This window comes from Silene latifolia, chromosome 5, assembly GCF_048544455.1.
Source record: "Silene latifolia isolate original U9 population chromosome 5, ASM4854445v1, whole genome shotgun sequence".
In the NCBI taxonomy this organism is placed as follows: domain Eukaryota; kingdom Viridiplantae; phylum Streptophyta; class Magnoliopsida; order Caryophyllales; family Caryophyllaceae; genus Silene; species Silene latifolia.
The window spans coordinates 57,555,676-57,627,764 of NC_133530.1; the positions used below are offsets into that span (position 1 = coordinate 57,555,676).

General features: G+C 39.3%; 2 non-coding genes across 2 annotated transcripts; one reads left to right on the forward strand and one right to left on the reverse strand.

Moving 5' to 3' along the window:
* Positions 1–30,464: 30,464 nt before the first annotated feature.
* On the forward strand, positions 30,465–30,570 carry LOC141658219 (small nucleolar RNA R71). Its single transcript, XR_012549117.1, has one exon. It is a non-coding gene; the product is annotated as a small nucleolar RNA R71 (small nucleolar RNA).
* Positions 30,571–52,049: 21,479 nt separating this feature from the next.
* On the reverse strand, positions 52,050–52,156 carry LOC141657986 (small nucleolar RNA R71). Its single transcript, XR_012548899.1, has one exon. It is a non-coding gene; the product is annotated as a small nucleolar RNA R71 (small nucleolar RNA).
* Positions 52,157–72,089: the final 19,933 nt, after the last annotated feature.

Here is a 72,089-nt window from a genome sequence, read left to right on the forward strand (position 1 = left end):
GCCTATGAATCCTTGCATTTACATCCATCTCTTATCTATTCAACTTGACTTGTAAGATATAAACCAACTCGAGTCTTGTTAGACCATGCATAGAAGTGATTAGGAGGAAAGTAAGTCGACTTGTAGGTGTTGTACAATCTAATCGATTCGGCTCCGGGACCCAACTCTTCCTAAGAACCGTAAGACATAAACCAACTCCGTTCCCCCACAACATTAATTGCTTGCAACCTTGTAAACATGTTTGTATGATCAACTCCCATGAATCCCCTATGAACCCATGATATCCTAGTACTCTTTATTACTTGTTTACAACCTTATTTACTTTATTGCTTGAATTAGTCTAGACACAACTACAAACCCCATCAAATCGTGACACTAGCATAAATTGAGATAGATAGACTTAGAACCCAAAGCACATCGTCCCATGGATCAACCTCGACTTACCGCTAACTAGTTGTTTGTTGAGTATTATAAATGTATTTGATTGGATGTGTGACGACCAACTCTTATCCATCATTGGTTTTAGGTTTGATGAAGGTGGGGGAATTTTGAAAGGGACATAGGTTTTGTTGCATGGTGATTTGGAGGACCCGGTCCGAGTTGTGGACCGAGTTGAGGGTGAGTGGAAACGAGTTGAGGGAGGAGTCATGATGATGATTTGATTTTAGAGGTTGTGTGTAGAAAAGTCTAAAAAGAAAATCTTTGGGTGTTAGGTTTTGATTGTGATGGTGGGAGGTGGGTATTTATGGGGAGTGTTAATTGAATTATGGTAAAAGAGTTTAAGGGAAATAAGGAAAGTGGAGGTGGCGTGTGGAAGTAGGTAAAGAAATTTTCCCTTTTTTTTTATTTACTTACCAAAAGATAAAACAAGTGGTTAGGATAGATTGTTTATAAGATATGATAAGATATGGCAAGAGATATAATTTTGGTGGAGAATTTCGGTTAAGGCAAGACTTTGGAAACAATTTGTTACGACTTTTGGTTCGTAATAAAACTTAAGATATACATGACTAAAAAATGGAATATTCTCATAATATAATATAACATTTGACATAAATAAACTTGCAACGAAAAATAGGGACACAGTCATACAATCTCGTCAAATCTAGTCAGTCATATGGAGAATAAAATATTTGTGACAAGTTTAGTTGCCACTAATTAAACCAATTTCCAACAGTAAAATCTCAAAACGTTCTCTAGCCAATGCTTTAGTAAAAATGTCAGCTCATTGTTTTTATGTACTACAAAATTCCAGTCTTATGTTGCCCTTATCTACATGATCTCGTAGAAAATGGTGTCTAATGTGTATATGCTTAGTTCGTGAGTGCTGCACAGGGTTCTTAGATATAATTATAGCACTCGTGTTATCGCATAAAATAGGTATACACCCAACATTAACACCGTAATCACATAATTGTTGCTTAAGCCATAAAAATTGAGAACATACCAATCCAACAGCAATGTATTCGGCTTCAGCTGTAGATAATGCAACGGAATTTTGCTTCTTTGACCCCCACGTAATGATACACGGTCCAACAAACGTGGCTATGCCGGAAGTACTTTTTCTGTCAAGTGAACAACCTGCATAATCTGCATCTGAATACCCTATGAGATCAAAATTACACTCAAGAGGATACCACAGATATAACTTAGATGTACCAATTAAATACTTCAAGATTTTCTTAACTGCAGTCATATGCGATTCTTTAGGGCACGATTGGAATCGGGCACATACGCATACACTAAACATAATATCCGGACGACTTGCAGTTAAATAAAGAAGTGAGCCAATCATACTTCGATAAGTTGTCTCATCGACAGACTTACCGTTTTCATCCAAAGTCAACTTCTTCTTAGTACCCATAGGAGCTGGCTTAGAATTAGAATTTTCCATACCGAATTTCTTGATTAGCTCCTTGATGTATTTTTGTTGGTGTATCATAATTCCTTCAGAAGTTTGTTGAATCTGGAGTCTAAGGAAGAACTTGAGTTCTCCCATCATGCTCGTCTTGAATTATGAGGTCATTAAATCTGAAAAGTACTTACATAAACGATTATTAGTTGAACCAAAAAGAATATCGTCAACGTATATTTGTACAACTAATAAATCGGAATCCTCAGTTTTCAGAAATAGGGTTTTGTCGACATATCCTCTTTTAAAACCACTTTCAAGAAGATATTTTGACAATCTGTCGTACCATGACCTCGGAGCTAGTTTCAAACCATATAATGCTTTATCTAATTTAAAAACGTGGTTTTGAGACTTGCTATCAAGAAATCCTGGAGGTTGTTCGACGAAGACCTCCTCATTCAAATAACCGTTAAGAAATGTTGTCTTAACGTCCATTTTATAAAGTTTAATTCCTTTATGAGCAGCAAATGCTATTAATAATCGAATAGCCTCAAGTCTGTCTACAGGAGCGAAGGTTTCATCGTAGTCAATTCCTTCTTGTTGATTATACCCTTGTACGACCAATCTTGCTTTATTTCGTACAATAACTCCTGTATCGTCTAGCTTGTTTCTAAAAACCCATCTTGTACCAATAACTGTTCTGTCTTTAGGTCTTGTAACCAAATGCCAAACTTTGTTTCGTTCGAATTGTTGAAGCTCTTCTTGCATGGCAACGATCCAATCTGGTTCAGCAAGTGCTTCTTTGATATTTGTTGGCTCAATGGTTGAAAGAAAGGAGTAGGATGAGCAAAAGTTGTTTAGTCTTCTACGAGTTCGAACGCCTTCATTCAGACTTCCTAGGATGGTTTCCATTGGATGGGAATCCTTGTATCTCCATTTCTTTGAAACAGGAGGCACATCTTCATCTGAACTAGTTTCGTCATCTTCGAATGATTGGGGTTCAATCCTTGTTCCACCTGAATCCAAGCCTGGGGTTATAACAGAATCAGTTATAACATTGGACTTAGTTCGTTGATTTGGAGTTGAAGTTATAGCTTCATCAGTTATAACTTTATCCTCCAATTTCTTAGATTGAGAAGAGGTTTTAGTATCATCAACTAAACTCTCAGTTATCTTTCCTTTATTATTCGAAGGGCTTCTTTGTTCATCATTTGTGCCCTCAATTTCTTTATCTTCCTCATCCAATTCTGGAAGTTCATCCCTGGATAGTCGGAAATCAGGTTCGTTCAAATCTTCTTCCTCATCCTGTTCAGCTTTGTCAAACATATTATTCTCATCAAAAACAACATGAACACTTTCTTCGATGCATAAGGTTCTCTTATTAAAAACCTTATATGCTTTACTATGATTAGAATAACCGACAAACACCGCTTTGTCACTTCTGGGATCGAATTTGCTTAATCTATTTTTGCCATTATTATGGACAAAACATTTACCCCCGAAGCACCGTAGATGTGATATGTTAGGTTTACGTCCCCTAAGAAGCTCATAAGGAGTCTTCTTGAGAATGGGTCTAATCAAAGCTCGATTATGAACATAGCATGCAGTACTAATAGCTTCAGCCCAGAAATTTCGAGGTAAGTCGCTACATAACAACATTGTGCGTGCCATATCCTCCAATGTTCTATTCATACGCTCAACAGCACCGTTTTGTTGTGGGGTTCGTGGTGCTGAGAAGTTACGCCCCACCATTCTCCCTACAATATTCTATAAAGGCATGATTATCAAATTCGGTGCCATGATCCGTATGAATGGAAACTAATTTTGATTTATACTTATTTTGGGCAAGCTTCATTAGAACTACAAATTCTTCGAAAGTCTCATCTTTTGAATTGAGAAAGATTGGCCAAACATATCTGGAATAATCATCAACTAGAACGAAGACATACCTGGATCCACCTCTACTTCATACCTTCATTGGGCCACAAAGATCCATATGCACGAGTTCTAATGATTCCTTGGTACTTACCATTCTCTTGGGTTTGAATGATGATCTCACATGTTTGCATCGGGCACATGAATCACATAAAGTTTCTTGATCGAATTTGATTGAGGGAAGTCCTTCAACCAAATCCCACTTCTTTAGCTTATTCAATGTTGTTGAATTTATGTGAGAAAATCTTTTGTGCCAAAGGCACGGATCATCTGTCGTTACTTTCATGCACGTGAATGAATTAGTAGGAATATTATTTAGATCAATCATATAAACATTTCTTATACGGTGTCCTTCAAGCACAACACTACTTGTTCCTTCAATTATTATTCGACAAGAATCTGAATGAAAGACAGCTTTATTTCCTTTGTCGCATAATTGAGAGATATATACTCAGTAAATTGTGTTTGAGACCACTAACAAGATAAACATCACTGATAGCATGAGAAAGGATATTCCAACTTTACCAACACCGATGATCTTACCCTTCTTGTTATCGCCAAATGTGACCTTACCTCCATCGAAGGGCTCAAGTGAAAGAAATAAATTTACATCTCCTGTCATGTGCCTTGAGCATCCACTATCAAGGTACCATAAGTTATTTTCTTTCATCACAACCTGCAAAATTGATAAGTGCATATTTTATACATTTTAACCCCTTATATTAGTTTGATTTTACATATCATTTAGCACTTATCAAAGTGTTTTTAAACTAATATTGTGTTTCTAGTGTAATTGTGTGTTCAAGTGTGTTTTGTAAGAAAATGAGCTAAATGAGCTAAAGTACTACTATAAAATGTGCCAACACTAGAAGCAAGGCTAAGTATGAGAGCAAGATTGGACTAAGTGTTGTAAGTGCATGGACTTGCATGAGCAAATGTGGTGGATTAATTTGAGAAATGCACAACACATGTCAAGAAATGAGCCCAAGTATAAAATCAAGTGTTAAAGCCCAAGTAGAAAAAGATGGGAGAATGCCTTGGATTCTCATCTTAAGATGCTCTTTAGATGCTAATTGTGCAATTAAGAAGGTGTTGATGGGCCAACATGGGATTATCTAGGAAATTACTCAAGTAATTAAGAGAGAATATTTGGGGTTGACCCCTTGTATTTGCTCTACAAAGTTCACCCCTTGTTTCTATATAAAGGGTGTAGACTTCAACACTACACACCATTCACATACACAATTTCTCATAATTCTCTCTAAATTTAGTAGTTAGTTTAGGTTAGCTTTTAGTTTAGTTTAGTTTAGATTTATTTTATGTTATTTACATTTCTTATTTACATTACAAGTTATAAAACAATTTACATTTACAAGTTATTTATATTACAAGTATTGTTCTTCCATTTTCATTTCCATTTCCAATTTCAAAGTAATTTCTTATTCATGTTTTCATTTACCATTAGTTTAATTTATATTTTCACAATGTTAGAATAATTTACCTTTGTCTAGGGAATAAAGGAAGCCATGCATGATTAAGTAATTTGTAAATGTCAAAATAAGGATAAGTTAATATTGTATAATTGTTTCTATCACATGTTTGCACCTTAATGTTTAATCTTTGTTTAAAGGCCTTATTCATTGATTAAGTTTGTTCATTAGTTCTAAAGTCGAGAGGCACGGAATTGAATTAGACTAAGCATGTGTAGTAGGACGACCTAGTCATGGACGAGAGTTTCTCTAGGACCCGGTCTATGGTTGACACTAATGCCGTAAGGTGGGTGTCTCTAAGCCTAAACAATTAACATTTATCAACTCATATGTTTAATTTGATCATTTACATAATTTGCATGTGTGACCCGACCTCCCTAGATTATTTCTTTATCATTATTGTTTTCTTCCATAATCCAACCAACCAATCAACAAACGTTAATCTACCAAGATAAAATTCACTCCATAACAACTAATTAACAACTCCCGTGTCTTTGTGGTTCAACACCTACGTACTACATTAATTTGTGTCTAGGGTATAAATATTATCTTTGCATAGGTGTGCGATAGCCTATCAAATTTTGGCGTCGTTGCCGGGGAGACGGTTTTGTTTGGTAATTAGTTGTTGAATTTTATCTTATTTTATTTTGTCTCGAGGAACACTTGTTCCTTGGGATCTTTCTCACGGTTTTCTTGTAGTTTTAGTGCCTTTTTCAGGTGGTAAAACTATCTCAAGGGGATCCTCATATTCGTGCAATGGGTGTATTTCTTTTCTTGCAACAACAAAACCAACCTTTCCATGACTATTTGTCCCAATTTGACGAATACGTTAATCATATCGCTTCTCTTGGATTCATTTACAATGAATATGAATTGGGTCAGGTTGTACTTGAAGGAATGGATTCCGAGTCCCGTGATTTGGCTCTTTACATGAGTTGTGAGAGTCTTTACTACAAGAGTGCGGAGGAGCTTTGGGTATTCCTAAGGTTCATGGCCGAACAATGTCGGGAAGTAGCTCGCCAAGAAAATTTAAGGCGTGTCGTAAAAGAGTTCACAATGCTTACTCAAGTTTATTGGGAGCAACAAGCTTCTAAAGTCCGTTCCTTAAAAAGGCTCGGAGACATGCTCACTGAAATGCGAGAAGAAAATGAGCGATGTATCGAAACTTCTACTCTTCCACCTTCCCAATATGAGTCTTTTGCCCCTAATAACTTATATTTATTGGAAGACGATGATGATGGTCCGAATGTTTCTTTTGAAATTCCCCTTAACATCACTCCAATTGACCATTTAGAGACTCATTTTAATGACATGACCTTGTAGTAGATGACACCCATGACATGGATGTTGTTGGGCCCGATTTTAATGACACAGACGAGGTTATATCCGAACCTTTGGAAACCCTTGAGAATCCTTTCACGGAGGATATAGTTGACCTAATTGTGGTTCATGCGGGACTTCGTGATGAGCCTATCAAGAATAAGTGGGAAGAACCAATCATTTCCAAAGAGACTCACCCCCTTGGTTTTTCATACCACCCAATTGAGACCATTTATGGTGATAAGTTATGCTCTAACAATTTGTTTCATGGTCTTAAGCATGATGCTCCATCTCTTACTGACGAGTGGAGTGATACGGTGGTTCTCTTTGAAATCTCGGGTGCACATTTTGATAAGATTTATCCTACTTTATCTTTGATCTTTCAAGCTAATATCTTATCAATTGCATATATATGCTTTTGTATTGCCCATGCACAGGTATATGATTTACTTCTAAGGGCGTTGACGTGCTTTTTAGATGACGATGAAGGATCCATTAGAAAAAAAAACTAGTTTGTTTTTGGTTTTATTTCAATTTTTCCGCAATTTAATGTTTTCGTAGAATTAGGAATAAAATACTAGACTTGACGACGTTTGTTTTATGATTTATAGGTGAACAATGAAGAAGAGATGATTGCACGCTTCCCCATGCATGAGACCCCGATCGGGGTCGTAACTTTTAAGAACGGGGGAGCTAAAAGAAATGCGGAAAAAGTCAAATACGGCAAGATGTGGTCAACCCCGATAGTGGAGCAACTTTTTCAATTTTTTTTTTTTTTTTTATTATTATTTTAGAAAATTTCCTAATCACTTGCAAACATCATTTCTTCTTCAAATTTTCAAATTTTGGCCCTTTTTTGAATTTTTAATGAATGGAGGAGTCCTCCGAATACATGCTAGCTTGGGGGAGGCTTGTTAGTTTAGTAAGTTTTCTTTGTTTTGCATTTTAGTTTAATTTTTCGCAACCCATTAGACATGACCTCTAATCCTTCTTGTTTTGTGCTTTGAGCCATTTTTATGATTTCGTTGGGTAGTTTAATTGTGGCACATTAAGGACAATGTTATGTTTAGCTTGGGGGGAGATTGCATTTGCATATTAGTTAGTTTGCATTTAGTTAGTATAGATTTAGTGAGAATTTTTGAAAATTTGTGTTGCTTTTTGCTCTAATCTTTTGCTTGTTCTACTTGTGCTCCTTTGTTTATCCCATGTTTAGCTTGATAGCTTTTGATTCACTATGTTTGATGGGATTTAGCATGCATGGGGATGTCTTGACATAGTAGGTGGAAGATGGATTGGACCAAGTAAGCTTGATCTTGACTTTTGGCAAGCCACAAGATGGTAAGGTAGAGCTTCCTTAGGCCGATGCATCCATACTCGGTCTCACTTAGGTGAGTGGTAGGTCTCCTTATGGTGTGCGTTGCATCAAAACGCCCAAGTATGGTCTTTAATTCATCTCTTTAAGCATTACTTTCATTTTGCTATGCATTTTTGAAGCCAAATTCACATTGATAAATTTGCCCATTTTCTAGACCCCTTCACATGTTCTTATTCCCTAGCTACATATAAATAGCCTACCCTTGTGAAGCTAGTAGCTAAGTTATTTTGGTGACGGGATGCTCAATATTGGGATGATCTTTAAAATCTATATCATTGTGAAATTGATTTGCCGGATATGTCATTGTTTTCTGGAATTATGAAAGAAAGAATTGGAGCAAGAAAAGAAAAAAAAAGTCCGAAAAGAATGAAAAAAAAAAAGGAAAATGAAAAAAATGAAAAAGAATAAAGTATTGTAATTTGGAAGAAAGGAAGAAGAGGTTGTGTTTTTAAGAGTTCTCATGTGTTTATCAATATCTTATGGAGAATTTCTCATGATGAGTAATGTAAGAAATCATTTGTCAATTTGATTTCTATTTGGGTTATTTGGGTTGGATTGAGCATCTTTTTATGGTTGTTGCTAGCTTAACATTAGCTCCACATTCCATAATTCTTTTGTTCCCCCTTATTTTCCATGTCACAAAAAGCCTTATTCTTACCCTTTGGCTTCACATTTTGCTTGCATTTGATTGTTTCGGCTTATGATTTAATTGGTTGCCATATTATATTGCGGGCACACTCTCATGAGTCGAGGATAGTTGAGTGATTATTCACATAAATGTCCGTTACACAAAATTGAGTTATGAGTGGATTGTGAGAGTCCGAAAGTCAAAAGATCATGCAAGAGCCGAAAAGTTTACTTGAAGTATTCCACGCTACGCCGCCATGTAAATCTCATCCATGATTTTGCTTATCCTTAAGCCCATGTTGTTACGGGATTTGAATCAATTGCTTGTTAGCTACTTGGGATTTTCAATGTTGGGATGATCTTGTTTGAGTACAATCAAGAGTTTAGTTTGGGGGAGTTTGATAAGTGCATATTTTATACATTTTAACCCCTTATATTAGTTTGATTTTACATATCATTTAGCACTTATCAAAGTGTTTTTAAGCTAATATTGTGTTTCTAGTGCAATTGTGTGTTCAAGTGTGTTTTGTAGGAAAATGAGCTAAATGAGCTAAAGTACTATAAAATGTGCCAACACTAGAAGCAAGGCTAAGTATGAGAGCAAGATTGGACTAAGTGTTGGAAGTGCATGGACTTGCATGAGCAAATGTGGTGGATTAATTTGAGAAATGTACGACACATGTCAAGAAATGAGCCCAAGTATAAAATCAAGTGTTAAAGCCCAAGTAGAAGAAGATGGGAGAATGCCTTGGATGCTCATCTTAAGATGCTCTTTGGATGCTAATTGTGCAATTAAGAAGGTGTTGATGGCCAACATGGTATTCTCTAGGAAATTACTCAAGTAATTAAGAGAGAATATTTGGGGTTGACCCCTTGTATTTGCTCTACAAAGTTTATCCCTTATTTCCTATATAAAGGGTGTAGACTTCAACACTACACACTATTCACGTACACAATTTCTCATAATTCTCTATAAATTTAGTAGTTAGTTTAGGTTAGCTTTTAGTTTAGTTTAGTTTAGATTTATTTTATGTTATTTACATTTCCTATTTACATTACAAGTTATAAAACAATTTACATTTACAAGTTATTTATATTACAAGTATTGTTCTTCCATTTTCATTTCCATTTCCAATTTCAAGGTAATTTCTTATTCATGTTTTCATTTATCATTAGTTTAATTTACATTTCCACCATGTTAGAGTAGTATATTTTGTCTAGGGAATGAAGGGAGCCATGCATAAAGAGTATTTGTAAAATGTTAAATTAGGTTGATATAATATTGTCTAAATTGTTTCTATCACATGTTTGCACCTTAATGTTTAATCTTTGTTTAAAGGCCTTATTCATTGATTAAGTTTGTTCATTCATTCTAAAGTCGAGAGGCACGGAATTGAATTAGACTAAGCATGTGTACTAGGACGACCTAGTCATGGACGAGAGTTTCTCTAGGACCCGGTCTATGGTTGACACCAATGCCGTAAGGTGGGTGTCTCTAAGCCTAAACAATTAACATTTATCAACTCATATGTTTAATTTGATCATTTACATAATTTGCATGTGTGACCCGACCTCCCTAGATTATTTCTTTATCATTATTGTTTTCTTCCATAATCCAACCAATCAACAAACGTTAATCTACCAAGATAAAATTCACTCCGTAACAACTAATTAACAACTCCCGTCTCTTTGTGGTTCGACCCCTACATACTACATTAATTTGTGACTAGGGTATAAATATTATCTTTGCATAGGTGTGCGATAGCCTATCAAAAATAATTAGATACAGTTTTTAGGTACCCAAGCTAAGTTGGGTCCTTTGACGTTAGTCACTCTAAAGACCATATCCTTTCTAACCCAAACCCTTTTAGTAACTTTACGTTTTGGAGGAGAATAGGTTTGTCTAGGAACCGTCTTAGGTTGAGTTCTGGGTTCCTTATGTTGTGGTCTTTCAGGTTGTTTTGGGGGAGCCTTGGTTTTGAAGGGCTCTTTAGGTTTAGGTGTTTGTTTTGATTTGGTAGCCTTCTTAAAATCAAAGCTCATATCGTAGAACCATCGATGATCATTGTTGCGTTCTTCACTTGTACTTGGTTCTGATGTGGTACAATCATTATCCTCAAAAACAGTGTCAGATGCTTTAACAAAGTTGATTCCTTTTCTTAAATCCTGAGCATATTTTACACAATCTCGTTCGGAAGCGGTATATTCTGGTAAATTTGTATATTTTCTCTTTCTGAAATCAAATATTCTGGTAAATTTGTATATTTTCTCTTTCTGAAATCTTGTTCGGAAGGGGTTGATTTTCATTTAGAGTGATCTCTATAACCATAGCACTCGTGCCCTAATCCCATTTTCATGTTATTATCTGATTGCTCAGTTGGGAAATTTAGAACACGCGTGCTACCTTCCCATTTCTCGTGAACTTTTCTAGCATGCAAGAGTAATTCTTTTAAGGACTCTATTTCTTTGTTGCATTTGGAATGGTCTGACTCTACGACTTTGGGAGGATGAGTCTCTTCATAATTGTCACGAAAGTTCTGGAATCTATCATTAAGAACTCGTATCGTCACGGTATGCGTTCTTTTAGTATTTGAAAGAACGGTTTTAGATTCCTTTAACTGCTGAGTTAGAGATTCAATCTCCTTCTTTTGATCTGAGATCACGACTTCTCTAGCCATAGCCTTGGACTCAAGAAGCTCTTTGACTTTTCTCAATTCCAATGTTATAGCTTCACTAGCTATAACTTTGGCTTGAAGATGCTTAATGTTGAGTTTTAGGTCTGAGGTTATAGCTTCATTAGCTAAAACTTTAGACTCAAGAGCCTTCTTCTCAAAGATTTGTCGTATCTGAAGTTGTAGCCATATTAGCTGTAACTTTAGATTTGAGCTTTTTGGCCTTTGCTTTAAGGAGATTATTCTCTTCAGCAATATCGAGAATTTGTTCTTTCAAGTCTTTCAATTCCATCTCTTGTTCGTGACACTTATCAAGAGATTGCTCAAAATATTCAATTAAAGCATTCTTAGGCAATTTCTTAACACTTTTCTTAAGTTCAAGATAACTTACCTCTTCTACTTCTTCTGAATCGGAATCTCCTAAGAAACAGCAGTAGGAGTCCACGCTATCTTTATCATTATCTGAGAAGAGGTCAAGACTGACGTTGCTTAGACATAGGTTAGCAACTTCTTCTTCTTCTGATGCTTCGTCGTCCTCAGGGTCGAGATCTCCCCAGCATGATGCCATCATTACTTGCTTGAATTCCTTCTTGGTCTTCTCACGTTTTGCTTTGTCTTTAATTTTCTCCCATGTGGGACAATCCTTAATCATATGACTGGATTCTCCACAATTGAAGCATCCTCTATTAGCAAACGTATTCTTTGACTCAGAAGTTTTCTTATTAGAGAACTTGTTGTTATTGTTGTTGAACGATTTTGCTTGCTTATATCTGAAGATGCGTTTGTTGAATCGTTTAGCAAACAAGACCGTTTCGTCCTCTATTTTAACATCTTCTTCTTCCTTAGCAGAAGCTTGTAAAGCCATGCTCTTAGTGTTACTAGCCTCGGCCTCATCGTCTTCCAAGACGAGTTCATTAGCCATGAGAGCACCAATAAGTTCTGCATAAGAAAGAGAAGTGAGATCTCTTACTTCTTCCATGACCGTGACCTTGGGACGCCATTTCTTGGTTAGACTCCTAAGTACTCTTCTAGCAATATCCTCGGAGTTAAAAGTTTTACCAAGATTTTTGAGCTCATTGACTATAGTAGAAAATCGTGCTGCAAGCTATCAAGTGATTCATTCTTTTCCATTCTAAAAAGTTCATATTTTTGAATCAGCAAAACAATACGATATTTCCTTACAGCCGACGTTCCTTCATAGGCCAACTCAAGACCATCCCATATTTCCTTGGCCGAAGTGCAAGAAGAAAAATGATCGAATTCAGTCGATGTCATGCCGTTTTGTAATAGGCTTATCGCTTTTGAGTTTTTCTCAGCCTTCTTGTAATCAGCCTCAACATAGTCTTCTTCCTTTTTCTCATAGGTAGTGCCTTCCGAAGATGCAACCAAAATTTTGTTTGGTCTATTCCTGATGATCGTCCAGCACTCCCAATCATGTCCTTTTATATAGTGTGTCATCATGTTTTTCCAAAGTCCATAATTCTTTCCATCAAAGACGGGACACTTAAGATACTTGGAATCCATTTCACACGTGTAAGGCAGCGGAAATAAAATAAAATAAAAAGATAAAAAGATAGACGGATCTAGCCTCTTTGCGGTTAGGCAATCAAGAGCACGAGGCTCTGATACCAATTGAAGAGTCTATCACACCCGAAATATTCGAGAGGGGGGGGGGGGTGAATTGAGTATTTAAAAATTATGCCTACTTTTTATTTTATATCAAGGTAATTAATTACTTAAAGTTTATTGATTAAACTTTAACTAATTAACTAAATGATTATGAATGTAATGAAATGAATGAAATGAAAACTACAAGAACACACGATATTTGAAGTGGTTCAGCTTCACACGTCGAAGCCTACGTCCACTATTCTCGATTAATAATTTTAGTACCTTTCTCTGGATTACAAAATTATCAACCCAACTCGTATAGCTAACTCTAGCTATCATTCAATTTGAATATCACTAGATATTCGGTTTTGACTATCTTAAGTCACTAAGAAAGCCCTTGATTGTTCTTCTAAGTGTTCACACAATTGAACGAGTAAGAAACAATATAAAGTACTATTATCTTATGACGTAACCTTAAGAAAAAAATAAGCAAATAAAAGAGACTTTTCGCAAGATTTTCCAAATGCAAAACAATGAAAATAGTCAATTGAAAATTAAACTCTAATTTGTTCGCAAGGGATTTTTATATTTTGAAAAGCTTAACTTGAATAAAGAATGATCATGTGTATTTAAGATACCGTCATTAGATGAAGACCTATACTAGCTAATCTTCCTGGAGATCTTCAGTGATATGATCTTCTCTTTATCTTGACCAAAAGCTCTTCATCTTGAGCTTATTAAAGACTTGATCTAGCCTTTTGCTTGAATGATCATAATACTTGAAACTTGTTACAGTTACTATGATGCTTTAAGAATCTTCAATGTTATAGCTCAAGCTGCTATAACATTACTTGAACAATGCTTCACAAATCTTCAATGTTATAGCTAAGGATGCTATAACATTACTTGCTAAACTTGTAACCTAAGTTATTCTAATCAAAGACTAAATAAACGATTACGAGCAAGAGTATATATAAAACGAAGCACACACTTGTCATTATCAAAACTTAATCATATATCTATATGGTCCAACATCATTACAAGTTAGTTATTCGTGGGCCTATCTTTGGTGCGCCTCTTCTCTAACACCCTATATCGTATATTTGGTCCGTTTGATACTTATTCTTCGTCCGGACCCGTATTTTCGAGCAGACTATGAATTGTCGCAGTACTTTATCAAGATTTCTCTTGCAACAACAAGCAAGTTTTCTCTGACGGTGTTTCGACACACCTCAACTATTTCCCAGCGAGAGTTCATGACAGCCAATTATACCTCTCGAGATATGGAGTTCGCTTGAGGCCGACGCGAGCAGATTTCCCCAGCAGTTTCTAGCGACGTCCTGCTGCCTTCAATATTATGTTACGTTTTGTTCCTTCCAGATGTTCTTATACCAACTATCTTTTAGGTTCCCAAACTACCCATGTTCCCACACCTAGCCTTCACCGATAGGATCGAACTCCTTCGGAGTCACTTTCTTCCGGGTTTATACGCCCAAAACCATGGTTACCCTTAGGCTGCCTTCTCGCCGATGTTTTCCTTTAGGGTCCCACGCCCCTAGCACAACGTTTACATGTCCTTTAGGTCCTAGCCTTAGCTCTTACGCTTACCGTTAGCTCCTACGCACCTCCGGAAGCATCTCGAGAAAGAAGTCTCAGGTATGGTCTCTTCTTATGGCTGGCGAGCTTCCTTACGTAGTCTAATGGAATTTAAACGACCCTCCCCGATAGTCGACAGACTCTAAAATGTTCCAGACGACAGGTCCTTGGCTCAGAACCCTTGAGCCGCCTCGCGTCGTTAAAGTCGTCAGGTTGTAATCTTCGATTGACCCGATGGCTATACTTTGACATTCGCCTTGTCCAAGCCTCAGTCAAAGTGGGGGCTCTGTAGATACCTCATTTCTGCACCTCCCGCAAGCCACCCGGTGATGATTGGGCCGCATGTTTGGTACACGGAACGATTTATGACAATTCGTAAGTTTATTATCAAGTGATAGCTCAAATACTTGTGTCTACCCCTTGATTGTCATCTACGCGCCATTACGGTCGTTTTGACAGTAATTAGAGTTCATTTGGAGTCCGGGTCTAAAACCGTCTTCATTTTCTAATAAACCGTTTAAAATGCCGAGCCGAAATGTTCTGGAATATTCCGGATATTTCTATTCCATATTTTAGTCTTTTAATCTTTTGACAAAATATATCCCAAAATAATATTTTTAACAATAAGGAAGTTGAGATCTACTGCAATTCCATAACAGAAACGCGGAAAATCTTTCTTCCGCAGGAGGAAACTCCTGGGAAAGGACGCAGCACCTGCTGCGCCTCTTCCAAGAGCCGCAGTGGCTGCTGCGCCTCTTCCCTAGCTCTTTTCTGCGTATTTTCAGATCTTTTCGAGATTTGTTTCCAAAGTTTCAGTCATACCATAATTCCTCCGTGTGATTAGTATAAATAGGAACCTTCGTTTCTCATATTTCTCACGCGAGTGTCCGCCCTTCTCTTCTCCCTTTGCATTCTAAGACCGTGCTCTAAGCTTATTGATGTCTACGTGCTTAATCAATCGACCACGTAAGCTCGGATCCTTCTGAGTAGTAGTCTAGTTTTGCATGACCGACCAGTTTGACTAACTCCACTCAATCAATCTAATCAATTTAATTTAATTCCTTTTACGATGGCACTTTCATCATACATTCGAGTCGAGTAATCACTAATCGTTAACTTAGTTAATCTCGTTTCGTCAAACATGTAATTCTGAGGGTGTAAATCCCATGTTTTATTATTGTATTTTATTATTGTATAAATTATTGTAAGGTTTACGTCGAAAGCATGTCTAAAACCGATTTACAAAACCCTTTTATCAAATCCATTTTTACGGATTAATAGAAGACAAACGTCGAGAAGAACCGCAACAACTGCTGCGCCTCTTCGAAGAGTCGTAGCATCTGATGCGCCTCTTCCTGGCGCTGCCGCAGTTTCTGCCTTTCTTTTTCTTTCTCGCCTTTCTGATAATTCGTCTTCTTTCGTTTTTCTTTCTTATTTTCTTCTTTTTCATTCGTATATAATAATTATAGTCACAACATGTATAATTATCACCTTTAAATCCCGACTTAAATCCCATGTAAGCAATATTTACGGGTTTTCGTCATTAAAATCAAACCTGGATTTCAGAGATTAGATTTGTTCATATCAAGTCTCTGGGATTCGCCTTTTGTATATTTTCATCAGTTTATCGCATCTTACATTCGTTTCCGTCGTAATAATTTGACCTAAATTAGTTGTAATTAATCTCTATTAACCTTTATTTCACCCATAATTAGTCTTAATTCGTTCTAATTAATTTAAGCTTGTTCCTTTATTGCTTTTATGACCAATTTACATGTAAATAATCCGCTAAATCACTTCTACCGGACTCTAATATCAGTAATCGATCATTAAAACACCAACGGACATTAACGATATGCAGTTCCGGCTTCACAGCCAGAACTCACCTCAGGAACAGACGCAGTGACCACTGCGCCTCTTCCAAGGGACGCAGCTCTGCTGCGCCTGTTTTGAGGTGAATTCTGTCTCTGAACTCCCGTTCTTGCTTTGACCTAGTTTATTAGCTTATGTATTAATCAACTATTAATCGTAATATCACCACTAATCTGTCCGTTTTCTAACCCTTATTTATTTTCCTTTTCTTTTCTCAAATTATCCGTTTTAAATATATTTTCGACGTAAATCATCAAATCATTGTAATCATTGTAATTTTAATTATCGTTTATTCTATTTATTGTATCTTTATTATCATTTGTTTGCTTTCACATGTAATCAACTCTAAATTTCTATTTCGACCTAATGTATGCTAAAGTACATGTTCACCGACTCAGTCAGTTCTCACATGCTAGGATCAAAACATTGTTTGTTGCATTGCATGCATATAATCGACAACATATCAAGTATAGATAACTTCCCTAATCATTAGTAGAGGACGCTATCGAGGCCGGCGGGAGTAGGTGTTCGATCAAAAGAGCTTCCTAATACATACCCTCACCCCTTACTCCAGATGTCTGTGAACATCCGTGTTCATTGGCATCCACGAGAGTCGTTCTAGACATAGAATGCTAAGGGTAACGAGTTCTTAGTGTTCATGTCACTACTTTGTGTCTTGACATGACACGAGGTATTCGAACGGTTTCCAATTTTCCACAATAAATTGGTGGCGACTCCACAAATGCAAATGCTTGTTTTCCCAAGCGCTCTCTGCCCCCCGTATCAACAAACCTCAAGTCTTTTGCCAGAGTTTGCTTGAGACCGACGCAAGCAGATTCAGCGTCAAATTTTTTCCAGAGTTCTCTTGAGACCGACGCAAGCAGATTCCCCAGCAGTTTCTACCGACGTCCTGCTACCCTCAATATTATTGTTTCCTTACGGAGTTCAGCAAAGGTGTCGTTCTCCAGAAGTTCCCATACCAGCCGTCCTTTTAGGTTTGTACACCCAAGTTCATACGCCTAGCTCTTTAGGTTCCCAAACTCCCTAGAGTTCGCACACTTCTACCCTTAGGATCATAATCCTTTAGGATCACCTTTTCTTAGAGTTCCTCCACCCAAACTTTGGTTACCCCTTAGGTTGAACTTATATTTGGCCTCCTTCCCGTTGATGTTTTCCTTTAGGGCCCCACACCCTAGCACAATCCTTACATATTTTTTAGGTCTTAACCTTAGCTCCTACGCAACTCCGGAGACGTCTCGAGGAAGAAGTCTCAGGTATGGTCTCTTCTTATGGCTGGCGAGCTTCCTTACGTAGTCTAATGGACTTTAAACGACCCTCCCCGATAGTCAACAGACTCTAAAATGTTCCCGAAGACAGGTCCTAGGTTCAGACCCCTTGAGCCGCCTCGCGTCGCCATAGTCTTCAGGTTGTAATCTTCGATTGACCTGATGGCTATACTTTGACTTTTGCCTTGTCCAAGCCTCAGTCAAAGTAGGGGCTCTGTAGATATCTCGTTTCTGCACCTCCCGCCAAACAGCCAGTGATGATTGGGCCGCATGTTCAGCATATGTCGCGATTTTATGACGTTTTGTAAATCGTTTAATAAAAGGTAACTCATACACTTGTGTCTACCCTTTGGTTGTCATATAGATGTCATTACGGTCATTTTGACAGTAATTAGAGTACATTTGGAGTCCGGGTCAAAAACCGTCTTCATTTCCTAAAACCGTCAAATCCCGAGTCAAAAGCAATGTGCTTGTCTATCTAAGGTTATGATGTCATAAATGTTAGGAGTATATCTCATTTTGAGTTCCATATCACTTCTTTGGGCTAAACTTAAAGTTTACATTACAAAATGTGCATTTCATCTAGCCAAATGATAACCCGACCTTTAGGCCTATTTTACGAGGTGATAACGACTTTTTTGGGTCAGTCCTATTTCACAAAAAGTTCTATATCCTTCTCTTAGCTTTCCAACGCCACCAAAATTACCTTATTTCGATTCTTGTAGAGAAATTTATACCTAATATACGACAGGCTGTCAAACGCATTTTCTACGCGGAAGAGGAACCTACCCGAGAAAGGACGCAGTAAGCACTGCGCCTCTTCTAAGGAGCGCAACACTTGCCGCGCCTTTTCCAAAGTTTTTCTTTTTGTCCTAGTTTCCTGTTTCAACCTAAGTCGGTTGTTTCCGGATCTTTCCTTCCGTATCCTATTCTTACCATAATTCCTCCGTATGTTTAGTATAAATAGGGACCTTTGTTCCTCATATTTCTCACACGAGTGTCCACCCTTCTCTTCTCCCTTTGAATTCTAAGACCGCATTCTTTGCTTATTGGCGTCTACGTGCTTGAACTTTCGACCACGTTAGCTCGGATCCTTCTGAGTACCAGTCTCATTTGCATGACCCACCAACTTGACCACTACACAATTAATCAATTAATCAATAATTCAATCTTATTAAAATCCTTTCTCAAGGGCACTTTCATATTTGCATAGATCGAGTCGAGTTACCACTAAAAACCGATTTATTTAAAACTCGCGACACTAAAATGTAAGTCTGAGGGTGTAAAATCCCAATTTTATTTAATGTATTTTATTTAATGTATTTTATTTTATTGTAATTAATTAATGTACGAGTTTATGTCATAAGCATGTTCAAAACCATCTTTAAAAACCCTCTTTTACACCGTATTTACAAATCAGCTGAAATCTGACGTCGAGAAGAAATGCAACAACAGCTGCGCCTCTTCGAAGAGTCGCAGTACATGTTGCGCCTCTTCCTGAGGCTGTCGTTGCTTCTGCTCTTCTTCTTCTTCTTTCTCGATCTTCTGCAACTTTTTCTATTTTCTTGTTCTTTCGTTTCTCTTGTGATTTTCAGTATATAATCATGTTCTAATCAATCCTTTTCAAATTATAATGCTTAATTCGACCTAAATCCCTTATAATCAATATTTGCGGGTTTTCGTCACAAATTCGAACCCGGATTTAAGAAGCTCGATTGTTCATATCAAGTCCCTTGAATTCATCTTTGATACATGTTTCAATTCTCTTTTCGTCTTTGATTCTTAATCTTTAATTTCCGCCTCTAATTTCAAGTTCACATATAAACTCGTTTCCGGCATCGTAAATAATATCTAACCTGTAATAAATCGTTTTAATCCGTATTCATCATCTTATAACAATATTAGTATGTATGTAATCTATTAAATCACTTCAACATGAATTTAATATCAATAATCGCCCTTAAATTCACCAACGAACATTAACAACCCGCTGATACTGTCGTTTTGTATCAAAAATAAACCTATTTAAAACTAACAAATAAGCTTGTGATAAGCAGGGTCGATCTCCACAGGGAGGCAAGATATCTGTTAAGGTTCGTCTATTTAGGTCACTAAATAGGGATTTGAATTTGATTTCTAAACTAATAAAGGCTTAAAGGGAAGAGTAGTAAAGAAAGAGCAATAAAAGACAGAAAATTTAATAAAGGTGATCAAATAAGAGAGAACATATCAGGATTTCGGTTCACCATGGTAGTCTATCGACTCAACTGTAAATAGCCTAGATAATCTACTGTGAGACGGATATAGGAAAGGTCCTTCCGGTCCACTTTCTATCCTAGATTTCCACTAACTTAACTTCCGTCCTCGTCAGGGTAGTCTACTGTTCATAGAAGGTCTATTTAGTCCAATCTTCCGATCCAGGAGTAAATTTAACCACATTAAAGGTAACTTAGAAGCGTGCACTCAACTAAGTCGGTATTATAGTTATATTGCCATGGGTACAGATTCTCAAAAGTAAACAATCTAGTCTATTCGCTACATCGTCATAATTCTACCATGGATTCCCTAATCCCAACATGAAAGAATTTAGCTACTCATATTACTAATATTGTCAATAATAATAATGATGAATGAACTAATTAAAGGCATGATAAGAAAACAATAATATTGCATAAACAAGATTAGGGCAGAATAATTAAGACAATAAAACAATGATTAAAGGAAAGAAACAAAGAGATTAAGATTAATAGAAGAAGAGAGATTACAATCTCAAGCGATTCCGGCGTAAAGATCAAATCCACTAAGCAAAAGATTAAGAGAAGAAAGTTACAGTAGAAAATGTATAAAAGAGAGATTAAGAGTTTCCGAGACGAACAATGTGTAAGTAGCCTCCAAACAGCGTCCTTAATAACCTAGTTATTGAATGCTTAAATAGGAAAACTAAGTCCATTACGAAATAACATAACACGGGTTAATTAAGCCCGTCTAGAATCCAAAACATCTCGATCGAGTGATATAAAACCACTCGATCGAGGTCTTCAGCAACTAATCCTCTCGATCGAGCAAATAAACTACTCGATCGAGGAAACCCAGAAATCAGCATTTCGATCGAGTACAATAAAGCACTCGATCGACCTCTTCTGCTCACAAAACCACTCGATCGATCCAAAAGACCTCTCGATCGAGTGTTCTTCATCCAAGTCAGCTTCTAAATCGTCTTTGACTGCTCAGTTGACCACCCTTCTGTAGATACCCAGTATCTGCTGAGACTCCAACAAACACCCGATGATTATCGGACTATAACATGTTTTGGAATCGCGGCGTTTGATCGACAGTTTGTGTACAACTTTACGTCGGAAAAATTAAAACGATTTCGAAAATAAAACATTTCAAAACATTTCAAAAATACCTGGAGTGTTTAATGCACGACGACGGGGTCGCAATGACACTAACTAGAGTCAAAACCGACACCGGACCAAAAACCGACTCAAAAATCCAAATCCCGACTCCAACAACGAGTCAAACCGAGTCAACCACCAAAAACAAAACATTTCAAACCTTCTACCTTAAGTTTTCCCGGATTCATGTTGGTCAAGTACCAAACATGTGACTACAAAACCTAGGATAGAACAAATCATGATTGCGTTTGTTGTGAAAGTGACAACACAACTCGAAGAACCGCGACGTGGCTCGCGCCTCTTTGAGCAGCCCAAGTGGCCACATCGCTCAAAACTCACACAACCACTCATTCTCCTATAAATACCCCTCAAATGCCACCCATTTGAGACTTACACGAGTGTCCGCCCCCTCTTTTCTCTCTTAAAATTCTCGACTCGACTTCTTAACTCACAACCCGACGCGTATTTACGACCTACCGATCGTAAACACGAGCCTTACACATTGTTTGGTATCGTCATCGTGCATTAATTCACTTGATCAACCACTTCGACCACTACACCATCACTAAACTTAAAACACTCTTTTTACTTACCAAAACGGTTTTAAACCGAGTTTTTTCCGATCAAACGAGTTGTTACACTTACGTCGGTCACTCGCCATAACCAAACATGTAAGTATGAGGGTGTAAAATCCTCTTTTATTATGTCTTCATTGTTTCATGACTATAACATGCTAAAACATGCATAACATGAACCAAAACATGGAATAAACGAGCCAAAACTGATTTTTGGTCTGAGGCAGAAGCCCCTTAGGTCGCCAACTTGCTCGCGCCTAAATGGGGTGTTCAGACCAGAGATCAACCGTGTTTGTTCTCGTTATTTCCTTTTAATCCATCTTCATATTTGTAATCGGTTTCACCATTTCAAGTATTTTCGAACTCTTTTCATTTTATTTCGCTTGTTTTAACCATAAAGCATTTTTCACCATTGGTTTCGCATACCATGACGGTTAAATCCGTGTTTCGGTGATAATATTTGGTTAATGACATTTAAAACGTATTTTAAAACCTTTTATTTCATTTCTTTACATTTTCAAACAAACATATTAGTCACCAATACAAAGTCATCCTTGGTTCTACATACCATGCCGGATTTTAATCCGGGTACGATGATGAGTATCGACTAATAATATTCAAATGGACTTGAAACGATTAGTCCATAATTATTTTCAAAACTATTCATGTCAAGTTTTTCAAATCGAATCCGACACCGAATATTGTCAAAATAATGACGAGATATTCGAGTCTAGTTCTTCAAATCAACAAATGCGGTCTAAACGACCCCTTCAAAACAAACCGGGTTCAAATACCCATTTTCAACACGTTTTATAACGTTTTCTAAAAGGTCAGGACAAGGCACATAAACCGTGGGCTAACCCGCGCCTAAACAGGCCCTCCATTTCTCATTTTCAAAACCAGAGGGAGGCCCCTTGTATCGTCGGCTGGCTCGCGCCTTTTATAGCCGTCTGGTACAGGGCCTGTTCCCTTCCAGCAATAGTCCAGGACGATTCCGACTCCGGTTAGCCCGGATATAGGACGGATCAGATGACTATTCAAAACCGTATTTGCAAAATGCCTTATTAAGGCAAATGGATCATTTTATGCACCCTAAACCCAATACGGTAAATGGATGTTTAATTTCCGTCTTGCATGCAAATCAATCATTAATCCAACTCGACATCTTATACTTGATACTTGGATTAAATCAACCGACTTAGAAAGCTCTCACATGTTAGGTTTAAATTATTAGATGCGCATTCATGCATTTAAACCGTTTTATCAACTTTTGCATTCAACCAATAAAGATCGATCAGTAGAGGCCGCTAACGCGGGCGGGATTGGGTGTCTGATTAAAGGGCTTCCCAATACGTACCTTCACCTCTTACTCAGAAACTTTGGATAGTGGACGACCTTATCCAGGGCGTACGAGAGTCATTCTAGAGATAGGATGCTAAAGAGGGACAATTTCCTTATCTTTAGTACCTATGTCAAACGCTGCTTTGTGCTTTGATTTGACCGAGGTATAAAGTGGAATTCGAACGGGTTCCAGGCATCCCATAAATGCTTGGTGGCGACTCCGAACATCTCTAATCGTTTCGAGACCCTAACCGAGAAGAAACCGACCGATCTAAAACGATCCGGTCGAAAGTATTTTTACGCCGCCGAGCGTGGCTTTCAAAAAAACCGCTGCATGTCCACAGATTGAAGTGGGCTCGCAGGTGGCCCGTGACCTCGGACCGGTAGGTGGCCCATGTCCACACCTTCATGCATCCCAATGCATAACTCTCGCTCTAACATTCCCGTCTCCTCAAAATGCATGCAAAATAGGACGAATAGAGCACGGTTTCACCACTTTCAGGTTCATTTATGCAAAACAGACAAAACAAACTAAAGTAGCCATTTTGGAGCATTTTGCAATACAAAGCGGTATAAAAATGCATAGAAATACGTGCAAAATAAGACTAAAAAGACTATATAAAATGCACGTATCAAATCTCCCAAAACCGAACCTTTACTCGTCCTCGAGTAAACTAAATACAAACTAATGGAACGGAAATGAAAACACAGAGCTAGCTATAACTTGTCTACTTGAACCAGTTTAATGCAAATAAAAATCAACAGTCATAGCCACAACAGTCAATACGCAAACGAATTATAAGATATTCATAAATATAGCTGACCTATCGACCTTGCAAGACCAACAAACTCGGACTCTCAAGTGGTTACTCTTCTCTCATGAAGCAAAGGGTGAATTATACGTGTATAATAGAGAAAGAGAAACAGTCACTCACCTAAACTGCGACCTACATAACATGCATGCAAAAAAAATGATAGACGATTCAAGTACTATGCACACATTCCAACCAACAATGTCCGTCATAGCCGAGGGCTTACAAATAGTATAGAAATAGTGAGGTTCAGGTAAGAAAAGGCAAAACAAATTATGGGAATGTGAAGGTAAAGCGTCAAGCTAGCTCCTAAACAAGACCACATGAAACCATCCAAATCTCAACTGACTGAAAATAAAGCACAAGTGCCCTTCATTTGGCACACAACTCACTAACCAAATACACTATCTCCTCAAAAATATATGAATAAGAACAGAGGAGTGAGACGGTCACAAAATTCTCTTTTTTAAAACAGTCTCAATTATCCAAACACACAAATCAATCTTTTTTCTTTTTTCTTTGTTTTCTTCTTCTCTGCCTCACGTGAATTCACTTTTTTTTTCATTATTTTTTTTCTTTTTTTTTTTCTTTCATTCACGTTTTCTCTTCTTTTTTTTTTCCTTTTTCATGTGTTTTTTTTTCCAATCATTCTCCCTTCTTATTTTTCCACCAACTCCAAACAATAGAAACGGGCCAACTCGCAACATGAATCAATATACCACAAAAGACACACTAAACTAGCTTGACTGGGCAGGCTTAGTTGAGATGTAGCTAATGGGTTAAAAAGGCTAAATTTGGTTTAAGTGGAGCTAAATGGGTAAAAAATGTAAGAAAGGGAAATTTGCAAGCACCTCCCTGCATGTGACACCGACCACAAACCCGAATGTATGCAATTGACAAGAAATTGAATGTCATAATTGTGCAAAAAGATGAACAGTTATGCAAGGAGTACTACTCTCAATTCCTATGTGAACCGGTCATGAATGTCACCGGTTATATGGCTCTAAATCTCAGAAATTATAATGTAGGTTGCCAATTTATCAGGTCAAGTCTACAAGGTCAGCTAAATTTGAACAAAAACTCGTAGATTATGCGTAAGACTAGCTAATAACCGTCAATAAAGTGCAAGGCTCAAGTAAAAATGACAAGTTACAGTGATATATCATCACGGAAAGCAACCGTTCCGACTCAACCTATATGCAAAAATAAACGTGAATATTTTATTAATTTTTTGAGTTTTTCTAATTTTTTGGATTTTATGATTTTTTTTGAATTTGAAATAAATGAAAACAATGCAAGCTGAAAAATAGAAACGTGAATGCAAAAACAAATGCAAACGCAGACTCAAAGGATGCATTACCCTCCCCAAACCAAAACAAACAACGCCCTCGTTGTCCTCCAGCATACACCGGCAGATATATACAGGGGAACGGGAAAATACAACCAATAAATGAATGAAAAATAATAAATAAAAAGGAGACAAAAGAAATAAAAGAACAAGAATGTACATACAAAACACGAACTTCCCCAAACCAGCCTGAAAACTGGGGAAGTGAGTAGACTAGTAGCTACTTGTCAGGCTCCTCGTCCTCCACCGTGACCGTGTAGTCCGGGTCCACCTGCTGCTCTCTCCTCCTTGCCTCCTCAGCCTGAGTCCTCGCTGCTACCTCAACTGTGTCCTCCTTGTCACTGGCTAGCTGTGGGTACCCCTCAGCTGGGTACCGGTAGAAAGACGGGTGTGGCCAACCTTCAGGGACGGGACGGTGTCGCATCATGTGGTACTCGTATAGAGGGAACAAAGTAAGAGCTATGTCCCGCTCCATACGAGCCTGCCTGCTAAGAAGCTCAAGCAACAAACTGTCACGGCGCCCTTGGTCAAGGACCACGGATGCCTCAAAAGGTGAAGGAGGTACAAAATTAGCCGGGTAAACCGGTTGTGGCTGTGTCTGGTCGGGCACAGGAGTAGGAGTAGGGATCGGGGTAGGAATGGCCGTGGAAGTCTGGCCACCCGTAGAAGGTGTGGATCCCTCTCCGGTGTCAGGTCTCCTCCGCTTCCTAGAAGCCGACATGGTAGGAGCTGGTCGAAGCAGTAGGTGGTACATGGGTAATGGTGGAGGTAACCTGCCCCTAACAGTGGGCAGGGGGACGAGATGAGGTAGTGTGGTGCAAGGTAGCGTCTCAGACAAGGAACCAGAAATCTTCCAAGTATTTTGGTCGGAAGCAAGTCAAAACATGGACAGCATAGCAGGAATGCCTAGGTATCTGTCAGTGTCTATGTATGGTAGGTCACGAGGGAAGATGGGGAAGAGATAATAGGCAAGAAAAGTGGCTATGCCACCGCAGACAATGGTGCCCGTGGTCTTCTCTCCCACACTGTGAAAGTACTGGGCGGTCAGGTAAGCAATATTGAGGACAAAGGGTCCCTCACTGTCAATGTTCAGGTACCCGCCCAGAATAGAAAGCTCAATGTTGTTCACATTGTTTGGTTCTTTACGGCCAAAAGTATTACTACCCATCAGATGCAAGAAATATCGGGCCGGGGGAAGGTGGACCTGAGCGAGCTTACGCTCCTCGTAGGTAGTCTGTGCCAAGGTCCTCCACAACTGGCGGATGACCTTCCTAGGGGTAGCAGTAGGACTCGTAAAAGAAAGTCCTAGCCTAGTACCAAACTCCTCTAAGGTCAAATAAAAAGTCTGGTTAAATAACCGGAAAGACACGGAAGCACAAGTCGGGTCAGTATCGTGAGCGCTCGAGGAGAAGGTAAAGGAGCTGAAAAACTCAAGGGTCAGCTCCTTGAAGGTCAAGGCACTCATAGTGACTAGTCCAGACATCCCCGTACCCCGCAAAATATCAACAACAGGCTCGTAAATACCAAGTCTATCAAGTGACTGATGGCACAAAAACTTAGTAGACACAAAATCACAGCTAGCTAAATCAAAGAATCGAGTGCGATGAATAGCATTAACAAAAATTACCTCGGGATAGTCGGGGTGCGAGTCGAGTGAGTCATCCACTCGGATGGTAACACGGCTAGCAGAGCGGCCAGCTGTAGGTGTAGCTCGTGCGCGACCCCGGCCTCGAGCACCTGAAGTAGAACCCCGTCCTTTGACGGAACTAGGTACTAAGGCCGCCCGGTAAGAAGCTGTGACAGCTGGTGACCACGCAGCAGGGGTGGTCACCGTACCAGAAGTGCTAGTTGTAGGTGCACCAGTAGAAGCAGCCGAGACCGAAACAGAAGAAGAGCTAGCAGCAGAACTAGCTAAAACAGAGGCTGAACCAGAGGTCGAAACAAGGCTAGCCGCGACAGAGGCGGAACTAGCTACAGCAGAAGTAACAACACCGGCAGTAGCAACAAGTAACACGGGGGTAGTAGCAGCGATACTAACAGGCGGGGAGACGGTGGTGGCAGCAGGACCACCGTCTCCGCAGAGGACGGAACTACAGTCGAGCTAGACGAAGGTAGGGAGCTACTTTCCATCCTAGTTAAGTAAGCAAGGGGAAACGATAATCAATTAAAGTAATAAACCGTAAAAACCCCTAATTTCAGTCGAAATTTCGACTTACAACAAAAGCCCTAAACCCTAATTACCTCAAATATATTCTAAACAATCAACAAATTAGCAAAGGAGTGAAAAGGGAACTTAATTGATCAATAAACCCACAAGATAAGCAAGAAAAATCGACAAAAAACGATGCAAAATGGCGAATTTTCGATCGAAAACCGCAAACCCTAATTACCCAAATTGACCGTGAAAGAGAACAAGTTTGAAGGGCAAATTAGAGGGCAAATGTCAAAATATTAGCAAGGAACAAATTGTGGGTGGTGGATTTGGTATTGGGCAAGAATTAGAGAGGATTTGGGGTGATTTTCGCAAACAAGATGAACAAATGAAAGATAAAAATAAAGAATGAAAAAGGAAGAAGTTAAGGAGACACTTTCTGCGTGTAATATCAATTTCACTCGATCGAGTGTTTTGAAACAACTCCATCGAGAAGTCTTGGCTTCATTTCACTTGATCGAGTAAAAATCTACTCGATTGAGAACTCCCCATTTTAGCCATTTCGATCGAGTAACCTGACACTGCTCGATCGAACCCTTTTCCTATGCATTCCTCTCGATCGAGTGCAAAAAGTGCTCGATCGAGTTCTTTTCCTCTCGTAACTCATCACAATGCGTCATTATCTCCCCAAACCTGCAAAAAAACACTCGCAAACATATCCCCAACATACGAAATTGCAAAAACAACAGCCTATAGTCTTTCTAACTACGCTAAAATAGTCTAAAGATCTAGCAGTCCTAAAAACGCAAATAAAGAAATTCGACGGAAATTTAAAATTAATTTTTACAATTTGTTACACGGGGCATTCCCCGCTCAATTCCCAAAACAATTCAGTAGCCCAACGGAGGGCTTCTAACTGGAGGAGGTCCCTTCAGCATCCTTGGCCGTCCTCTTCGTTCTCCATGAGCTTGAATTTGAACCAGTAGGGGGGGAATAGTTAACATCCACGTATGCACGAACTTTTCTCGTCCCCTTTTCTTTCCCATCAGCTTTGACGTTAGGATCCCCTTTTTGATTGACTTTAGTTGCATCTTGACCTTTGACAGTTCCTGCATCTATTCTATCTGTACCTGCAGCAAGGAAAATAGACGAATGTTCCTCCTTTATGCTCTCAGTCTGAGGCAGAGGGGTCACAATTGCAGCACAAAATTCCAAATTTTCAGCTAGAGTGTCAATATGGGAGTCAGTAGAGGAAAGGGCATTGCAACGTTGAGCTTGCATGGGAGCCCTACGAGACTTAGATTGATGGAAAATTAAATCCTCATCTCCTACCTGAAACGTGAGTGTCTTACCCCCGACATCTATCACTGCACGAGCAGTGAACAAAAATGGTCTCCCTAAAATAATAGGGGTGTGAGTGTCCTCATGTATGTCAAGCACTACGAAGTCTACGGGAATAAAGAATCTCCCGATTTTGACAGGTATGTCCTCTATTACTCCTAACGTCCGTGATATATTGCGATCGGCCATCTGTACGGTCATGTTTGTGCAATTAAATTTGGTCAACCCAAGTCTCTTTGCGAGAGACAAAGGTAAGAGGCTCACGATAGCACCAAGATCGCACAGCGCGTTATCAATCAAATGGGTACCTATGTGACATGAAATCGAGAAACTACCCAGGTCTGACTGTTTAGGAGGCAACGTATTTTGAACTAGGGCAGTCCCTACCTCGGTTAAAGCTACCGTCTCATGATCATTGATATGCCTCTTACGTGATAAAATTTCTTTCATAAAATTTAAATAAGAGGGTACCTGTGTTAGCAACTCGGCGAATGGAACAGTAACCTGTAAGCTTTTCAGGAGCTCGGCAATTTTACCGAACTATTGATTGGCTTTCGTGCTCTGTAATCGCCTTGGGAAGGGCACCGTAATAAGAATCTCGAGCCCTTTGTTTCTCTCTTCCAACGTCTCAGCGGGTTCAAGCTCTTTTTCACTTGATCGAGACTTTTTACCTCTCGATCGAGTCTTTCCAGGTGAAATTTCACTCGATCGAGCAATAGCAGGCTCTCGATCGAGTTCCTCAACAGCAACAATGTTCGATCGAGGCAAATTCCCACTCGATCAAACAGATTCTTCAAAATTTTCACTCGATCGAGTGGTTTGAACCTCTCGATCGATGCCTTGATTATCCAGTTCACTTAATCGAGTAGAATTTCCTTTCGATCGAGTGATTTCAGCCTCAATTCTACTCGATCGACCACCAGAGATCAGTCGATCGAGTATATTCTTCGTGGTAAGCTTATCTTCAGCGACAATTGGTTGTTCATCAGCATTTATGGCCTTTCTCGGGTCTGATATGTCATCTAAAGTTGACAATTTTGGTCCTTCATATGAGCGACCACTTCTCAAATTAATCAAGTTTACCATCTTATGTGGATTCTTCTCAGATTGGGACGGCCAATGACCATGTTTCCCCGTGGACTAGTTCGCAGCTAACTGAGCAACTTGGGTTTCAAGTGACTTAATGGAAGCTTCTTTTTGTTGGTCAATCATCTGCTATTGCTTTGTCAACGACTGAAGCATTGACTTTAACTCAGCTAGCTCACTCACCCCACCTGAAGATGATACGCCTTGATTCGGTGGAGGAAAAGAAGGAGGCTTTTGGAAGCCTTGTTGAGCTTTGTGAGGAGGGATATATGGCTGCTGCTGCGGTGGAGGAGTGGGAATAAGAACATTTTGACTTGTCCACCTCAAATTGGGATGGATTGCTCCTTGATTATTGTAATAAGAACCTCCTCCTTGCCTGTATTGCTGAAAGGCAAGGACATGTTCTTTCTCAGTAAGACAGTCAATAGCAGAATGACCGTAATCGCTTCCACACCTCTCACAAGTGACAGTTTCCTGTCTAGTCAACAAATGAACCGCCTGTTGATCTCCAGCAGGTTGCAGCTCCAATCTATCAAACCGGACATTCATGGCTTCCAGCTGAGCCACGACTGCCTTATCAACCGAATGGACCGTTCGAATACCGTCCCGTGGGTTCCCATATTCATCACAATGGGTCGCCATCTCCTCAATAATGCCCTATCCCTTATCATCATCAATGTTCTTTTGAAATCTTCTGTTGGATGAGGCATCAAGTATAGCTCTATGGTCATCCTACAACCCATTGTAGAACTGGTTGCACAAAAACCATTGATCAAAACCATGGTGAGGAAGACACCTCACCAACTTCTTGAACCGACACCAAGCTTCATAGAAAGTCTCATCAGGTGCCTGCTTGAAACTAGTAATCTTACCCCTCAGCTGATTAGTGCGTTGTGGAGGGAAGTATCTTTTGTAGAAGGCAAGTGCGAGAGTTTCCCAGTTGGTGATACCAGCAGCTGTCCGGTCAAGATCAGTCAGCCACTCACGGGCTGAGTCGGTCAGAGAAAATGGAAAAAGCACTTCCTTTATCTTGTCTTGAGTTACTCCCTTTGTAGCGGGAATAGTAGAGCAATAGTCAGTAAAGACTTCCATGTGCTTTCGCGGATCTTCACTCGCCACACCTCGGTATAGATTTCTCTCCGCCAGATTTATGTAAGACGGACGGATATCGAAAGTGTTACCGTCCTCAGTTTGGAGGTTAAAACCTTTAGGAATTGAGGATGCTTTAGGCTCCGAGTGACTTGCAATGTTAGGCATCTTTACTGCCTTGTTAGCAGAAATGACATTGTCTTCTTCAAAAGACGGATCTTCTGCAAAAAGAAAGTGTTGTAGCTCGGGTTCGAAAGTACTCAAGTCTTCCTTTCGAATCTTTCTTTGCAGACGGAGTCTATGCCGAAAATATCTCTCTGGCTCAGGATCAGCAGGAACTAATTCTGACCTGTTTGACCTGGGCATACACAGCACTGAAAGAAATAAATGAGAACTGCCTCAAGAATAAGAAATTTCCTGAGACGGATAAAAATAAACGAAAACAAAAACAGATAGGGCTATTGCCTCCCCGGCAACGACGCCAAAATTTGATACTGTCGTTTTGTATAAAAAATAAACCTATTTAAAACTAACAAATAAGCTTGTGATAAGCAGAGTCGATCTCTACAGGGAGGCAAGATATCTGTTAAGGTCCGTCTATTTAGGTCACTAAATGGGGATTTGAATTTGATTTCTAAACTAATAAAGGCTTAAAGGGAAGAGTAGTAAAGAAAGAGCAATAAAAGACAGAAAATGTAATAAAGGTGATCAAATGAGAGAGAACATGTCAGGATTTTGGTTCACCATGGTAGTCTATCGACTCAACTGCAAATAGCCTAGATAATCTACTGTGAGACGGATAAATGAAAGGTCCTTCCGGTCCACTTTATATCCTAGATTTCCACTAACTTAACTTCCGTCCTCGTCAGAGTAGTCTACTATTCATAGCAGGTCTATTTAGTCCAATCTTCCGATCCAGGAGTAAATTTAACCAGATTAAAGGTAACTTAGAAGCGTGCACTCAACTAAATTGGTATTATAGTTATATTGCCATGGGTACAGATTCTCACAAGTAAACAATCTAGTCTATTCGCTACATCGTCACAATTCTACCATGGATTCCCTAATCCCAACATGAAAGAATTTAGCTACTCATATTACTAATATTGTCAATAATAATAATGATTAATGAACTAATTAAAGGCATGATAAGAAAACAATAATATTGCATAAACAAGATTAGGGCAGAATAATTAAGACAAGAAAACAATGATTAAAGGAAAGAAACAAAGAGATTAAGATTAATAAGAGAAGAGAGATTACAATCTCAAGCGATTCCGGCGTAAAGATCAAATCCACTAAGCAATAGATTAAGAGAAGAAAGAATTATTAAAGAGAAAATGTATAAAAGAGAGATTAAGAGTTTCCGAGATGAACAATGTGTAAGTAGCCTCCAAACAGCGTCCTTAATAACCTAATTATTGAATGCTTAAATAGGAAAACTAAGTCCATTACGAAATAACATAACACGAGTTAATTAAGCCCGTCTAGAATCCAAAACCTCTCGATCGAGTGATATAAAACCACTCGATCGAGGTCTTCAGCAGCTAATCCTCTTGATCGAACAAATAAACTACTCGATCGAGGAAACCCAGAAATCAGCATTTCGATCGAGTACAATAAAGCACTCGATTGACCTCTTCTGCTCACAAAACCACTCGATCGATCCAAAAGACCTCTCGATCAAGTGTTCTTCCTCCAAGTCAGCTTCTAAATCGTCTTTGACTGCTCAGTTGACCACCCTTCACGCATCCCAATGCATAACTCTCGCTCTAACATTCCCGTCTCCTCAAAATGCATGCAAAATAGGACGAATAGAGCACGGTTTCACCACTTTCAGGTTCATTTCTGCAAAACAGACAAAACAAACCAAAGTAGCCATTTCGGGGCATTTTGCAATACAAAGCGGTATAAAAATGCATAGAAATACGTGCAAAATAAGACTAAAAAGGCTATATAAAATGCACGTATCACCCGCGGGTTTAACTTTCACAGTCAGAATCCAACTGGAGAACAGATGCAGGAAGTGTTGCGCCTCTTCCAGAGGACGCAGCAGATGCTGCGCCTGTTCTGAGTTGGCTTCTGCCGCTGAACTCTTCTCGTTTTGATGTAAGGTTTCTAATTAAGATTTTAATTAACTATTATTCTTATTATCACCATAATTCAACATATTTTCCATATTCTCTACTTTATTTCCAATTTTCCTTATTTTCCTAATTTTTTTTCCAATTTTCCTTATTTTCCAATTTTTCTTATTTCCAATTTTCCTTATTTTCCAAATTTCCTTATTTTTTCAAATTTCCTTATTTTCCAATTTTTCTTATTTAAATCAATTTCCTTATTTTTCCAATTTTCTGATTTTCCTTATTTTCTTTTATTCTTTTCTTTTATTTCCAAATCCTTTTTGAGCATGTTTATGACGTAAATTCAAATTTATCAACTGTAATTATTTCTTTATTTCGTATTTATATTGTATGGATTATTCACTTGTTTTCACGTGTAATCAATCTTAAACCCTACTTCGACATTAATGAGTGTTAAATTACATGTTCACCGACTTAGTTAATTCTCACATGCTAGGATTAATCTATTGTTTGTTGCATTGCATGCATATAATCGACAACATATCAAGTATGAATAACTTCCCTAATCATTAGTAGAGGCCGATATCGAGGCGGGCGAGATTAGGTGTTCATTAAAAGGACTTTCTAATACGTGCCCTCACTCCTTACTCCAGATCTCTGTGAACATTCGTGTTCATTGGCATCCACGAGAGTCATTCTACACATAGAATTCTAAGGGTAACGAGTTCTTAGTGTCTATGTCATTACTTTGGAACAAATCTTAAAAGATCTGAAAATACGCAGAAAAGAGCTGGGGAACAAGCGCAGCAGGTGCTGCGTCCTTTCCCCAGAGGTATCCTCCTGCGGAAGAAAGATTTCCGCGTTTCTTTTATGGAATTGCGGTAGATCTCAACTTCCTTATTCCGTAAAATAAGATTTCGGGATATATTTTACCAAAAGATGTAAAAAATTAATTATGGAATAGAAATATCCGGAATATTCCAGAACATTCCGACTCGGCATTTTAAAACGGTTTATTAGAAAATGAAGCGGTTTTTAACCCGGACTCCAAATGAACTCTAATTACTATCAAAATGACCGTAATGGCGCGTAGATGACGACCAAGGGGCAGACACAAGTATTTGAGCTATCACTTGACGATAAACTTACGAACTGTCATAAATCGTTCCGCGTACCAAACATGCGGCCCAATCATCAGCGTGTGGTTTGCGGGAGGAGAAGAAATGAGGTATCTACAGAGCCCCTAATTTAACTGAGGCTTGGACAAGGCGAAAGTCAAAGTATAGCCATCAGGTCAATCGAAGATTACAGCCTGACGACTATGGCGACGTGAGGCGGCTCAAGGGGTCTGAGCCAAGGGCCTGTCGTCGGGAACATTTTAGAGTATGTCCACTATCGGGGAGGGTTGTTTAAAGTCCATTAGACTATGTAAGGAAGCTCGCCAACCATAAGAAGAAACCATACCTGAGACTCCTGGGCAAAACGGGACTGAAGATGCTTCGACTAAACTCTTTGATTTGAAGATAACTTGATGTCTGAAGGCAAGAGGGTCACAGGAATTCTGAAGGTTACAGAAGGACTGTCTGAAACAAATAAATGTTGAGAACAGCAGGACGTCGGTAGAAACTGCTGGGGGAAATCTGCTTGCGTCGGTCTCAAGCGAACTCCATCTATCGAGAAGTACAATCGACCGTCATGAACTCTCGTTGGGAAAAATAATAGGTTATTGATAAAGGCATGTCGAAACGTCGTCGAAAATCCGCTCGTTGCTGCAAGCGAAGTCTTGATGAAATATCTTTGTTGGGTTTGACAAAGTACTTCGATGATTCACAGTCTGCACGAAGATAAAGTACTGTGATAGTTCACAGTCTGCTCGAAAATAAAGTACTGCGATAGTTCATAGTCTGCTCGGAATACGGGTCCGGACAAAGAATAAATGTCAAATGGACCAAATGTATGATATATGGTGTTGGAGAAGAGGCGCACCAAAGATGGCCCCACAAATAACGAACTCATAACAAACTTTTGAAAATTGAGCTAGAGGGAAGCTGGGGAAGAGGCGCAGCAAGAGCCGCGACTCTTAGAAGAGGCGCAGCATCTGCTGCGTCCTTTCCTGAGCTCGTCCCTGTCTAAGTAAAAACTCGACAGAAGCCGTGTTTCGTTCATTATAACAAAACACAAAAACCTCTTAAACTCTCTCAAATTCCGACCATTTTCCGTCAAAAGTTGATCAAAACCTTCTATTAATCATGACTAATAGAGGTATGTGTCTTATCTTTGCCTTAATTCTCGTATTTGCTTGAATTTGATCGAAACAATTAGGGTTTTCAACCCAATTATTTCGAAAATTTGGGGCTTTTCCCCTAAATGTATTTGCCTTGTAAAATTGACATTAGAAATGGATAATTGGTAATGTTAGGAACATAACCATGTATTCTTTTTGAATTTTTGTTGAGTATTGTGCATTTGAGTGAAATTGAGACGGTTTCTAAGCTGTTTCGAAAATCACTTCGAAAATGGCCTTAGGATTGCCCATTTTTGGTGAAATTTAGTTTTTAGAATCCTTGTGTAATGGGTAAATTTCCTACCATTTCGGATTTTTGATTTGTGACGGCTTTTTCAGGACACTTTTCTAGGGCATAATCGCCATCATAGCGAAATGCTGCCAAAATTCCGACTCGAACCCATGACTAGGCTTGGACTTAGACTTGACTTGACCCAATTTACCACATGAGTGGCCAGGGTTTGAAATAAATGGCCAAAGATGGCGAGAAACGGCCATTTTCGGGGTCTGAAAGGCTTAAAACAACCCTTACCGAGGCTTGTCGTCATTTGACGCGGCCTAATCTACTCTGATTTCGCAGGTGACATGACTTCTACATCGGGGAGGGCTCCTATGGACGTGGACATCGACTTCGACCCTTCTCTCTCTTTTGGGGAGGTGTTCGAGGAGGTCATTGGGGAGGTCCCGAGACGGGCCAATATCGGACGAGGTGGTCGCCAGCTAGCGGGGGCACCTGAGTGGGCTGAGAAATGGGATGGTCGACATCTCATTTGGGCAGGAGAGAGCCACCTGTCTTACAGGACGGTGAGGAGTTTGGTAATCTTCAGACTTGTCATTTCGTTACTAATTTCCTCCTTTATTCACTGGTAATTTCATTTCTCATTCGCTTTGTGCTAAAGATAGCATTTTCTTGAATCGATATAGGAGGCCGGGAACTTGAGGTCCTTCTCTGGTTACACGACGATGATGGAGGACTACGGGAGGTTGACGGAGGAGGAGAGGGCCATCATCAAGTTAGGAGCCTTCGGAGCCTTAGTGGGAGCGTGGAGGGCGATCAAGGAAAGGAAGTTTCGGGCTAACCTTTGCCTGATTCAAGCCTTCCTTGATCGGTACTGGGACACGACCTAGACCTTTCACATGCCTTTTGGGGAGGTCGGGGTCACGTTGGAGGACTACGACATGATTTCTAGTCTGTCGTGTGGAGAGGAGGCTGTGGTGTGGCCGTTGACGGCCATGAGGGTGGACTCGGCTGAGGCCAGGAGGCTGATTGGCTGGAACCTGGCAGAGGGTGCTGCCAGGGTTCCCGGGTTAGTGCCGAGTACTTACGTCAGGGACTACTTTGCCGGTAGGACCCCGGCGTTGGTGACGATGGATGGGAGGAAGGTGGCTCCTCCTGCTTGTAGTGCAGAACAGAGGGCTCGTCTGTGGATCTGGCGGTTCTTGTCTTCACTTTACCTCGGAGACAAGGGGGAGAGGCTGTCGACGAAGCTTCTCCAGTTCCTTTCTGACCTGAGTGACCTAGGCCGTTGGGACTGGGTTACTCCTGGCTTTGCGGTCCTCACTCGCTACATGAGGGCCATGGTCTGTCCCGAGCTGCTGGAGAAGGGGACTTCTCCTGCTACTGTCGGTCCTGGCTTCCCCAGTTGTGAGAGACTGGATGGTGTGTCGTAGGAAGAGCCAGCGCTCTTCTTACGATGTTTGTCGACGGGGCGTGAATGCCCTGAAGTTGAGTGACGTAAGTATCTTCAATCACTTTTCCTTTATCGTTATTCATTGTTTCTCAGAAGTGATCATAAGAATGACACCTTATTTGCTTGCTTTAGTGGGTGCCCAGACCTTGGGTGGACTACCCCGATGCTCCACCTTTCGTGGCCGGGATCCTTCGACCTAGGAGCTCGAGTCGGTTGTTGTTGAGGACGTCCATGGGTCCAGTGTGGTACCTGGGCGAGCACTTGACTCATCAGTGCTCTCGTGAGGCTTTTACGGTTCCCATCGATCCTCCTCGGACGATGTTTAGGGATCCTTCGGATGCTGAGAGAGGCTGACTTGGCGGACGTTGGTGGTGACACTCTTCTCCTTCTTGGCGAGGAGTACTCTTTGTTTATTCGCCAGAGGTTGGCGTACTGGCCGATCGTGGTAATTATTTTACTCTCTTTTTTAATTGACTTGACAAACTGACGAATGATCGTTGAATAAAGAATTCATTTGAACTTTGCATGAGATCGAGGGGGCAGGCGTCGAGCCCCCAGCGTACCCAGAGACCTTTGAGTACACTGATGCGGCGGGGATGACGACGATGATCTCCGAGCACCGTGACTTCGGTGAGGAGGTGACAGATGTTGGCCTGGAGGAGTGGCAGCACTTGGTTAGGAGGGTAAGCCTCCAGTTTCGGTTGACTTTTGCTATTGTATAAGAATACATTTGTTCATTTTATTAAAAATCTTTTTTTTATTGAACTGCAGATGGCGCCGTCTCGGCATACGGCGTTGTGGAGGGTGGCCAACCGGCTGCGGGCCACGGCCATCGAGGCACTTGCAGGTGGCCGAGGACGACAAGTATAAACCTCTCATTCTCTCTATTTTGAATTTCGTTGCAATTTCTCGCATTAGTTTGAAATGGTTTAACGAAATGGTTGAAATAAAGGATTTCTTTGTCACTTGCAGAGGGAGCGAGTCCTGGAGCGCGAGCTGGCGCAGTCCTGGGAGGAGACAACTCGCCTGTTGAGGGAGTTGGAGGTCCGGGATGCTGAGATTGCTGCTCTCAAGGCGACCGTGACCGAGTTGAGTGGCGACCAGGAGTAGCTGTCTTTGCTTTGCTTCTTTTGATGTTGGCTGTCTTTTATATACTTGTACATTTTGGACTTTGTTTTGTATTTTTGGACCTGTTTTGGGCGAGAGCCCCCAGTTTGATGTATATATGATGGCCTGAGTGCCTTTGCTACTGGGTCGTATGTTTGTTCCTGCAGGTTAGCTTGAAAACAGGTTTGGTAGATGACGGTTTATGCCCTCATGCTGCCGAAATTTACACAGAATTTACACGTAAAACACAAAATATACACGTGACTTAAATTAGCGCAAAATGAGAAAAGCAAAAAAAAGTGCCCATAAATGAGCAAAAATAACATGAAAATGCAAAAAAACAAAATTGCCCAAAAATGAGCGAAAATGACAAAACTGCCAGAAAAATGACCGGACGGTAGGGAGGGCTACCCCCTAAAAGAACATAAAAAGAAATGTATAAGTTTGAAATAAAATGTTAAACGATGAGTGAAATGATTCCCCTAAAAAATAAAATAAAAAGAAATGGGTAAGTGTGCTCGTTTGGCGAGAATGTCTATTTTATCTCGAAAAGCGTGCTCGAAAACTTAGGAAACATAAAATTTCGTAATTTGACGGAATTACCAAAATAATAACCTATAGGAATAGGAAATTATAGTCAAAATAAATTAGGAAAGATCCAAAGCTGAAAATCACGGAAATCAACCTGGGGAAGAGGCGCAGCAGGTGCTGCGCAATTTCCCCAGTTGGTCAGACCTGACGGAAGTTAGGAAACAGCTTTTAGTATAAATAGAGACGTCGGGGAAGCTTTTATTCACATAATTCCTCCATCTTTCTTCCGTATATTTCATAAAAGCTCTTCCTATTTTCTTAGAAAAAAAATCAAGAATTATGGATGTCTTTGAAAATCGTCTCAAGGAGTGGACAAATGAGTTTACAAATGTCGAGAAGCATGACATGGGTGCTTTTAAATTGGGATCAATCTTGAGCCTCAAATTAGTGAAGGTTGTGAAACCTTTCTTGAATGCTTGTCTTGTATATTGGGATTCTAATTTCCACGTATTCGCCTTTTCTGGACGCGATATTTGTCCTTTCCTTGAAGAAATAGCAGCTATTGGAGGATGGGATCCAGAAAATGCACCCGCTATACCTTTTAGCTCTCAAGGGTATAAGGGTAAATTTAGAGACTTGTTGGGACTGACTAAGGCTGAGGTCGATCGTCTTGTGACCTCAAAAAGAGTCTGTATGCTTGACTTCTTTGATCGATTCATAAACAGGGAAGACCCGTCTATTTCTTATGTTGCTAGACGCAGGGGGTTCGGATTTTGTCTACTTCACTGTTATGTCCTTCAAGGGCATGTTGACAAGGAGATAAGAGGGGACCCTCGTTTCTTGAGCTTAGTGGAACAAATGAAGCTGCGCAAGAGCCCAGCGTGCCTGTGTTTAGGAGAGATCATTCTGGGGTTGGACAACAGAAAAGCCAACCGCGAGCTTCCTGATCTGGGAAGTCCTATCATTTTGCAGGTAAGAACCTGTATTCTTTTTTTTGTATACGACAACCGTTTTTTTTCGGTTGGGCATTAATTCTCGTCTTCTTTGTAGGTTTGGCTCATAGAATGTCTGCGGTTGATCGAGCCCCCATTTAATGTGCCAGGATACCATGCTCGGTCAATTGCGATGAGAACCAGGCTCTACATGGTGGACTCTACTCGGGTTTGTAACTATTGGGAGAACAAGTTGAAGAATGAAGGAGGTCCCTTGATCCGATGGATTGTGCCATGGTGGCATCTCAGGTCAGTCACTGGAGTTTCATCTTTAGATCCTACTCGGTCAGTTCGCATTCCCGGCTTGGAATTCATGATCTGCATCTTCCCGGAGAGATTGATGAGGCAAGTGGGCCTTAAGCAAAAGATTCTGAAGCTTGAAACCGTTCCTTAGACTGCATTGGCACATACTACCGAGATTCGCCGAGAGTGGGCTCTTAAGTGGGCTCAAAAGAACATGTTGTTCATACTTTCTCCCGTTGGCTCCTTATGGGTATCTGATTCATACTTGCAATGAAGGAAGGCTGCTACTCCTGAAGAGTGCGAGAAATTGAGGAAGCACGAGCCTGTTGACTACAAGATTCGCGAAGTAGCAAAGGAGAATCACAAATACTTAACTAATTGTTATTATTTAATTATGTGATATTTAAGTAATAAATTTAGAATTTAGAATTTATTAATTAATTGTTAATTAATTAATTTTATGCGATATGTGTATATGTTTTGAGGTGGAATTAATTAGCTATTTATATTTTACAAGAGGTTGTAAAATTAGCTAATTGGGATAATATTGACACATTGTATTTGATAAAATGGTCTTATGATTACTTAATAGTTAAGTAGTCATTGGTAGTTAATTTATATTATTTAAGTGTTAAATAATCAAATTAATATTTAATTATGTCAGATAATTAAATATAAGACTTATAAGCATTTGTGGGGAAAATATCAAAAATCGAAATGGACCCGGAGGGACCATTTGGACAGATTTTTATTCACTACTGATACACTCATTGTGAGTGGAAAAGGTAGGCATTTCCCACTAGCATTTGTATGTGAATTGTATACATTTGCATGCCTATATATACCTAAGTCCTTCCATCATTTCTAAGGTTGAAAATTTGAAGAAAAATTGGTCTTTGTGTGCTTGTTGTGGATGGTTCATATACACCATCAATAGACCATATTTTTTTTCTTATTTTATTCATCCTTTTACAATAAACACATATAAAAGTAAAATAATAATATTATCAAGGTAATAATATTAATTAGTACATCAAATATACAAATAAACAAGGTTACTAGTACATTTACCTAGTTAGTATTTTAGTAGTATTTTGGGTTTATCTTGGGTGCCACTTTGGGAGATTACCTACTTTGGTAATTAAGGTGTTGGAGGATCATCCTTATTGCATGAACACAAGAACAACATCAAGAAAGGAGTCCTTGAGTTGTGCACATTTTGCCTTATAACAATGTAAGGAATTTTTGTCTTAAGATGGTTTAATACCATCTCTTTTATATTTTGCTTTGCATGCATGTAGATTTAGACCACCTAAAATTAATTTGTAATTTTGATATCATAAGATGAGTATTAATTTGGTCTAAATAACTAACAAATGGTATCAAAGCATTGTTATATACATGCATGTTGTCTTAAGACGATTTTAGTAATTTATGAGATAAATTAATAAAATTGATATTATGTTACTAAAATTAGTTTTATCACATAATATGGTATTGCATGTAAATAATCTGGTCTTAGGATGATATGGGACGAAAATTGGATTTTTGTTATATTTTTCCATTTTTTATAACTTAAAATGGCATAAAATTGAATAAAAATGCATTAAAATTAATTAAGAGTTAATTAAATTGGGTTGCATGTTAATTTTATGTATATTTATTTAGAAATAACCACATGCATATTCTATTTATGAGATAAGTAGTTACTTTAAGTTAATGTGATTAATTTAGATAATTTATTGATTTTTATTTGATAAAAATTGGTAAATAATGGTTATTTTGCAAATAAAAATTGATTTAATTTTGGGCTCGAAATTTTTGAATTTGTAGCTCCTGGAAAATGTTCCAAAATGTATAAAATTTTATTTTAAGTTATTTCAATTTTTATGGTTTGGTTTAGAATTAAATCGTAAAAATTGTCGTTTTACCGATTAAATTGTAAAATCGTTTTAAATAAATTTTAAACAAAAATTTTCACTTACATGTCATTTTTGGTGTAAGACTAGAATGTTCATGGCCTTGAAATTTTTTTTCCATAAATTTTATAAGTAAATGAAATTTTTCCATAATAATTGTGAATTATTATGTCTTTTTGTCATAATTTGTGTTTTAATCCCATATTAATTCAAGATAATTAGTGAGAATAATTATTTTCAAATTAGACCAGATTAGTATCATTAGCATATCTTAAAATTGTTTTAAGAACAGATTATGAATTTTTATTGATAAAAATTCCGTTAAAGAAAGCTCAAATGATCGTTGTTGGTAAGTTAGACGATTTGGCATGTCATTTTCCATAATGCATTTTATTATTCATTTGTATGAATATTTTTTTTATCATTATAATTATGTAATTTTTCCTAATATGGCTATAGGTAGAAATTTGTATTTCCCGTAATGTAAGGGAATATCGATTTGTTTTGTAATTAATTGCAATTTCGTATTTTCTAATTTGTAATTAATTAATAGTTTTATTTTAATTTTAATTACAAATTGTATAATAGGATATTTTTATGTAATTTAATTATTATTAATTAAATGAAGCGTCTAAAGACGGAGTTTTCATGAAAACGGTGTTTTCGGAAAGGCATTCCGAAATCCTAAAGAAGGAGGCCAATTTATGAAGACTCAAGTGACCAAGGAGTTGGTTTCCGATATGTAATAATTTTAGTTAATTAGATTAACTAGGTGGCCATATTAGGACTTGTTTGTTTATTTATGCATTCATGCCAAATCGTCACTACATGTTTTAATTTTTGTTGTTATCGATTTAATCGTCTAGCATTCACCAATTTTGTTCACTTAAAAGTGATAGACAATTAAATTGATAAGATCTCTCACATTTGTTTAAAATTGAGATTAAGCCTTACCAAATAATAGCACCTATGAATCCCTTCTTCATTAGAAGTAGGTTCGGATCACCGAGGTACACTCTTTTTACGTTGGGTAAGTAGGGTAATAAAAGTTATTACGCGTGAAAATTGGTTGGACTCAACGGGATAAATATGGGTTGAATCGGTCCACCGTGCCCGTATTTATTCTGGGGCTAAAAGATAGATTTTAAGAAAATCCGTCAACCAAGAGTTCTAGTAGTAGAATCAGTCAAAATGTTGACTCACCAAATTTATATAAATATGGGTTGAATCGGTCCACCGTGCCCGTGTTTATATAAAATTGGATCTTGGAATCATTTATATAATTCAGTGGGAGATCATTATATAAATGGGAACTTGTTAAAATAGTTTCACAAGTTAAAAAAAAGGTTTTTTTAGATGATAAATGTTAATCTTTCCTTTCATTTCCTTTGTAGTAATCACGATGACTTCTACTAGTGAAACCGTCACCATAGCTATAGATTCATGGCTACGTTCTTTTATGGAAAAATATGTTTTAAAAGCCGACGGTAGTAATTTTAAAGATTGGGAGGAACAACTTCGATTAGCTGCCGCAGGTGATGGAAAATTACGCTACCTTGTCGATCCCTCTCCCCCTTCGCCTAGTACTAGGGCCACTGCCGATGTAAGGGAGGCTTTTTCAAATTATCAAAAGGAATCCGTTTCAATTAAAAATGTTTTGATTTTTTAAATTGATCCTGCTTTACAAAGGCAATGTGTCAAGTTTCATGATGCACATGAAGTATTCTCGAGGCTTTCAACTATGTTTTCTCAAGCCCCAAGAATAATTCAATATGACACCGCAGTTCGTTTCTATGAAGCTAACCTCAAAGATGGTCAACCTGTAAGTTCAAACGTACTTAAAATGATTGAGTACGTGGAAACTTTAGAGGGGTTGGGATGCAATATCCCAGACGAACTTGTGGTGGACCGAGTGCTCCACTCTCTCTCGCACGTCAAAGGATTTACCCAATTTAAGGTAAATTATAATATGACGAACATGAGAAAGAGTTTACATGAGCTCCATTCTCTGCTTGTGCAAGCAGAGAAGGACATGGGATTGAGTGGGAGTACAAGGAAAGATGTGCTTGCGATAAACGTGAAGGGGAAGAAGCAGTTTAAGAGGAATGCAGGTAAGAAGCCCATACAGGTGGAGGGCAAAGGTAAAGCAATTGCGGATTGCTCTACCAAGCCTAAACCTATAAGGGGTAATCCTCTTAAAGATACTTGTAATTACTGTAATAACAAGGGACATTAGAGGCGTAATTGCACGAAATACTTGGATGACATCAAAGCTGGCATTGTGAAGCCAACATGTAATTTCTCAACCGAATCTTTTATGATAGACATAAATTATGCTTCAAATACAACTTAGGTATTAGATACTGGTTGTGGATCTCACTTGTGCAATCATTTGCAGGGCCTAAAAAGCATAAGAAAGCTAAACAAGGGTGATGTTGATCTCCGAATGGGTAACGGGTCTAAAGTAGCCGCCGTCTCAGTAGGAACTTATGTACTTAACATAGCTTCAGGGTTGCAGTTGTTTCTTAATAATTGTTATTTTGTACCAACGTTGTCTAGAAATATAATATCAGTATCTGTGTTAGACACAGAATGTTTTTCTTTTGTAATTAAAGACAAATGTTGTACTTTTTCCCTTAATGGGATTGTATGTAGCGAAGCTATTTCAATCAATGGTATTTATACTTGCAACGATGTTTATCATTTAGATAATAAAAGACTCAAAACAGGTGATCCCGATCAATCTTATTTATGGCATTGTCGATTAGGACACATTAACGAGAAACGCATTAAAAGACTAGTGTCGACTGGTATAATAAAACCTTTTGATTTCGAATCATTTGGTACATGCGAATCTTGTCTTCTTGGCAAGATGACCCGTTCACCTTTTCTAGGAAAAGGATCTCGAGCTAGTGAGTTGTTGGGTTTAATACGCACCGATGTATGTGGTCCAATGACAGTCACTGCTAAAGGTAATTCTGACTATTTCATTACTTTTACCGATGACATGAGTAGATATGGGTATATCTACTTAATGAGGTATAAAAGTGAAGCTTTTGATAAGTTCAAAGAGTTTCAGAATGAAGTAGAAAACCAATTAAATAAGAAGATTAAAGCATTACGATCAGATCGTGGTGGGGAGTATTTAAGCAATGACTTCAGAGATCACCTTACAAACTGTGGTATTGTATCCCAGTTAACTCCTCCTGGCACACCACAATTAAATGGTGTGGCTGAAAGGAGGAATCAAACTTTATTAGATATGGTCCGATCAATGATGAGTCAAACAGAGTTACCTAAGTCATTCTGGGGTTTTGCCATTTTATCTGTTGTACGCTCACTTAATCAAAGTCCCACTAAAGCAACTGACAAAACTCCATATGAGATATAGAAAGAGAAAGTCCCGAATCTGCGATACATAAAAGTATGGGGTTGTGATGCTTATGTTAAGAGCAAGTCAGACGATAAGCTTGCACCTCGTTCTGAAAAATGTATTTTTGTAGGCTACCCTAAGGAAACTTGTGGATATTACTTCTACAATAGTAGAGAGAACAAAGTGTTTGTGGCTCGTGAAGCTATCTTTCTAGAAAAAGAGTTTATTTCTAGAAGACAGAGTGGGAGAAAATTTGAACTTGATGAAGTTCAAGAGCCACAAACTGATATGACAATACAGGAAGATGTTCCTTCTACGTCTGAATTAGTTATTGTTCCTTCTGAACTTAGGAGGTCAGAGAGGGTTAGTCGCCAGCCTGATAGATACCTTGGTGTCATCGAGGAATATGGTGACTATGAGGTTTTACTTTTGGAAAGTGATGAACTCAAGACCTACAAAGCAGCTATTATGAGTTCTGACTCTAAGTTATGGCTCGAGGCCATGCAAGCCGAAATGGATTCCATGTACGATAATCAGGTATGGGACCTGGTTGACTTACCTAAAGATGTTCGACGTCTTCAGTGTAAGTGGATATTCAAGATTAAAATCGGCATGGATGGACATAAAGATGTCTACAAAGCTAGATTGGTGGCAAAAGGTTTCACCCAGGTTTATGGTTTACACTATGATGAAACTTTTGCACCAGTTGCTATGCTTAGATCTGTTCGGATAATGTTAGCGATTGCTGCATTTCATGATTATGAGATACGGCAAATGGATGTCAAAACCGCTTTCTTGAACGGGTTTCTGGAAGAGGAAGTGTTCATGACACAACCTGAGGGTTTTGTGGATCCTAAAAATCCTAACAAAGTATGCAAACTTAAGAGATCCATTTATGGTCTTAAGCAAGCGTCAAGGAGTTGGAATTATCATTTTGATCATGTTATTAAACAAAATGGTTTTTCTCGAAGTGTTGAGGAACCATGTTTATACATGAAGTTTAGTGGGAGTAAAGTTGTTTTCTTACTTCTTTATTTGGACGACATATTACTCATTGGGAATGACATAGATATGCTTGCTTCTGTTAAGATGTGGTTAGGAAATCACTTCCAAATGAAAGATTTGGGCGAAACTAAGCACATCTTGGGTATCCGGATCTATAGGGATAGATCCAAAAGGATATTAGCATTGAGTCAAGAAGCCTATATCGATAAGATTCTTGACCGATTCAATATGAAAAACTCTAAGAGAGGTTTTCTACCTATGGGCAGTGGGATCACTTTGAGTAAGTCACAGTGTGTAACTCCCCCTCATACCAAGGTGCCTTACCAGGACCACCTAGCCATGAAAGAGTGTTACCATCTCGGTTGTCCGAGGTTAGCATATATCAAAAGCGTTTGTCCTAACACATTTATTAGAATAATGAAGAGTGTAAATGTTTACATTGACAAAATCCAATCCAAACCAATAAAATAAATCCAACAACTAACAACTTTAAAGTCATAACTAAGACTCGAGACCGTGATGCTATAACTGGTGAAGACGACTCCCCCATGACCGCCCATGCTCACCAAAAGCAATACCTGTCAAGCCTGGTCACCATCCCCGAATAGATCACGGCAGATTCCACAAACAACAACAATGGGGTCAGTACCATTCAATCAATATAAGACAAACAAACAATGAAACCGGCTAATCATCCTCCACGGTAACCGACTACACACCGAAGTGTGTAGCCCTGCCAGATTATCCATCGCAACAGGTAATCCACTCCGCCAGTGGGTGACCGCAACCCATCCCCACCAAGTCCAACTCATTAACGAGCGATTAACAATCCCTGTCCCTTAATGTGTACATCCCCTCCCGTGACGGGTTCCACAGAGGGCGAACTAGGGTGTGAAGCCACTCCCACAAGTGACTCCACCACAATCACACACACTACAGCATCACAGCTATCACAACCCACAACCATCACATCACAACCACACCAACACCGTCACCACAACACCCATCCTCCGATGATCAGCAGATAACAACAATTATGAAACATATGCAATCTTAATCAATTAACAGTACTGAGTAGGAGAAACCCTACCTTAGCAACAACAGCAATACGGAAACCGGACAATTAGAAAGGTTCCTCTGTGAAGTCTTCTCCTATACAATAACCACATGGCAAATTACACATTGCACAATCCCCTTTTCCCCAATTCCATATATACAGTAAACCCTAAAATAGCATAAATGACATGGGAAATAAGGACTTACCAACAGTAGAACGAAAGATTGAACGCAAGGATTACCACAATCGCACACACACAGTGGAAGATTAGGGAGTTATTAGAGTATCGTAAAATGATTAGGGTTGCAAATGACATTTAGAAACTGATTTTCACAATTAAATAACCCTAAACACTCCCGCATCAAACCGCTGAAATATTACTCGCCAGATCGGATACTCGGTCGAGTAAAGTGTATACTCGGCCGAGTATCCTCTACTCGGTCGAGTATTCACTATACTCGGCCGAGTATTCCTCGCCAGAACCCAAACAGACTACACTCTTGACACTACTCGGCCGAGTAGGCTCTACTCGGTCGAGTACTTAACTTAAAATCCGTAGTATTACACAGTGTCCTACTGAGCCTAAGGATATTGAATGCATGAAATCGATTCCCTATGCTTCCGTTGTTGGATCGGTCATGTATGCTATGATGTGTTCTCATCCTGACGTCTCGTATGCTTTGAGTATGACGAGTCGTTTTCAAAAAACTCTAGGTAAGAATCACTGGATAGCCGTCAAGAATATTCTAAAGTACTTGAGAAGGATTAAAGATTCATTCTTAGTATTTGGAGGAGAATCTGAATTACGTATAAGAGGTTATACGGATGCCAGTTTCCAAACCGATAGGGATGATTTGAAATCCCAGGCTGGTTTTGTTTTTTTGTTGAACGGAGGGGCAGTTTGCTGGAGAAGTTTTAAAGAGTCCGTGACTGCTGATTCTACAATGGAAGCTGAGTACATTGCAGCCTCTGAAGCTGTAAAGGAGGCTGTTTGGATTAGGCAATTTTTAGAGGGACTGAAAGTAGTTTCTACCGCCGAGGATCCTATCACTTTATATTGTGATAACAGTGAGGCTATTTTTCAAGCAAAAGAGCCCAAGTCTAGTAACAAGTCTAGACACGTACTTAGGAAATTTCATGTAATTAGAGATTTAATCGAAAGAAAAGAAATTACAGTTTGTAAGGTTGGGACAGCTGACAACATCGCTGATCCTTTACCCAAACCTTTGTTTAAAGCCAAACATGATAGTCATGTAGTTTCGATGGGATTGAGACGAATGTCAGAACTGTTGTAAATTATATGATATGTAATAATTAAGATATTGTATTTATTATTTCATATATGATAATTACATTTATCGTTGCATTCAGTTTTATATCTGAATTTTTATATATTTTGTTTTATCCAAATAGATTGTAGTGACAAAGTTGAACTCTATTAAAGTGAACTGGATTAACATTGTATTTTGTCCCTAGTTACTTAATGAGGTGACGTCTCGGAGTGACTAGATTGTAAGGCGATAGATGACAAGTTCAACTGTCATATGGTCATAATGATGACTGGTCGGTTACATAGGCAGATTGTGAGACGATTTGTCGGACAGTGACCGTTTATAGACTCCTTTTGTTGCTGGGTCACAGCGAGGATTTCTATATATTCCTACGAGTCAATTCTTTAGACTGGTGACTATTTGTCTGAGTTGGTGCGGTTTTCCGGTGGCTTTAGTTTTTGTTCTAGGTCACACCGTAAAAGGAGGCCGATGAGCATTTACCGGGTCATTGTGATCTGTATCGAACGAAGAAGATAGGTCAACAGGATTGCCCATTTATGTCATATTTTATCTCAAGGCCACTCGAGGAGAGGTGACTGGAAATGCGTGGCCACGCTCGGATGAGATCTATAGTAGATTATCCGGTCAGACAGTCATTCTCCTGATCGAGGAAACCACTTTATGATATGATCACCTGCAAGAACGACCTGAAAGACATCTTGCATTGAGTGGGAGATATTATTGGACAAGAGAATTGGTAACTCACACTTGTGTCGGACAAGTGGGAGATTGTTGGAGTAGTGTCCTCTACAATAAGTGCGTTTACATATTAAATCTCGTAAAAGGAATATCAGGGATTTATATTTTTATTTGTCAGCTGGTCATCGTTAATCGGTAATGATTGGCTGACTAGAGTTTGACATTACTGTCGTGTGACGGCGGTGATCAGTTGATCCCTTTAGGTCACACCTATAGGATGACGCCCAAATAGAATGAATTAATTGTTTGTATGAGATACGAGATAATTAATTCTTTGTATTATTTGACTTTTAATTAGTCATGTAAAAGTATTATTTGATGACGGGTTACGAACTCGGGCAGAGAAGATTTATTATTTAATTATGTGATATTTAAGTAATAAATTAATAATTTAGAATTTATTAATTAATTGTTAATTAATTAATTTTATGCGATATGTGTATATGTTTTGAGGTGGAATTAATTAGTTATTTATATTTTACAAGAGTGATGTGACCATAATTAGCGCATATTTAGCCCCCGAATTAGCCTTGTTCCCATGCTTTTTAGTGCATATTTGGGTCATTTCTTATCTTTAGTTCTTTGTTTTGCATATTATTTGAGATTTTGATCCCTTGGTAGGAAAGGAGTAAGAATCTTGCATTTTCATGGCAAAACAAGACTAAATTGATCAAATTCAATGACCAAGCATCAAGGAGAGACAAGATTAGAAGGCCTTTGTACATATTATAGTAGAAGAGCAATGTTGAGAAAGGATCCTTGAGTCCCCAAGGAAATCCCCAAGGAATTTATGAAGAAAAGGGAAGAAAAGAAGAAGATGTCTTGCTGGGTGACAATCCGTGCGGATTGTCACCAATCCGGCCATCCCCCAGCTGCACAATCCGTGCGGCTTTCCCATAATCCGCTCGGATTCCACCTCCACAATCCGCCCGGATTCCCTCGAATCCGCTCGGACCCCATCGCCAGAATCCGCCCGTCCCGACCTTATTCCGCCCGGATTCCAGCACAGCACGATTTCCTCTTCTCCAAGCTACGAAGAAAGAAGCCCTTCCTTCAAAAAATACCGGCTCCTCCTTGCTCAATCTAAAAAGTGTAATTACTAGTTTAGCCCTTAGTTAACCCTAATGCATCCTCCCTAATTTCCACTATAAATACCCCATTAGTCTAATTAGAGGAGCATGTTCTTCTTATCAATAATTAGAGTAGTTAATATCAATCAAATCTCTCTTTAGTTTTGTAATCAACAATTAATCAAGTTCTAATACAAGTTTTATTTCCTTAATCTCTTTTTTTGTTCATCCTTTATTTTGGGTAATTGAAGATTATTTGGGTTATTGTTGGGAGATTGACAACCTCTCAATCAAGCATCAAGTACTTCTTTTATCTTTGCTTTATTATTGGAATCATTAGTAGGTATAATTCTCTTAATCCCTTTTTAATTATTGTTAATTACTTTCATTTATTCATCATGTTTCATATTGTTGGTATGATTGACAACCTTGCTAGCATGATCAACATGATAATGAGTGAGTAGTCTCTTAGCTAGGGTTAATGGGTGATTAGGGGAAACCAACATGGGGAATGATTCATGCTTAAATTAATATGCTTTCATGGTTTATTTGCTTGCTTGTTTTGATCTTAACTCATGCACATGTTATGTTTGATGAAATGCTAAGCCTATGAATCCTTGCATTTACCACCATCACCTACCTTTTCAATGAGACTTGTAAGACATAAACCAACTCGAGTCTCATTAGACCATGCATGTTGTTGAGTAGGGAAGATTAAGTCGACTTGTAGGTGTTGTACAATCTAATCGATTCGGCTCCGGGACCCAAACTTTCTTAGGATTGTAAGATATAAACCAACTCAATCCATCACAACAATAATTGCTTGCTTATAATTTGAGAACATGTTTGTATGATCATATCCCATGATTCCCCTATGATCCCATGACACCCTAGTGCTTTTTATCAATTGTTTACAACCCTTTTTAATTCATCTTGCTAGTTTATTTTCATTGCTATTTTAGTTAGTGATCTTCTACATCAACCCTATTTGTGACACCCCTTAGACACCACTAGTTGCAATAGAAATCTCATTTCAATTCCCGTCCCTTGGGATCCGACCTTTACTTGCCTCTTTACTAATTGTAGAGTTGTTTTGTGAAGTTATAAATTGTGTTTTGATTCGACCGTGACCCAACGACCACATCTATTTGTGAGCACAAAACGGACCCGATCAAAAATGGCGCCGTTGCCGGGGACGGTGTTTGTCTGATTTAGATTTCCTTTTTATTGTTATTAGTTGTGTCTTTCTTCGCCTTGGGGAAGTAAAACTCCTCAAGGTTTGTTCTAATTGTTTTCGAGTTGTTTGATATTTTGCATGTCTAGAAGGTCACAAGGTGATTTGTTACCTTTTGACCGTGAAATCAAAAGAACCTTGACGAACAATAGGAGACTTGTTAGGAGAAATTTAAGAGGTATTAGTGAAGTTGTTCAACCCACTAGTGAGTTCATCAATCCTTTCGCAATAGAAGGAGAGGAGAACCCATTACACAATACCCCACAAAATCCACCTACAATGCCTAAATTCTCGTCACACTCCGTACCCACCGAGGAGAATCTACCAAATGGTACTCCTACACCGCAACATCTAACCGGAAATTTTATTGCCAAGTCCGCCTTCATCCAATTAGTTGAGAGGAGCCAATTTGGGGGGATGCCTAGTGAAGACCCTCATTCTCATATGGAAACCTTTTGCGACTATTGTGATGCAATCTCTCAAACGGGCGTGACTCAAGACCAAATTAGATGGGTCTTATTTCCTTTTTCTCTAATCGGCACCGCGAAGCAATGGTTGAAGGGCCTTGATAAGGCCACCCTCGGAATAGATTCTTGGAAGAAGTTGGCTCTAGCTTTCTACAAAAAATTCTACCCACCGAAAAAGACTAACATGCTAAGAGCTCAAATCACGGGTTTTAAGCAAAGGGATGAAGAATCTTTGTATGAAGCTTGGGAGCGGTTCAAGGGAATTTGTCGCTCATGTCCTCACCATGGACTTAGCGAATGGTTTTTGGTACAACAATTTTGGAATGGTTTATATGAGGATTCTAGGAACATTCTCAATATGGGATCAAATGGAATGTTCACCGAAGTTGATGACAATCAAACATGGAACAAGATTGAGGAAATGGCGGTCCATAACTCACAATATAGTAGACCTCGCACGGCTACTAGAGGAGGAAAGCATGAAGTGGACTCCGTTACTCAATTGGGTGCTCAACTTAGTGCTCACATTGACACAATCAACTTGAAGTTTGAACAAGCTATGGCTAGACTTGAAGAAAACTCAAAATCATCAAAGCATCATGTTAATGCCATGACGGCATCCTCATCAATCCCAAGTGGGATATGTGAGAATTGTGGAACTTTGGGACATGACCAAGGTGAATGTAGGGGAACAAATGAACAAGTGAATGCTTTCCAAGCATACAAGAGTGGTACCCCTTATTCCAACTTTTACAATGAAAACACCAAATTCCATCCAAATCTCTCATACAAAAGCCAAAATGTTCAAAACCCTCAAACAACATACACTCCACCACCCATGAGAAACCAAAATCAAAGACCCTTTTTCAATCAAAACCAAGGTTACCAAAATCAAAATCCATACAATCACCAAAATGACCAAGGTTTTGATGTCCAAAAAGCGGTCCTCCAAATGCAAAAGAATCAACAAGAATTTTTCACTCAAATGCAAAAAGATAGCCAAGCAAAGGAAACCACCATCAACAACATCCTAGCTCACACCAAGATGTTGGAAACACAATTGACTCAACTAGCATCTTCAAGCTCACAAAGACAAAAGGGGCAATTACCACCTCAAAGTAATCCCCCTAGACATGAAACGGTTAGTGCCATTCACTTGAGAAGTGGTACAAGGTATGAAGCACCGAAGAAGCAAGTTGAGGATGAAGTTGTGGAAGCTAGTGAAAAGAAAGAAATTGTGCAAAGCTCCAAAGATGGAGAATCATCAAAAGAAGAAAGTTCAAAGAAAAATGAAGACAAGGTCAAGGAGAAGGAGCCCATTGTGATTAGACTTCCTTTTCCAAGTCGTCAAGCCAAGCCCAAATTTGATGATCAACTTGGAAAATTCATGGAAATTGTCAAGAATTTGGAAGTCTCAATTCCTTTCACGGAATTAATCAATCACGTGCCGGCGTATGCGAAATACATGAAAGATATCCACACAAAGAAGAAGTCGATCCGGAAGCTTGAGACTATCGCCTTCACTAAGATGAGTAGTGCAATACTTCAAGGGAGTTCACCTCCAAAGTTAAAGGATCCGGGAAGCTTCTCAATACCGTGTACCATTGGCGACACGACGATCAACAAAGCCTTATGTGATCTAGGGGCTAGTGTGAGTGTCATGCCGTACTCGGTGAGTAAAAGGTTGGGGATGGGAGAGCTTAAATGCACCAACATCACACTCCAAATGGCCGATAGATCGACGAAGACACCATTAGGGATATGGGAAGATGTCCCCGTGCGAATTGGGAAGTTTTTCATCCCGGTGGACTTTGTCATTGTTGATATGGAGGAAGATTCCAACATTCCAATCATTCTAGCAAGACCTTTCCTACACACCGCGGGTGCGGTAATTGATGTAAAACATGGTGAGCTCACTCTAGAAGTGGGAGATGAAAGTATAACTTTTAATCTCGACAAGACTATGAGAGCTCCTCATTTGCATGAACCATGTTTCATGATTGATCATTATAGCCGAAAGGATGAGAGGAAGAAATCGGAACTCCAATGGAAGAAGAAAATTGAAGATGCTCCATTCAAAGAGCAAGTGAATTGTGACAAGGAGAGCTTGCAAAGCTCATCAAAATCAATCAAGGAAGAAGAGAATGGCCTCATTGGCCAAGAGAAGAAATTGGGAGAGTTGTCTCCATCAAATCAAGAGATTTTCAATGATCAACTTAATGAAGTTTGTGGTCTTTGGGACAACGAATTTGAAGGGATTTTTAATCCCTACATTGGTAATGCCATCGATCAAGACCGACAACAAGGGCCAAGGTCTATCGAAGACCTCTACCATGATAATGAACAAGCTTTCGATTACTTTTCCAAGGTGTTGAGCAACATCAACAACACCTTGGACATGCCCCCTTGACATCTCATCAAGAATGAGAGTTTGGTGGAGTCCTCCCTAAACCACCACTTGTAAATATTTCTAACTCCCTAACTTACATTTCAATTCTTGTATTGCATTTTTTTGTCATCTTTGGATTTTTATTTACTTTGATCAAGATAATTGTCATGTTTGAGAGAAGTGAGGGAGGGACTAACAATTTCAATTGATGTGTAGTGCTTTACCTTAGTGTGGGGATGACAATTGCCTAGGCTATCCATACCCTAGTAGTGCCCCCACAATGACGAACACGAGGCATGAAGAAAGAATAGAAGAATGGTAAGGGAAATGCATTGTACACGGATGGAACTGAATCCGGGTACAAGGGGTCGAATCCGAACGGATTCAAGAGAATCTGCCCGTCTTCAGTAATCCGAGCGTACTGGGTCGAAGACGCACGACTTTATAAGCTGAGATTTTGGAAGATTTTTGACTGTAAGAGAATCCGGGCATCCTGAACAGCAATCCGCCCGTCTCTGCAAATCCGTCCGTCGCCCCGGATCAAGACGCTGTCTTTCTGCTTCAAGAAAACGAGAAAATTTCCGGATGAAATCCGTCCGTCTTCGTGCAAATCGCCCGTCCCGTATCAAGCAAATCCGAGCGTCTTCTTGAGAATCCGCCCGTCTTTAGGCGAGTTTTATAAAACCGAAAGAGCAGAATCCGCCCGGATTGGGTAGAATCCGCACGGATTGCCCCTGCAGTTCGAAAATTTCGGTCTTTATAAAATCCCTCCCACCTTCCTTCATTCATTCATTCATTCATAAACACTACCCACAACATCAAAACCCTCATCCTCTCCATCACAAAAATAAAATGCCTCAACAACATTCACCAAAAACAAATCAAATCATCCTTCTAACAACAAATCAATCACTCCTTTTTCAATAAAAATCAAAACCAAGCACAAAATCTTCAACCTTTGGGTCGATTTTTGATTTCATAAAGGCAAAGCCTTTCACCTTTAAATCGATTTGGGTACACTACAAATTGAAGATTTTTCATTCTTTTCTTGGTTAGTTCATCAATGGCAAGGACTAAGGGAGCAACAAAGGCAACAAAGGTACCAAAAGCTAAGGCACTCTCACAAAGGCAAAAGGCTCTTCAAACAAAGAAAGCATTGGCTATGGTGGTAGCAACACCAAACTTGGAAGTGCAACAACAACAACAACCTTCTATGGGAGCAACAACACCTTCTACTCCGGAAATTGATCAACTTTTGCATTATCCGGAGGTAACTTTTATTTCCGAAACCCATAGAAATACCTTTGTCAAGTTTGCTAGGAAGTCATTACAATCCACCAAATTTATATGTGAAGATACCTTAGAAAAATTGGGTGTTCTTGAGCAAACTAGAGCCTTTTTCAAAGCCATGGGGTTGAAGAAATTGTTTGAAACAAAGGAATTGACATACCCCTCCCTTACCTTGGAATTTTTGAGTTCTTTGAAAGTCACCAAAGTTGAGAGTAGGGAGAATCTCGAGTTTCGTCTAGCTAATGTTAGTAGACGCATTTCCTTTAAGGAATTGAGTGAAATTTTGGGTCTTAGTGATGAACCACGTTATTTTAAGAATTATGGAAAGTATGACCCCGACCCTCTTTGGGAGGCAATTTCCGGGAGGAAATTTGAGGACTTTCATGCGAGTCGTGCTCTTTTGGTCCACCATCCGGGCATAAGAGTATGGCACAAGGTCATGGGAAACACCATAATTGCAAGGAAAGATACCAACCATTTCACCAAACTTGATTTTATTCTTCTTGAATCGGCTTTGAACATTGGAAGAGTACATACCAAGCCTTACAATTCTTTAAGGCTCTTGGTAGATAGATGGCTCAACATTGATTGTGGGAAGAAGGGCACTACCGTTATTGTCAATGGCGGCCTAGTCACTATCCTAGCCAAGTACTTTGATCCTAACTTCAATAAGGATAACAAGTACAAAGCAAAGGAGGGTGGTCATCTTGTTGATTTGCATACTATGATACACAAGTACAAGTGGGTTGCCCATAACCCCCTTGACACTAAGTATGGATGGCTCACTAGTGAAGCTAGATCGTTCACTTTGCCCTCAAAGATTTGTCGTCTAAGCATCCACCGGACCAATTATCTACTTCCCCTTTCTAAAGAGGCCGAGTATATTATTCAACAACAAAAGGGTGATCTTGAAACTCCCTCCTCTTCCATTGTCATACCACCTTACCCCTTTGAGTATCAAGAGTTCAAGCCGGAAGGAGTTGAAGCTAGAAATGATTATGTGACTCTTCTCATGCAAGAAATGCACAAGCAAGCCTTTGAGGACCGGAAAAATGCTTACTTGGCTCAATATCCACCCCTCCTACACTTAGCTAGGCAAGGACTACTTGATCCATCATGTCCTTTGCCTAGTTGGGCGGATAGAGAAGTCCTATTTCCGGGTGCATCTAGGGTCGTTTCGGATGACAATGAGGTTGTTGGTAATGATGAAGAAGTTGATGATAACATTGATGAGGAAGCAAGTGAAGAAGGAGAAATGGATGAGGAGCAAGGTGAAGAAGCAAGTAAAGAGGGAAGTGGCAATGTGACCACTTCTATTGAGGAAAGTGATGATGGTGATGATATGATGGAAGATTAGCAAGCCTTGGAGACTCCTACCCTCTTATGGTTTGTCTATTTCTCTCTTTACTCTAATTATAATTTTGATCATTGTTGGAGTAGTCCTAGCACCATAGAGGACTCACACCTCGGTACCATTGAGGTGTTCTCATTTTATTGTTCCCATTTTCAAAATCCAAAATGACAAATTAGTTTCATGCATTGCATAGTGTGTGCATGAACTACACCCATTCTTGGACATTAGCAATAGTGTCTCACTCGGTTTGGAGAAGTTAATGCATACACAACGGGAGGTAATCTAAATTATCCTCTCCGTCATGACAAAAACCATGCATCATGTAGTGTAGCTTAGTATAGATTGCATTTAGTATAGAAATCATGCATCATCTTTGCATAATTTCCATCATTTTGGCCATTGAGGACAATGCCCATATTAGTGTGGGGATGGGAATTCTAACATTTAACTTTTATTCAAAAATCCAAAAAAATTGAAAAATTTTGAAAATCATAAAAATTTGAAAATTGAAAACCCAAAAACATGTTTATTTCCCTTTGTAGTCTTGTGTATATATTGTTTTGTATATATTGTGTTTGTTCTATCCTTGTTCACATTAATTGACTACGCCACATCCGAGACATGAGGATCATGAAGACCGCATGGTATGATCTTTCCAATCTCCTTTTTCCTCTTTATGTTAATGACTATGTGGCTTTATTTTGATTGATGCGGTATAACAATGTGAACTTAGGACTTGCATTTAGTTTATATGTCATATTAGTTGATAGAATCACTTGCATTAGGATGTTTATATTAGTTGCATCATGGCATGTAGTTGCATATTAGAAATATTTTGAAAAATGCCTAATTAGGAACTTTGACAAGAGCAACTACGTCATTACAAATACTTGTTCAACTTAAGACTTTGTCTACTAGAATGGTTGTAAAACACCCTAGATAGTGTCATACTAGTGTCTTTTGACCCATGACCCAAAGCCTAGTCAAGGGTTTGCATGTGAGTCACCTATCCAACCCCGTGATGCGATGTGGACTTGGTTAACTTGTCTAGGTGACCTTGTTTGACCTTGCGGTAAGGCAACCCAAAAATATTTTCTATCAATAAGCTTGAAGTGCTCATTTCAAAGAATTTTGTCATGTGGAAGTAATCTAATGCCAAGGAACCTCAAATGTTATGAATTGTTGAAAGTTGAGAAGTTTAAGTTGTTTTGATGGAGGCGTACCACTTCGATGTGCTTTAGTGCGGGATCCATTGAATTGGGCCCCCATACGGTTGTGAATTCGGCCGCCCAGAGACAGAGTGACTATCACCCCGAAAAGCTATTGTCTAGAGGTTAACCGGTTGCCTAATAAGCGATTGGCGAAAGCAAAGGACACTAGCCCAGAAGGGACAAACCCCATCTTAAATTTTTGAAATGTGAAAGTGAAATGAGGACAATTTTGAATACTAATCATATCCACCCGTTGTGAATAAAGATTTGAGCATTTCATTCCCAAAAAGCCTTTTGTCAAGCCACTTGGTCGAGCTTGGGACGATCCATGACCTTTACTTTTGTAGAGAATTCGAGACTTGTCATGTCATATGCTACTAGCATCATAGGGATCATCATTCCACCACCATCCGATCGCTCTTGACGAAAGCATTTGGAAATTGAGGACGAAAGTAGTCTAGTTTAACACCATTTGGAGGTGATTTAGTGCCATCCTCTTAGCCTTAGTAATTTGTTGAACTAGTATTTGTGAAGGATTACATGCTCTTAAATTTGTTCCTCTTTAGTCCCTCCGCCACTTGATGAGGAAGTGGCTATTCTTTTGTAGATGCATCCATTATGTGATTTTGTGCGCTTAATGTTTGGATGTGTCGCCATTTTGGCAAGACCCACCTTGCCTTGCAAGAAGGCATCCTACCTCATGGTTGTCTTGTTGTGAGTTGAAGGGGCGGAGTGAGACCCGCTAATTGTCTCATATCGGCTATATTATTAGGATAGGTTAGTATTGGTCCTAGTCTTTGTCACCTCTTTACTCGGGACGAGCAAAGGTTCGGTTTGGGGATATTTGATGTGACCATAATTAGCGCATATTTAGCCCCCGAATTAGCCTTGTTCCCATGCATTTTAGTGCATATTTGGGTCATTTCTTATCTTTAGTTTTTTGTTTTGCATATTCTTTGAGATTTTGATCCCTTGGTAGGAAAGGAGTAAGAATCTTGCATTTTCATGGGAAAACAAGACTAAATTGATCAAATTCAATGACCAAGCATCAAGGAGAGACAAGATTAGAAGGCCTTTGTACATATTATAGTAGAAGAGCAATGTTGAGAAAGGATCCTTGAGTCCCTAAGGAAATCCCCAAGGAATTTATGAAGAAAAGGAAAGAAAAGAAGAAGATGTCTTGCTGAGTGACAATCCGTGCGGATTGTCACCAATCCGGCCGTCCCCCAGCTGCACAATCCGTGCGGCTTTCCCATAATCCGCTCGGATTCCACCTCCACAATCCGCCCGGATTCTCTCGAATCCGCTCGGACCCCATCGCCAGAATCCGCCCGTCCCGACCTTATTCCGCCCGGATTCCAGCACAGCACGATTTCCTCTTCTCCAAGCTACGAAGAAAGAAGCCCTTCCTTCAAAAAATACTGGCTCCTCCTTGCTCAATCTAAAAAGTGTAGTTACTAGTTTAGCCCTTAGTTAACCCTAATGCATCCTCCCTAATTTCCACTATAAATACCCCATTAGTCTAATTAGAGGAGCATGTTCTTCTTATCAATAATTAGAGTAGTTAATATCAATCAAATCTCTCTTTAGTTTTGTAATCAACAATTAATCAAGTTCTAATACAAGTTTTATTTCCTTAATCTCTTTTTTTGTTCATCCTTTATTTTGGGTAATTGAAGATTATTTGGGTTATTGTTGGGAGATTGACAACCTCTCAATCAAGCATCAAGTACTTCTTTTATCTTTGCTTTATTATTGGAATCATTAGTAGGTATAATTCTCTTAATCCCTTTTTAATTATTGTTAATTACTTTCATTTATTCATCATGTTTCATATTGTTGGTATGATTGACAACCTTGCTAGCATGATCAACATGATAATGAGTGAGTAGTCTCTTAGCTAGGGTTAATGGGTGATTAGGGGAAACCAACATGGGGAATGATTCATGCTTAAATTAATATGCTTTCATGGTTTATTTGCTTGCTTGTTTTGATCTTAACTCATGCACATGTTATGTTTGATGAAATGCTAAGCCTATGAATCCTTGCATTTACCACCATCACCTACCTTTTCAATGAGACTTGTAAGACATAAACCAACTCGAGTCTCATTAGACCATGCATGTTGTTGAGTAGGGAAGATTAAGTCGACTTGTAGGTGTTGTACAATCTAATCGATTCGGCTCCGGGACCCAAACTTTCCTAGGATTGTAAGATATAACCCAACTCAATCCATCACAACAATAATTGCTTGCTTATAATTTGAGAACTTGTTTGTATGATCATATCCCATGATTCCCCTATGATCCCATGACACCCTAGTGCTTTTTATCAATTGTTTACAACCCTTTTTAATTCATCTTGCTAGTTTATTTTCATTGCTATTTTAGTTAGTGGTCTTCTACATCAACCCAATTTGTGACACCCCTTAGACACCACTAGTTGCAATAGAAATCTCATTTCAATTCCCGTCCCTTGGGATCCGACCTTTACTTGCCTCTTTACTAATTGTAGAGTTGTTTTGTGAAGTTATAAATTGTGTTTTGATTCGACCGTGACCCAACGACCACATCTATTTGTGAGCACGAAACGGACCCGATCAAAGAGGTTGTAAAATTAGCTAATTGGGATAATATTGACACATTGTATGTTGATAAAATGGTCTTATGATTACTTAATAGTTAAATAGTCATTGGTAGTTAATTTATATTATTTAAGTGTTAAATAATCAAATTAATATTTACTTATGTCAGATAATTAAATATAAGACTTATAAGCATTTGTGGGGCAAATGTCAAAAATTGAAATGGACCCGGAGGGACCATTTGGACAGATTTTTATTCACTACTAATACACTCATTGTGACTGGAAAAGGTAGGCAATTCCCACTAGCATTTGTATGTGAATTGTATTTATTTGCATGCCTATATATATATATATACCTAATTCCTTCTATCATTTCTAAGGTTGAAAATTTGAAGAAAATTTGGTCTTTGTGTGCTTATTGTGGATGGTTCATATACACCATCAATAGACCATATTTTTCTTCTTATTTTGTTCATCCTTTTACAATAAACACATATAAAAGTAAAATAATAATATTATCAAGGTAATAATATTAATTAGTACATCAAATATACAAATAAACAAGGTTACTACTACATTTACCTAGTTAGTATTTTAGTAGTATTTTGGGTTTATCTTGGGTGCCACCTTAGGAGATTACCTACTTTGGTAATTAAGGTGTTGGAGGATCATCCTTATTGCAGTAGCACAAAAACAGCATCAAGGAAGGAGTCCTTGAGTTGTGCCCATTTTGCCTTATAACAATGTAAGGAATTTTTGTCTTAAGATGGTTTAATACCATCTATTTTATATTTTGCTTTGCATGCATGTAGATGTAGACCACCTAAAATTAATTTGTAATTTTGATATCATAAGATGAGTATTAATTTGGTCTAAATAACTAACAGGATTAGCAAATTCATTCTCATCTAGGTCTGTAATCCTAACCACACCCCTCGAGAGTATGGACTTGACTAAGAATGCTCCGACCCAATTGGGTTTAAACTTTCCTCGTGGATCGACAGGTAGAAGAGCTCTAACTGATTTGAGGACTAAGTCTCCTTCTTTGATGTTTCTGGGCTTAACTCGTTTATTGAAGGCTCGTTTGATAAGTGCCTGATATGTTTGTACATTATGCAATGCGCACAATCTTCGTTCATCCAAGAGGATGAGTTCTTCATATCTATCTTTTTTCCAATCAATTTCTGGAATTTGACTTTCGAGCAGGATGCATAAAGACGGGATCTCTAGCTCAACTGGTTGTACAGCTTCCATGCCATATGTTAAGTAGAAAGGAGTAGCCCCAGTGGGAGTCCTAACTGATGTGCGATAACCTCATAAGGCGAATGGTATCTTGCTAGGCCAATCGCGATAATTATCGATCATTTTCTTGAGGATAGTGAAGACATTCTTATTGGCTGCCTCTACCGCGCCATTAGTTTGAGGTCTATATGGCGAGGAATGGTGGTGTTTGATCTTGTATTTGGCTAGTAATTGCTCAGTCTCAGCGTGGAAATGTGATCCATTTTCACTGATGATCTCGTGTGGGCAACCATATCGACGGATGATATTGGTTTGTATAAACTTTGCCACGTTCATGGCTGTGAAACTAGTGTAAGATGCTGCTTCGACCCATTTAGTAAAATAGTCGATAGCTACCAAGATGAAACAGTGACCTCCTGTTTCGGCTGGAGTGATCTTCCCGATGATATCGATTCCCCAAGCAGAAAACGGCCAAGGAGATGTCATGGTGTAGAGTAGTGAAGGAGGGACATGTTGCACATTCCCGAAGATTTGGCAGTTATGGCAATGTCTGACATACTTGATACAATCGGATTCCATCGTGGTCCAGTAATATCTCAGACGCGTGATTTTCTTTGCTATCATTGGTCCACTCATGTGAGGGCCACATTCTCCATCATGAACTTCTTCCATCACTTTTTGTTCCTGTGAATGATCAAAGCAATGTAAGACTACACCAAGAGGTGTTCTTTTGTACAATTCTCCTTGCATGAGGAGGTATTGAGAGGCTATTAGGCGTATGGCACGTTGTCCCTTCTTATCCATGTCTGGTGGATATGTACCATTGAGCTTGAAGTTTAGAACGGCTTGAAACCAAGGTTCCCTTGGATTTTATTCCACATCTGTAATTTGGTGCACATGCTGGTTCTGATCGTCGTTCAATGCATAAAGGCATTTCTACCATGTCGTCTGGCATGTTAATCAGAGAGGCAAGTTTTGCAAGAGCGTCTGCAAACTGATTTTCTTCTCGAGGTAGGTGCAGATAAGTAACCTGGTTAAAGAATTGGGCCACTTGGTCTATCCTAGCCTGATAAGGTGCTAGACTTTCACTTCGAATCCTCCAAGATCCAGTAATTTGGTTGATGATGAGGGATGAGTCTCCTTGAACTCGAAGATTCTTGATGCCTAAACTTATTGCCGCTTGTAGCCCGATGAGGCAAGCTTCATATTCTGCTGCGTTATTTGTCAGCTCGAAGTCGAGTTTGACAGAGAGTGGTGTATGATCACCTTCAGGAGAAATGAGCAACACTCCTATTCCAAATCCTCTTAGATTCGATGCTCCATCAAAATAAAGATCCCAAGAGTCTACATTAGTTTGTAGTATATCCTTGTCTGGAAACGACCATGTGTCTACTGCTTGGGTGTCGTTGATGGGATTATCGGCAAAGAACTCGGCAACGGCTCGCCTCTTTATAACCTTCAGAGGTACATACTTGAGATCGAACTCCGAGAGAATTAAGGTCCATCTTGCCAAGCGTCCGTTGAGGACAGGTTTTTCGAAGAGGTATTTGACAGGATCCATTTTGGAATACACCTTGACAGAGTAACTAAGCATGTAGTGGCGTAGTTTCTTCGTTGCCCATACAAGAGCGAGGCATGTCTTTTTGAGAGGTGTGTACTTACACTTATACTCCAAGTACTTATTACTAAGGTAGTAGATAGCCCTTTCTTCTTTTCCTACAGTTTGTGCTAGCATAGCCCCCATGGTTGTTTCGGTCACCGTGAGATATAAACCAAGAGGTTGATCTCGTTGAGGAGGCATGAGAACTGGTGGTTTGGCTAGTATCTCCTTAATTTTGTCAAATGATTTTTGGTAATCGTCATCCCATATGGTGTGATCTGTTTTCTTGAGCTTTTTGAAAATGGGTTCGCAGATCATAGTAAGCTTCGATATGAATCGGCTTATATATTGCACCTTGCCTAGGAATCCCCTAACCTCCTTCTCTGTTTGAGGTTGTGGCATTTCAATTAGAGCCTTGATCTTTGATGGATCGATTTCTATTCCTCTTTACTGATGACGTATCCCAGGAGTTTACCTGATGTTACCCCGAATGCGCATTTTTGAGGATTGAGCCTCATGTTGTATTTTCGCAACCTCAGGAAGAACTTACGAAGGTTGTCAATGTGCCCCTTCCTATCCTTGGACTTGACAATCATATCATCGACGTACACTTCTACCTCTTTATGCATCATGTCATGTAGCAATGTAGTCGTAGTGCGTTGATATGTCACTCCAGCATTGATTAGCCCGAATGGCATAACAGTATAACAATAGGTGCCCCATTGAGTGACGAAGGCAGTCTTAGGCATGTCTTCTATGGCCATCTTGATCTGATTATATCCTGCATATCCGTCCATGAAGGACAACAATGTGTGGTCTGCTGTATTGTCTACCAATATGTCGATGTGTGGTAGAGGGAAATCGTCCTTGGGACATGCTTTGTTTAAGTCTTTAAAATCAACACAAACTCGGATTCGCCAATCCTTTTTGGGTACGGGTATTATGTTAGCCACCCAGTCTGAATACTCGGAATCTTTGATGAACCCGACTTTGAATTGTTTATCGACTTCTTCTTTGATTTTAAGAGCCCATTCGGTCCTCATTCGATGAAGCTTCTGCTTTACAGGTTTGAAACCTGGTTTGATTGGAATTCTGTGTTCTGCAATATCCATGTCGATCCCTGGCATGTCTTGGTAGGACCAAGCGAAAATGTCCTTGAACTCGTGTAGGAGGTCTATGAAATAGTCCCTTTCAGTTGGGTTTAAGGTTGTTCCTATCCTAAGTTCTTGGGGTTCTAGTTCGGTTCCTACGTTGATGGGTTCAGTGTTCTCTATAACTGGTGCCCTTTCCCTCTTATAATATTTCTTTAGCTATGTAAGGAGGTAATTCGATTGAGTCTGGGTCAGGATCATCCTCATTATCATCGTAAATAGAATTGTATTCAGAATAACACAAAGAGTAAGCAGAATCTATGTTATTCATATTAAATTTTGAAAAGAGTTGAAATAAAGAAGCCATTTGTTCAGTAGTCAGTGGCGATAAAGGGACAGCTGCTGGGACATTTCCCAAGCTACTGTTACTACTCGATGTTATGCTAGGAGAAACAAGGGGATTGGGAGTGACGACAGGAGGAGACACCTTAGGGACTTCTCTAGACTCAGACTCTGACTCCGACTCCGACTCAGACTCGAATTCGTTGTCTTCAGGTTCTCCTTTGAACATCTCTCCTTCTCCAGTGGTGACCTTGAAGATATTTCATTGGTTGTTCGTCCACTTGATCGACTTTCTCTATCCTTTCTTCTGATTTGAATTGGTTTCGGTGATTAATATTGTAGGGTTGAAGTGGTCATCCTGAAGTATCATGGTAATGATCTCATCTTATGCAGCTCTAACAAATCGGTCCTCTCCAAACAGAAGACTAACAGCCTGTTCGTCTAAGCAAGGTGTTTGACGAGTTTTAACGGTAGGAACCGTTTCTGAAGGAATAAAGTAGCAATCGTGAAAGATCTCGATTCCAGTTAGTTGTGTTCCTTTGTAGTGCCAAGGTTCGGGAAACCCGTGAAAGTACTCTTGACTCACTTCTCTAATGAAGTATCCATTTAGGGTAGGGAGGTAGGGTCGCAATTGGATTCCTTGGTTCTTACGATTCTGAAATTGCGTGAGCATCTCCAAGGCTTCTTCTTTCGTAGGTTTGTATCCCAATCCTAATGGTATCCTCTGAGAGTTTCCTTCTTTGTAAGGTGCAAAGGTATTCTTTTTGGCAGGATTCAGTGGCATTCTCGGGAAGTATCCCTGAGACTTGAGTATGTGGTTGACCACCAAATTGGAGTATGGGTTGAAGTATAGAGGTGCCAGTCACTTTCAACAAGATTTATGCTATGAAAGCCCCCCAAGCTCGTATACTGGATCCGTGACTACTTGGTTGCTTGACATCTTCTGTATTACTGCCATGATAGGTGACGAAGTGATCGTCACTACTTTGCCATCTAGTGGGATTTTGATTTTCTGGTGCAAGGTGGATGTTACTGCTTTGGAAGCGTGAATCCAAGGTCTTCCCAGAAGTATGTTCAATGATGCTTTGATATCCACTATTTGAAAATTAACCTTTCGCTAGATTGGTCTTGTAGCTATGGTGAGGTTGACTATTCCTACCACTTTACCCCGTGTTCCATCGTATGCTCGAACACCTTGGTTAGTAGGAGTCCAATCTGATTCGTTCATGCCTAACTTGTATGACGTTTTTAATGGTATGACATTGACTGCAGAGCCATCATCCATCAAAGTCATTGGCATATTCTTCTTTAAGCATATGACGGTAATGTATAGAGCTAGGTTATGACTGGCGCCGAAGGGAGGCAAATCCTCATCTGAGAAAGTAACTGGGTTACTTAGTTTAGTTGAATCTTGGAAGACCAAGTTGACTACGTCGTCAGGCATAGAGTTGTGTGCTACATTCAATTTAGCCAAGGCTTGCAGTAAAGCTTGGCGATGAGGAATTGAACTGGCCACTAGTTGCCAAACTGAAAGATCAGTCTTTGTCTTCTGTAGTTGCTTTAGCAAGTGGTCAGTAGTTTTATCTACGCCATCATTTGGTGCGATGATATTGGTGTTAGTAACTGGACCATTAGTTATATGACCATTCTGAGAAACATTTTGAGATGGACGCCCTGAGCGAGTAAGATGGTCTATATCTTAATCTTTGCTAGCTTTGACTATATCCTCACTAACCTTGACAAGATAGTGTTCAATGAAGTATTCATCTTCATCGTCATCGTCATCGGCCCATATTCCATTGACATTAGTAAGCTCCCTCAATCTTATGATCTCAGCTTCTAAACTGATTATTTGGTCGACTAGACTGCCAACCATGGCGACTATCTCTTGCATTGTAGAATTTTGAGACAGATTTAGTGGCACGCTCTCCTTGGGTATGGTGCTTGGATTGCGGAGGGATGCTACTACATCTTCCAGTTCTGAAACTTGTGTACTTACACTCTTTGCCCATGCAATAAAATCGGTGATAGTGGGGGAAATGGTGGAGTAACTCCCATCATCTTCTAATGCATGAATCTCGTCTTCGATTGGAGAAATTGGGTGTGAACAATCCAAGGTGGATTCTTCATCTATAATCATCAGAACTCCAAGAGGATTCTGAGTATTATTAGGCTTACCTCCAGGAGGTATAGGTAAACGACCATCTTCAATCATGTTCTGAAGGACATGTTTTAGCTTGAAGCATTTCTCTGTATCGTGTTCCTTACCTCTATGATATTCGCAGTATGCATTTTCATCCCAGAACTTGGATTTCTTTTATGGGTCAGGCGTAGGTCCTATGGGTTGGAGCTTACCTTGTTTCATCAATCTTTTCAGAGCATTGGAGTATATATCGCCATTGTTTATAAACTTCCTTTGTGGGTTATTCTTCTTTGATGATTCGAGAAGGTTAACCTCATCAGTCTTGCTAGTATAGCCATAAGAACGACTCATTGAACCTTGATAAACACGACCTACCGTTTTGGACAAGAGCCCTTTACGGATATCATCTTCGATTCTCGTCCCTAGCACGGTTAGATTTTTGAAGGTCTTTATGTTTTGGTACCTCAAGTGGTTTGCATAAATGGGTCTCAAATTATCCACGAACTTCTCCACAAGGGTAACTTCATCTAGATGTTCAACTAACTATGTGCTAGTCTTCCTCCACCTACTCAGGAAGTCGGTGAAGCCTTCCTTTTCATTTTGGGTAAGAACCTCTAGAGTGCGCATGTTAACTTTTATTTCAGCATTATCCGCGTACTGTTTAGGGAATTCGATTGCGGCGTCATCCCAAGTGGAAATCTTCTTATGCTCCAAAGAGTAGAGCCATTGCTTAGGAATGGTGTCAAGAGATGAAGGAAAGATCCTTAAGAACATCTCAGGTTTGATGCCTTTGATAGACATGTAGTCTTAAAAAGCACGGATATAGTTCAAAGGGTTTTCATGCCCTTTGAATTTTGGGATGTCGGTCATGATGAAGTTGGTTGGCAATTGAGCATTCACATCCTCATACTTGCGATTATTCTCCCTGTAGATGTCATCTCCCTTGAGGTACATTAATTGCTCCTCCAAGTGTTGGAGTCGCTTTTCAGCTTCAGTGAGACCTATTAGAGGGTTGGTTTCTTATTATCCAATGAAGGGTGGAAGGTTATCATGCACAACTTTGCTAGGAATATCATCTTCTGCAGGAGGGAGTCTAGTTTCTACAGCAACAATTCGGCCTTCAAAAGCGTTAAGGCGATCATAGCCTTAATCTTGGCTTGTTTGGAGGCGAGCGAGCGCGGCTAGGATTTGATCATTACCACTTGGGGGTTGACCGCTGGTGCTTGTGGTACTAGTTTCAGGCATCTTGGAAACTGGATAAGAGATCGACGACGAATTAAAACACGATCGACCACTCTAGCACACTTACTCAAAGACCCGACTTGTGAAGTGGGAGTGTGCCACTTGTGTCAAGTGTGGTTTGAAAGTGACAAAAGTTTGAAATGTTTATTCTAGACAACTGTAGTGTAGTTGTAGGAGTGTTGACTCGAAGTGAGGTTTTGAAATGGGTTTTGAGGCCCGATTTTTAACTGGATTTTTGGACAGAGTTTCGACCCATTTTGCGCTAGTTTGGGCCATTTTCGAAAAAGGGTTTACATTTTTAAAAGGTTTTTGATTTTACAAAATTCGTCATGGTTTTGTTTAGAAAATGGTGCTCACATATGATACAAGCATTAATACAGGCATTATAACGGTATGCAGAGTGCATTTATAAGGGTTTTGGCTGAAAAGGGTGGGTTGCCATACCGAGCAATCAAACCCTAGGTCTGTGGAGAGGTCCGTGCCAAACAAGAGTAAGGTCGGTTCCTAGTCCATTTCCTTGAGTAGTGAAAGCCCTTGGTACAAACATGAGTAAGCATCATGGTATGGTTGACGTCAATCGTTATCCATCCTTAGGCCCAGATAAGAATTTGGACCGCCCAGAAGGGACGATTGGTCGAATGGGTTGGATTGGGCCTACGAAGGCCCAATAAAACGATCTAAGAAGATCGAGTAATGAAAACCGACAACTGTCTCATATAAACTATCCCCTAACCTTGTTCAAGTTTAACCCTTGGCAACACGTAAGTGTATTACTCCCTAGCAGAGTCGCCAAACTGTGGACACGCGGGGCCCACGGGGGCGCTTGGGAAATAAGTGTTTGCATTTGTGGAGTTGCCACCAATTTATTGTGGAAAATTGGAAACCGTTCGAATACCTTGTGTTATATCAAGACACAAAGTAATGATATAGACACTAAAAACTCATTACCCTTAGCATTCTATGTCGAGAATGACTCTCGTGGATGCCAATGAACACGGATGTTCACAGAGATCTGGAGTAAGGGGTGAGGGTACGTATTAGAAAGTCCTTTTATTGAACACCTAATCCCGCCCGCCTCGATAGCGACCTCTACTAATGATTAGGGAAATCGTTTGTACTCGATATGTTGTCGATTATATGCATGCAATGCAATAAACAACGTTTTGATCCTTCCATGTGAGAATTAACTAAGTCGGTGAACATGTAATTTAGCACTCATTAATGTCGAAGTAGGGTTTAGGATTAATTACACGTGAAAACAAGCAAATAAACCATACAAAATAATAAAATACAATAAATAAATTGTGATAACTAAAATTACAATTAATTACAACGAATTAATTGATTTACGTCAAAAATACATCTAAGACGGATAATTTGAGAAAAATAAGAGAAAATAAATTGGGTCAATACGGACAGATTAGAGGCGATATTACGATTAATAGTCGATTAATACGTACACTGGTGAATTAGGTCAAAGCAAGAACGAAAGTTCAGAGACAGAGCTCAACCCGGAACAGGCACAACAATGTTGCGTCTCTTGGAAGAGGCGCAGTGGTCACTGCGTCTGTTCCTGAGGTGAGCTCTGGCTGTGAAGTCAGAACTGCGTGTTGTTAATGTTGGTTGGTGGATTTAATGATCGATTATTGATATTTGACTCGGATGAAAGTGATTTAACAGGTTATTTACATATGAATTGGTCATAAAAGCAGTAAAAAAACAAATTAAAACGGATTAGAACGAATTAAGAAAACGAGTTAAGGTGAATTAGAACGAATTAGGAATAATTAGAACTAACTAGAAATTAATTACAAATTAATTAGGGTTATTTAGGTCATACTGTACGAAAGTCGTGATAAACAGATGAAAACATATACAAAGGTCGAATTCCAGAGATTTGATATGAACAAATCGAATCTCAAAAATGCGGGTTTGATTTAATGACGAAAACCCGCAAATATTGATTATAAGAGATTTAAGTCGGATTTAAAGCGTTAATTATTATGAACTATGTATGTTATAATTATTATATGCGAGTGAAAGAAAGAAAAAGACGAAATTAAGACAAAAGGGACGGATTAACAGAGGACGGAGGAAGAAGAAGAAAGGTAGAAACTGCGGCAGCCTCTGGAAGAGGCGCAACAGGTGCTGCGACTCTTCGAAGAGGCGCAGCAGTTGCTGCGTTTCTTCTCGACGTCTGCCCATAATTAATCCGTAAAAACAAATCGTTCTTAAGCATATTTTTGACGTAAACCTTACATTAATTGATACAATAATAAAATATAATAATAAAAGATAGGATTTACACCCTCAGACTTACATGTTTGACGAAATGAGATTAACTAAGTTAACGTTTAGTGATTGCTCGACTCGAATGTATGATGAAAGTGCCCTTGTTAGAGGATTTAGATTAAATTGATTGATTAATTAAGGTGGAGTTGGTCAAATTGGTCGGTCATGCAACGTGACTGGTACTCAGAAGGATCCGAGCTTACGTGGTCGATTGATCAAGCACGTAGATATCAATAAGCTTAGAGCACGGTCTTAGAATGCAAAGGGAGAAGAGAAGGGCGGACACTCGCGTAAGAAATATGAGGAACGAAGGTTCCTATTTATACTAATCACACGGAGGAATTATGGTATGACTGAAACTTTGGAAACAAATCTCGAAAAGATCTGAAAATACGCAGAAAAGAGCTGGGGAAGAGGCGCAGCAGCCACTGCGAATCTTGAAAGAGGCGCAGCAGGTGATGCGTCCTTTCCCAAGAGGTTTCCTCCTGCGGAAGAAAGATTTCCGCGTTTCTTTATGGAATTGTGGTAGATCTCAACTTCCTTATTCCGTAAAATAAGATTTCGGGATATATTTTACCAAAAGATGTAAAAAATTAATTATGTAATAGAAATATCCGGAATATTCCAGAACATTCCGACTCGGCATTTTAAAACGGTTTATTAAAAAATGAAGCGGTTTTTGACCCGGACTCCAAATGAACTCTAATTACTGTCAAAACGACCGTAATGGCGTGTAGATGATGACCAAGGGGTTGACACAAGTATTTAAGCTATTACTTGATGATAAACTTACGAACTGTCATAAATCATTTCGCGTACCAAACATGCGGCCCAATCATCACCGGGTGGTTTGCGGGAGGTGCAGAAATGAGGTATCGACACATTGTAGGGCAGGCTCATTCAGGGTTGTGCCAAATCCCTTGCACATGCAAACTTGTCGTAAATCACTAGGTATGGAGGCTGCCAACATTCTTTGTTTGTAGTAGACTACATGGTTTTGTGGGTCTGTTGGTCCATCATAGACTCTCATTGATGGTACTACAAACTTTTTTGGTAGATCTATTTTACTATTTCATCCACAAAGGGTGAGTTAGCATACCTTTCTGGATTTGCTTCTTCAATGGGTGTGGGTACTCCAGGGATCTTCTCAAATTTCTCATGGAGTTTCTGGATTTCCTGGAGCATGGCCATCATTATTGTTGTGTTGGTTTGATCTGGTATAGCCTCTTCATTTGGGATCTCTTCTGAGTTTGTGTCACCTTCTCCTGCTCTGGATTTTGATGGAATTGGAGTACCAAAGTTGGAAAAATCAATGTTCCTGATGATTGAAGATAATGGTGTGCCAGGCTGAATTTTTTATTTTGAGCTTGAGGCTTTGTCTCCTAGCCTTTGTTTCAGACTGGATTCTGACTCCTTTAGTTTCATAACTTCAGCTTCAGCCT